We start from the raw sequence: 72,089 nt of genomic DNA on the forward strand, positions 1-72,089 counted from the left end.
GTTGGGTAGGGAGGAAAAAGTTAAAAAATCATGTAGTCTAATCTTATATTTAGAAAAGATGCTAATGTAGTTATGAAAAGTTGCACATTGCTGTAATACTTTTGCAAAAGTGACTCAGATAATTTACCGTTCTTCCCCAATGGGAAAAAAATATATTTAAAATAGACTGATTCTAAAATAGCAATGATGGGATAATCAAATACTAAGTTGGAGCTTTTAAAAATTTAGAACTGTGTACATTTAATGTATTATTCTTCCTCCACCCCTGAAAGCAGATGCTTCTTAAAATGGACTGCATCTTAGAAGAACATTCATATTTAATAGATATGCTAACTCCAATCCCACCCACTGACAACACACCACCACCACTTTTAAGCAAGCTCTTGAAGTGATCACAACCAACTACACATATCAACAGACAATACATCACCTTAATCACTCAAGATTAAGCCGCAGATATTAGGTACAATAAATTGGGATTATAAACATAAGTCAGTTTTTCTAGAACAGTGAATAAGAGTTGTAATATTGAGAAGACTCAGATTAGGTAGCTTGTGGTACCCTTAAAATGGTTTTAAAAGTCTTCAATGAAATCAATACTATTAATTTCATGTTTATTTTATATAGGATTTTTGTCAAGCTTTTCCATTTTCAGTTAAAAACAAATTTTCTTCTCAACTAATGATTTTCATTCTACCTAGTTCAGCTTAAATTGTCTATTATAGCCATATTTCATTTCATGGAATCTGAAATCTATTAATTATATATTATAGGCAACATGTCTTCAAATTTGCTTTCAAATGATGCCTACAAGGAGTAGATCAAATTTTCAAGTTTACATAAAACCATACCACACCAATTTACCAATATAAATGTCTTATTCCATTCTATTTAAACAGCAGCACTAACAAAATTCTTAATACATATGCCCCACCACCTGTACTCTTTCCCTATGCTACTTACAAAAGAACATCTCAATTCAGCAATCAAGTTTTACAACGACTATCCTACCAAACAGTGATGCACCAAGATCACAATTCTCAAGAGTTATAACATGTTAAGAGTACATGATTTACCTAAGACTGAGGGACTGTGCCTTACTTTATAAAACACAGAGATAGCCACATTGATTTAATTTCATATATGATGCTACCTATTCAATTTATTAAAAATCGTAATAAACATAATCAAACTAGTGCTCCAAACTTATACTGTTCACGTAAAAGACACTATAGGAGAAGACACAATAGAGACTGGCTTGCAATAAGAATTATAAATTCCTTCTACAGAGATGGAGAAATAAAAGGACAAATCTAGTTGTCTAAAAGACAATTCACTGTACACATTTTATTTACAGTTTTGTACACTGTCTTTATATGAATGGGACCACTTTTCTACTGGAGCCATTTTTTAACCAAAGCAAAATAACCTAATACAAAGTGTTAAAATACAGCATAAAGATACAAAAACAGACATACTAATTCTAATTAGGAATGTAATTATGATGTTACATTTTTTATAATCCACAATTATGTTTAGGAAATCACACAAACATAGATCACTGATTTGAATGAAATGCATAAATTTGTAGCAAAGCTTTGTAGTTACAAAAAAACAAAAAATTACCAAAGAATGCCCAAAATTAATGTTTATTCCACCTTTGTGTCATATTCCTGGATCCTTCACCAATATTACATGAGGAAAAAAACAAAAGCAAAACAAATAAAAAGTGAAATCAGAATCACTAATGTCATCAAATAGGGAAACAAATAAATTAAAATCTAGCAGCCACCAGCAAGAGTACAGCAAAGACAATGCTGTAAAAAGAAACAAAGAAAATTGCTAGAAAACTGTATGCATCATACTCTTTCAAACCAGCAAAATATGCACCTGCATACAATGGAACATAAACAGAATTCTTTTCCTGTAAGGTATAGAAATGCAAGTTCCTTTTTAACATTGTGGATGGGTAAAATATGTTTGTAATAATAATTCTTCTAAGCTATTACAGAGTAGGCCAGAAACACATTAATGGATTCTGGGGATGATGTGTACTGTAATTCTTTGATTGGGACAGTGGACATTCTAACCAAAAAAAAAAAAAAAAAAAAAAGATGAACACAGAAGTACAAGACAAAGGTGAATGAGACTTCTCTTATATCTTTGCAACATTTAGATGGAAATCAAATTTAAATGCAGTCCACTCTGCTTTTGAAGAGGCTTTGGTTCAGCTCCCAAATCTCGATTGCTTGACGCAGTCTCCTATGAGAATACTCAGAAGGTGTCTTCTTAAACAACAAACCTATTTTTAGTGGTGGAGCCGCTCTTAGTAGCTGTGTCTGCATGGGACTGATAACCAATCACTATCTTTGGAGGAAGTCCTAACCTTTCCTTGTATACCCTCCTAGAAGAAGAAAAAGAAAAGTGGCCATTAATTTTTATTCATGCACACATCAAATTCAGTATTATTATTCTTATATTTGAGTCTACTATGTATTAGGCACTGTGATAATTATTAATAATTCAATAAGCACAGCAGGAACAGTCCCTGGGCATGGTATTTATAGTATTTGATTATTTATAAACAAATAATCACAAGTATGCACGATAGAGCTGTAACACATTATAATTAAAATAAAAATAAAATAAATTACATGAACATGTTTTTACATTCTCTGGTCTAAAATGCTAATTGTTACATATAAACCCTAGTAAATACTATATATTACTGCACAATTACACTTACTATACCTACTACATGACTGCACAGACAAAAATTTAAGGCAATTTATGGTATCTTCTGGACAATCTAGAACACCCATGATTTCTGCCTTATATACTAACTCTACAACCTACCTTTCAAATAAGATGTGCCACTATTTTAAGAACAAAATGTGTTAAGTGCCAAAGAGGGTTAAGTATTGGGGCTGTGTTACTATATAATAAGGTACTGATCTCATATGTGAAATTACAGAAATTTCCCCTTTAAAAGTCATGAGGTCAAAAGTATAATGCCAAGAGAATGAAGTGTATCTTGAAGGCTGAGGAACAAAAATAAGGCTGTGTGGCTACAACTAAGAGGGTAAGTGAATATGAGAGATAAAGGTGACAAGGAAAATGGATCTTTAAGAAAAAAATATCAAAATTTTAAAAATAAGCACCAAAATTAAATAAAAGGGACATACATTTTCATGGAGCTAAATACTCCAATATGACACTAAGACAGTTTTACTTTATATTCCAACCTCCAGAAGATTTCAATACCTTCCCTTGATGAAGGCATCTAATAACAATTTTATGATAACTAAAATCATAACCATTATCATCAGGTTTACATTATGACACTATATAGTCCTGTCAATTATACCGGATCATTAAAAATGCCAGAAAACAAGAGCACTGAGCCACACAACTTGGAGAGGTTAAAAACAAAACAAGGAGAAAAATTCTATCCTTGGAGAAGTCAAATTATAAAGATTTCAAAACTTTGAAACAAATACAAAATTGCCTGAGGGAAAAAAGTTCACACTTAATTTCTTTTAACTTGTTTCAAAAACATATAAAATTCCCCAATTAAGTTTTGATGCTGACAGAAAAATGAGAAATATGATGACAAATCAACAATCATCTCCTTTTGCTTACAGAAACCTACAGAATAAAGCCTGGAGCATAATCATACCTTTTAATTCAGAAGGATTCAGAGAATTAATGTTTGAAAAATCACAAAAGGCAAACCAAACATTTTATGACCTATGGCCAATACCTAATTTTAACACGGCTTAAAACCAAATCTTACTAATTTAAAGGTAGTAAAAAGAAAATCCTAGTTAACTGGCTGATGTTTGAAAGAAAAAAACAAAGACAGGCAATTTTTATAAAGAAAAATATTTACCAAAAAAAGATTAAAGCTTAGACATGTGGGTTTTAAATATGGGCAAAACCAAGACAGTGTCACTTAAATTTCAATAAAAACTCTGAGAGAACCAAGATGGCAGCATAGGTCAACACCAGAGTTTGCTGCCTTGACCAACTACTTCAAAAGTGAAACTAAAAGACGGAACGGACATCACCCAGAACCACAGGAATGCTCGCTGAGTGGAAGTCCTACAACTAGGAGGAAAGAGAAACGCATACGGACACTCAGAGGAGGCGCAGTGCTGAAGTCAAATACTGCGGTGCGGAGTGCTCGGAGCGGGCTGGCGGCGGAGGGCGAGGTTGGCGTTTTCAATTGGGAGGGAGTCGCAGACTCTGAGCTCCAGATACGGGCGAGTCTTTAGGGACCCAGACTCAAACGGGAGAAGTGGGACTGTCTGGCTTCGGTAGGAGCGAGTGCAGCTTTCTCTCCGAGGTTTGCAGCGGGTGCTGGGACTCAGAGAGGCAGAGCCCCTGGGGACGGGACTGAGAGCCGCCATAACTGCTCTCTCCAGCCCACCCTGTTGATCCTGTGCGACCCGCCCTGCCCAAGCCCTGCACAGAGGCATTTGCCGGATAGCCTCAGGCAAAGGCTAGATTAGCACCTCCCTAGAGGACAGAAGTTCTCTCACTGCAGACACAGCTGATTCTCACAGCCACTTGGCCTGGAGGTCAAACCCTCCCTGGAATTAGCTACAACAATCAAGGCTTAACTATGAGACTGCGCACAAAGACCACTAGGGGGTGCACCAAGGAAGCATAACAAAATGCGGAGACAAAGAAACAAGACAAAATTGTCAATGGAAGATATAGAGTTCAGAACCACACTTTTAAGGTCTCTCAAGAACTGTTTAGAAGCCGCCGATAAACTTAATGAGATCTACAAGAAAACTAATGAGCCCCACGATGTTATGTTGGGGAACCAACTAGAAATTAAGCATACATGGACTGAAATAACGAATATTATACAGACTCCTGACAGCAGACCAGAGGAGCGCAAGAATCAAGTCAATGATTTGAAATGCGAGGAAGCAAAAAACACCCAACCAGAGGGGCGGAATGAAAAAAGAATCCAAAAATGCGAGGATAGTGTAAGGAGCCTCTGGGACAGCTTCAAGCGTACCAACATCAGAATTATAGGGGTGCCAGAAGATGAGAGAGAGCAAGATATTGAAAACCTACTTGAAGAAATAATGACAGAAAACTTCCCCCACCTGGTGAAAGAAATGGACTTACAGGTCCAAGAAGCGCGGAGAACCCCAAACAAAAGGAATCCAAAGAGGACCACACCAAGACACATCATAATTAAAATGCCAAGAGCAAAAGACAAAGAGAGAATCTTAAAAACAGCAAGAGAAAGAAACTCAGTTACCTACAAGGGAATACCCGTACGACTATCAGCTGATTTCTCAACAGAAACTGCAGGCCAGAAGGGAGTGGCAAGAAATATTCAAAGTGATGAATACCAAGAACCTACAACCAAGATTACTTTATCCAGCAAAGCTATCATTCAGAATTGAAGGTCAGATAAAGAGCTTCACAGATAAGGAAAAGCTAAAGGAGTTCACCACCACCAAACCAGGATTATATGAAATGCTGAAAGGTATCCTTTAAGAAGAGGAAGAGGAAGAAAAAGGTAAAGATACAAATTATGAACAACAAATATGCATCTATCAACAAGTGAATCTAAGAATCAAGTGAATATATAATCTGATGAACAGAATCAACTGGTGATTATAATAGAATCAGGGACATAGAAAGGGAATGGACTGACTATTCTTGGGGGGGAAAGGGGTGTGGGAGATTCGGGAAGAGACTGGACAAAAATCGTGCACCTATGGATGAGGACAGTGGGTGGGGAGTGAGGGCGGAGGGTGGGGCGGGAACTGGGAGGAGGGGAGTTATGGGGGGAAAAAAGAGGACCAAATGTAATAATCTGAACAATAAAGATTTAATTAAAAAAATAAAAATAAAATAAAAACTATGTACAATGTACACACAAAATACACGTATAATATTCACCAATTCTCACTGCATTATTATGAGGATTATACACTTAGCAGTACAATTTTAAAATAGAAAAACTTATATTCTCATTGATAAATTAATATGCTACATGCCAAAGTAGACAAAAGTGTTCATGAAAACAATACGAGGAAAATAATGATCTACAAATACAAGTATTTCTAAAGCTACAAATAAAACTACCCCGCTTTTGATTATCTTAATATTTTAAAAGAAATACACAATGAGCAAAACTTACCCTATATGTGTAACAGCATCTCTGTTTTCACATTCAGTAGTCCATATTGCTATCTTATCACCCTTAGCTCTAACATTAACAACGGCTCCACATACATCATCACTGTAGTCATCAAAAGATTCTCCAATAAGGCACAGCAGCTTAAAAACAAAACACAATCCCAATTACATCCAATAGATTAAAAACAGCTTATTCCACTGCAAATGTCTCATTATTTGTATATATACAAAAGAAATAGGTTTAAATCGAGTTGACTTTTTGAATGTCTACATTATATTTATGTTTTAATGTTTTCATTTGCTCCTTTGTTTCTCTGGTTAATATCAAGAACATTTACAGCCATTTTAAATTTCTCAGCAGCCCTAGCTGGTTTGGCTCAGTGAATAGTGTGTCAGTCTGTGGACTGGAGGGTCCTGGCTTCAGTCAAGGGCATATGCCTGGGTTGTGGACTGGATCCCCAGTAGGGGAAGTGCAGGAGGCAGCTGATCAATGATTCTCTCTCTCATCATTGATTTTTCTGTTTCTCTCCCCCCCTCCCCCTTCCCATCCTCTCTGAAATCAGTAAAAATGTATTAAAAAAAAGTAAAAAAGAAAATTCCTCAGCAAATTGGGTAAATGATATCAGGACCCCTATGAAAGTTGAGTTATTTTATTAATATTAATTCACTATGCTGCTGCTTCTTACTGTTTTTCATGAATACTTTCTAATGTTTAATTTAAGTGTACAGTTCAGTGACATTAAGTATATTCACAACATGGTACAACCATTACTACCATCTATTTCTAGAACTTTTGTCATCTTGCAAAACTAAAACAACTTTTCAGTGTAGAAATCTAAAATGGTATTTACTGATAATCTCTCCCCAAAGCAAAATTAAGTCTCTTCTTTTTAAAAAAAACAAAACAAAAGAAAAAAATCCCTCCCTGGTTTGGCTCAGTGGTCAGAGCGTGGGCACATGAACTGAAAGGGGTATGGGGGGCCCCTGTACCTCAGTTGCAGGCTCCATCCCCATCCTGGCCCAGGTTGGGGCGCATGTGGGAGGCAACCAATCAATGTCTCTTTTACATAAATGTTTCTTTACATCTCTATCCTTCCCCTCCACTCTCTATGAAAACCAATGAAAAAAATATCCTCAGTTGAGGATTAACAACAACAACAAAAAATCAGTCACTCAAATATGTATTAACTAGAGGCCCGATGCATGAAATTCGTGCTGGGGGGGGGGGGGGGGGGCCCCGGCAGAGAGGGAGGTGTGTCCCTCAGCCCAGCCTGCACCCTCTCACAATCCAGGACTGCTGGCTCCTAACCACTCACCTGCCTGCCTGCCTGATCGCCCCTGCCTCTGCCTCACCCCTGCAGTCGTGGCTTCGTCCGTACGGTCGTTCGGCTGTCCGGTCTAATTAGCATATGACGCTTTTATTATTATAGATTGCTTCACTTAAGTGCTAACTATAAACCAGACAATGTGCCAAGTGCTAGAGATACAAGAGAGACTATGATTTCTTCTCCTAAAAACATGAGGTTTAGAATCTCTCACTATAGAAAATGCCTATTATCTCATATTTCATATATGTGTGTGTGTGTGTGTGTGTGTGTCTGTATGTATATGTATATATATGAAGCCAACAGTTACAGGTTATATCACAATAAACAAACTGAATGATGAAACTACATCTTATTGTTTGCTTCGTTGGTCTACAAAGTTTAGTATACAAAACAATACTCTGAGAGGGTTATAAAGACATTATACAAAATGTGAGGACCTATCATTTTGAATTTAATGTAAATATCAGAATGAGTTTGTTGAGGAAGGTCACGTCAATTGTATCTGATTTGTATGTGGTAGAGGGTTTCACTGTACTAGTATGTAAAATATACAAACTCGCATGATAGAACAAAATTAATTGCCGGCTTAGATTTTCTAGAGTGGGCATTTTTTTATTCTCTTTGATTAAGTAACTGATGTAAATTAGATTTAGTATTCCAAACTGTTTTATAATTTTAAAACCTTACTGTCTCTAGCCAAAAGCGATCGAGGTCACTTCGTCTCTGCTGTTTGTTCAATGTAATTAGCCATCGTCCTCCTCGTTTGTTTTTCTCATCTTCCCACATAGGTTTAATACCATCCTACAATGTTAGAAGACAACAATATTAGACAATATTGTTACTTTAAGAGATCATTTCTCGAAACAGCAAGCAATATTCTGTCAACATTTCACTTGATTCCCCATGAATGATGTAGTGGAATAAAGGCAAACAGGACTTAATGCCAGAGGCATGGAATTGCAGAATTAAGAATCTTGACTTAGGGACTTATTAGCTATTAAATCTTGGGTTTCATTTAATTTGGAGGTTCTTAAACATTCTGAGTATTGTACCTTCTCAAAGTTAGATACACTTCTATATCTAGAAGATGTATGCAAAATTTATGCACAGCTTACACAATATCAGATAATTAATGAATGCCCCGTCTCCTACCATCTGACAAAATCCATTTGTAAATGTATCAGGACCCACATACCCCATGTTAAGAATTCCTGACACACAGGGGTTTAAAATACACCATAGGAAATCTAGTCAATAATGCCATACTAAGTAATACTGAATGTAAACTATAATTGAAAAAAGAATTCCTGACAACTCTGGACTTCAATCTATTCAATATATATAGAGACTGGATTGGATGATCAAAGCTCTCTTCGAAATCAATCACAGTATATGCCCACAAAGTAAGAGTTTCACTTAATTTCAATTATTTATACTAAAACAGGCAAAATATATTTATGCTAAGCCCAGTAAAGCTATTTAATTTTTCTCCAAGCATCAGAGCATTTCCTATTCCTAAGTTTGTGGCAAGATTTCAAGAATACCTGAATGGTCCAATCTTGTAATATACATATATATGAAATCATCAATGAAGCATCATACCTTAAAGAGTGAGTAGTCACAGCCAGGCATTAAATTACTAGATAACTGGATATGGTTGTACAGACTAGGTAAAAGAAAAGGACAGTTATAAACATAGAATAATAATGCAGAGCGTAGGTGCTTATGTAACATTTAAAAATATTATAAGAATAAAAAGATAAAAGTATGTGTTCATCACTTGTTTTTCTATAAATTCAATTTCTGAAATGGACCAAACAGATATTAATAATGGTCAGTTCAAGAATCAATATATGATGATTTAAGAAAATATCTTTAATTTTATTCTGACAATATATTTTGATGCATACATATGTATATATAGCAAACTGAGAATAGAGGTATGAGGTGCCTTTAAGTAGATGAAAAAATTTGAGGCTAATGAGCAGTTTTAAATATACAAATCAAGAGAAAGCAAGATGAATTTCCTGACCATCAGCATTGTATGACTGAAATAAGCCACCATTATCATTCTTGAAGGTATCCAAGAGTAGAACGGACCAATGGTTCCCAAGCACCACAGACTGTTACTAGTTAGTCAGCATAGAATCATTTGAAGAGCTTTAAAGCACAAACAAACAAGACACCAGTCCCAGGCCCCTACTCCTTGGGATTTTACTCCCTTAAAGATGAGTGAGAAACCTGAAATCTGTATTTCTAAACTATTCCCCAAGTATCAGCGAAAGAGAATAACATTTGGGGTGACTTAGATGTCCACCAGTCTGAAGGTAGAAGGCTAAAGAGCAAACTTGTTATAAAATTGGAAACAGTAAAAATGTAGAAATCATGATAGACCATGGATAATATAATTGATCCATAGTTAGATTTTCTTGTATATTTTAACCTAGTCTAGAAGTATTTTAAACAGTTTTCAGGAAGTCTGGCATCCTTTGGATCACATTCCACAGGATAACATGCAAACCCAATTTGGGTGAAACAATGTAAGACCAAGTAATAAGGTTTCTTGAGTTGTTGAACCTAATGATCACTCTTCCCGAACTACATTGTCACTGACAGCTTTTACTAGATAACAAAATTAAGTTTACTATAAAATTAGCCACCACCATTTTTATAAAATTAATGGATAATGTGGAAGTGACCTTCTAATGGCACTTAAGGTAGAAAAGGTCTCTTTTCTTCTTGATGGTGCCCTAAGGTCCATAGTAACAAACTTATGAGAATTTGTAATGGAACATTTAAGACAATCCTAACACTACAGACAGATTAGACAAATCCAAAAGGATTCAAAGGTTGTTTACCACTAAATTTGCTAGAAAAAAAGACAGAAATTAAGAAGCTATTTAGATACTTATAGAAAGCTGAAGGATTCCTTCATATCTCTAAATTATCGTTTAAAAATCTACTATGCAGCCTTGGCCTGTGTGGCTCGGTTGGTTAGAGCATCATCCCATGAATGGAAAGGTGCCGAGTTCAATTCCTGGTCAGGGAACTTACCCAGGTTGCAGGTTTGATCCGCAATTGGGGGCAGGTACAGGAGACAACCAATCAATGTTTTTCTTTCCCTCTCTTTCTCCCTCTCATTTTCTCTTCCTCACTCCCCCACTCATCAATACAAAGCATACCCTCTGATGAGGGAGTGAGCTTTTTTTTTTTAAGTCTACTATGCAATGACATCACTTACACATAACTAAAGTGTGGGGCCACTTTACATGTTCACAGTTATTATATACTGGTAAAAACCAAATAAACTAGATAAATGCAAATCTGATTCAATGGGAAAAATTGTTCAAGACTCTTGCTCCTCTTCCTCCATAGACTGCAGTACTCTTAAATAAATAGCAATCAGAGAAGGAAAACACAATGTTTTGATGAAGGGCAAAACAGAATAATCCCAGTTAAACTAAAGAACTAGACATATGAATTGGTGGGGCTTAAATGTAGTTCTATTACTTAAAAAAATGTTTCAATAAAAAGTGAGCAAAGTGGCTAGCTGACAATTTGTAGTTTTCAGTGATTCAAATGCATACTAAATGCCTATGATGGGCAAAGCACTAAAATATACAGAAGAATATTGGTTGCAGGCACATCCCCAGTAGGGGGTGTGCAGAAGGCAGCTGATCGATGTTTCTCTCTCATGGATGTTTCTAACTCTCTATCCCTGCCCCTTCCTCTCTGTAAAAAATCAATAAAATATATATTTTTTTAAATGTTTTTAACAATTTTTAGTTTTCATATTCTCAAATATTTTCTCCTTATACATTTTTCAAGTATGGCATACTAAATTAACTTAGTTCTTACAGAATCAATATTCCACACCTTCTTGAAAAAAGACTTTACAACTTTATACAGTGGAACCTCGCTTCTCGAACTTAATTCGTTCCGGAAGGCTGTTCAAAAACCGAATCATTTTTTCCCATTAGAAATAGTGTAAATTGAATTAATCTGTTCCAGACCTTCAAATAATTCCGTTTTAACCTTTCTTATATACAGTACATGTATATTGTAGTTTACTCTATAAACACTTTTTTTTAAAGGACATGAAATGTAAAATGAAAATTTAACAATTATAAGCAACAACAAAAGAAAAAAAACATAAAAATATTCACAGCACAATATTCTGAGATTTTAACAGTGGTAAAATGACTCATATTCACACGTTCTTTCCTTTGTCACCTGAGAGATGCGTGACTGATCATACAGGTATCGACATAAAAGGGTTGTCAGGTTGAGAAGCAAATTGTTCAAGATGGGAGACATTCTAGAAAGTAGGTTCCACTGTATTTTATTTTGAAGCCATGCACAAGTTTATGACCCCCAATCTTAACTTTTGCTAAATCTAAAACAAAATCTCAAAAAAATGTTCAACTATTTTTGGAGGTGAGGACATTTACAAATAATCTTCACAGATACTGTCATTCTTTGACAAATCCTAAATATTTAGCACTTCAGCCTTTGAAATCTCAGAATTCTTTGTATTTATTGATTGACTTTTTAGACGGGGGAGGGAAATTTGTTGTTCCACTTCTTGCAGGGAGGGGGGCGGGGGGGTTGACCTTGACCAGAATCAAACCGGGGCCCTTTGGTCCACAGGCTGATGCTCTTAGCCCAGGGGTGGGCAAACTTTTTGACTCGAGGGCCACAATGGGTTCTTAAACTGGACCGGAGGGCCGGAACAAAAGCATGGATGGAGTGTTTGTGTGAACTAATATAAATTCAAAGTAAACATCATTACATAAAAGGGTACGGTCTTTTTTTTTCAATAGTTTTATTCATTTCAAAGGGGCCAGATCCGGCCCGCGGGTCGTAGTTTGCCCACGGCTGCTCTAGCCACTGAGCCAAACCGGCTAGGGCTTGTTCCACTTATTTATGCACTCATTGATTGCTTCTTGTATGTGCCCTGACTGGGAACCGAACTTGGAACCTTGGCATATGCAGACAACATTCTAACCAACTGAGCTACCCGGACAGGGCCTCAGAATTCTTATAACAAGAAATCCCAGATGTTACACTGAAATAATTTCAGAAATGAAGATCTAATAACAAAGCTCTGGAATACCCAAGTATGGGGCAAATGTATCCAGGCATCAAAGAAAGGGGACAAGTTCCAATAAGTTGTCAAAAGTTCTAGGGGTAGTAAAGCAAAGGATCTCTCAAAACAAGGAATAAAGAACATGAAAGGCTAAAAGATTACAAGACTGAAGCATTCTAAAACTGATAAGGAATAATCACCAATTCAAACAGTTGTGAGGAGACAAACAAAAAGGTAGTTGTATAGACAAATATTTATTAACTTTTCACTTTAACCTTCATTTTGTAAATGTGACTTAAAATTACATATTAATACAACAAACATCCTAAAATGAATGGGTTACTTACGCCCAAAAGTCTTCAACAGTATCAAATTCAGAGATCAGCCGAAGGTTTGCTTGCCAAGTTTTGCTTTTATCATTTTTAAAAAACCAGAGTGCCCATCTAAAAATAAAAAGCCAATGTCAAAAAATAGCAGTTTTACATCCATGTTCACTGCAGCATTATTCACAACAGCCAAAAAAGGGAAGCATCACAAGTGTCCACAGATATATGAATAATAAACAAAATGTGGTAAAAGCATACAATGCAATATTAATTGGCCTTAAAAAGAAAAGAAATTCTGACACTTGTTACAACATGGATAAATCATGAGAACATTATGTTAAATGAAATAAGACAAAAAACCACAAATACTATATGATTCCATTTGTATGAGGTACCTAGAGTAGTCAAACTCAGAGACAGAAAGAATGGTGGTTGCCAGGGGCTAAGGAAAGAAAAGGGGGAATTGTTGTTTAACAGGTGAAGTATTAGTTCTTCAAGATGAAAAAGAGTTCCTGAGACTAGTTGCACAACAATGAGGATGCACTTAACAGTACATTTAAAAGATGTAAGTTTTATGTTATGTGTATTTTATGAAATTATTAATAAACTAGAGGCCCAAGGGGGTACACTCGGGGGGATCCCTCAGCCCAGCCTATGCCCTCTTGCAGTCTGGGACCCCTCGGAGGATGTCCACCTGCTGGCTTAGGCCCGCTCCCTGGGGGGATCGGGCCCAAGCTGGCAGTCAGACATCCCTCTGGCAGCCCGACAGCCCTCGGCGGATGTCCACTTACCAGCAGGGAGCAGATCTAAGCTGCAGTCGGACATCCTTAGTGCTGCTGAGGAGGCAGGAGAGGCTCCCGCGACCACCGCTGTGCTGGCAGCCATCAGCCTGGCTTGTGGCTGAGCAGAGCTCCCCCTGTGACAGCGCACTGACCACCAGGGGACAGCTCCTGCATTGAGCATCTGCTCCCTGGTGGTCAGTGTAACATAGTGACCAGTCATTCCCAGTCGATTTGCTGTTAGGGTCAATTTGCGTATTACCCTTTTATTATATAGGATAGAGGCCTGGTGCATGGGTGGGGGCCGGCTGGTTTGCCCTGAAGGGTGTCCCGGATCAGGGTGGGTGTCCCACTGGGGTGCCTGGCCAGCCTGGGTGAGGGGCTGATGCCTGTTTGCAGGCTGGTCACACCCCCTTCAGGGTGGGGGTCCCCACTGGGGTGCCTGACCAGCCTGGGTGAGGGGCTGATGGCTGTTTTCAGGCTAGCCACACCCCCTTTAGGGTAGGGGGGGTTCCCCACTGGGATGCCTGGCCAGTCTGGGTGAGGGGCTGAGGGCCGTTTTCAGGCTGGCCAAGCCCCCCGGCGATGGAAACTCCCAGCCTCTCCTTTTTTTCTTTTTCTTTTTTATTTTGGGATTTATTTACCTTCTATAATTGAAACTCTGTAGCGTTGAATGGAGCTCAGAGCCGGCCAGGGCAGGCGGGAAGCTTGGCCTCCTCCATCGCCAGGGGCAACCCAAGCCTCCTGCTTGCTCCAGCTCCATGGCCATGGCCGGCTGAAAGCAGGTATCTGGGTTTATTTATCTTCTATAATTGAAACTTTGTTGCCTTGAGTGGAGCTCAGAGCCGGCTGCGGCAGGCGGGAAGCTTGGCTTCCTCCATCACTGGGGCAACCAAGCCTCCTGCTTGCTCCAGCTCTGTGGCTGCTGGCCGCCATCTTGGTTGCGTTAATTTGCATATAGTCGCTCTGATTGGCTGGTGGGCATGGCTTAAGGCGTAGCAAAGGTATGGTCAATTTGCCTGTTTGTCTTGTATTAATGTAGATTGAAAGGGTAGTTATTACAGTGGCAAATGAGTAGTTTGTTTTTTTTTTTTCATTTAAAAGGTTATGTATTTTATGCCTAATACATACCACATTCTCTATACGAGACTCATTGAGGCTCATCTGAGGTGAATTCACAGAACTTTAGTAAAGTATTACAGTATGATAAGTGCTGGGATAATCAAGCATAGTTATTTAAGAAAAACAGAGCAGAAGCATTTAACCTGAAAGGAAAGCGGGGAACAGAAAGTGGAGTTTTCAAAGAAACAAGAGTATACCCTAAGAGGAAGAAAAGCGAGTGCTAGGAAAAGGGAAAATTATTAAATGTGACTCTGTTTACTCAAATTCACAAATGGGAAAATAACAACATAAAGGACTTATTGCGTAATGCTACCACAGATATGTTCTGCAATAATGTATATCAGCTTCTATATATGTTTATAATTCCCTTAAAAGGATTTACTCTAATACTTTGAAGATAAACTCACGTTACAACAAAGTTAGACTTAAATGTTATCATCTTCATCTTTAGAATTATATACACCAAATTGCTATACCACAGATAACTCAGAGAAACTTCATTTTCTCACTGATAAAAATGTTGTCTGAACACAGGGTTTCCAAATGGACATATTTCATCAACTCTTTGACTAATGCTTGATAATCTCAAACATAAAAGAGATACATGTTATGATCTATTTGATAATTTGTATTTGCCAACACACTAACAAAAATACCAAAAGCAAAGGCAGAAAATATATTAAAAACACATACAAGTTCAAGTACTATACTTTGGGTTTCTAAAATTAATTTTAGTCTTTCCTCAAAATTTAAAAATAGCCAGGCCAGTGTGGCCCAGCGTCAACCTATGAACCCAGGAGTTCAGGGTTCGATTTTTAAAAAGAAAAATTAAAAATAGAACTAAAGGGTGTCCCAAAATTCACGCAAGAAGTAATTTTGATAGAAGACACAGGCTTATAATTAATGTAAATTTTTTATTGATTCATAAAGTATACAGTATAGGGTTATGTATGGAATAGCATATTGGGTAAATGGCCTCCTGGCACAGCGACAACGCAAGCGTCCCATCCCACACCCGGCCGCTCAGCACCTGCGTGTGCAAATTAACCTGCCATCTTTGTTGAGTTAATTTGCATACTCATTCCTGATTGGCTGTTGGGCATCACAAAGGTACAGTCAATTTGCATCTTTCTATTTTATTAGTGTAGATGGGTCATCTCAGTGAAAATGGAATCCTCAACCTGACATATCTAAAACTAGTGTTTCATCTAACCTTTCCCTCCAAACCTATCCTATTCACCATTTACTTACCTTGCTGCCTGAAGTCAGAAAACTGTCAGAAAACTTACCTGTTCTGTAAAGGATGTTTAATATAGTGTTCTGGGTTAGCAACCTCCTGATTAGATTCTGTTTTCTCTTCTTCTGTAGGCGGGGGATTAGGAGTAGGGGTGGTTTCCTAGTGGAAAATAATAAAACAGTATTTAAAATTTCTTAAGACATCTAAGACAGCAACACTCTAAATAAACTTAACCAATAGTGCCAATATTATCTTTTAAAGAAAACATTACAGAAACACTTCATAAAACAGATCAACCTCTAAGGAAAAAGCTCAAAACCCTCCATTCTAGCATATCTTCATTAACAGAAAACAGTTTCTCAAATTAAAAAGCATAACAATAATACTATATATGGTTATCTTCCACTTACACAGTTTAATATCAGAAAGATTGTTAGAAACCATACAACAAATCAGCTAACTTTCATAACATTACATTACATTAAACTACTGTATATGAAAGTGAGGAGTAAGGAAAATACAACTAAAGTGTGGAGAATATAACTATATTACAAAGAAAAGTTTTCAAAAAATTATTAAGCAATACTACACATGAAGGACCTAGCCTTCATATCATATTGTTATGACATATGGAAACTTAAAAGTTCTGCAACTTCTGTCTTTTCCAATTGGACCTATGCAAAAAAAGCTAGACATTGGCTTGTACTTGCATCTTTTTCTATGTTAGACATAATTAATACTGTCATCTAATATCAGAAAAGAAAGGAGCCTGGAGATAACAGATGTTCTCCACACTGCTCCATGTAACACTTCATCCTATTATAAATTTGTGTCAACAAAACAGCCAAGGAAAGTCACTGGAAGCTGATACAATAAAGGGGGAGTAGAGGGGGCACACTACAACAACCATTTGGTTATCAGATTTAAACTGAAGAAGCAAAACAATATAGGTCCACAGTGTCGAGTTCATGCAAATCAGAGATGCATCATCTAAAAGATCTGTGCAGATAGGCAATAAGTACATATTTTACAAAATACATTTTTCTTAACCAAAATGACCTGCCCAGGAACTACTTTCTACTAGCCTAAAGACACTCATAGCAGAGACTATGTCTTGATTTTGCTCACAATTGTAATGCCAATGATCACAGTGCTACACCCAAGAACTTGATTGACTTTTTTTTAATCCTCACCTGAGGATATGTTCTTTCATTGATTCTAGAGAGAGAAAGGGAGAAAGGGAGAGGGAGAGAGAGAAAACATTGATTGGTTGCCTCCCATACACACACCGACCAGGGACCAAACCCACAACCTGGGTATGTGTCCTGACCAGAAATCAAACCCGTGACCCTTCAGTGCAGGGGACATTGTTCAACCAACTGAGCCACACTGGCCAGAGCCCATCTGTTTCTTACCATCTATTCTTTCCTCCTCCCTCTCTGTGTTTGTTTGAATCTTTTCTTTTGGCCTATCTTTGACTTCACCAATTCTACATTCTGCTGAGTTCAGTCTGTTCTTACTCATTCAATGAGCTCTTAAGATGGGATGCAAAATACTAAAGTAATCTCTGAAAATACTCCTTCACATGGCATACACCAAATCTAGTAAGATTTGGAAATTATGACAAATTGCTTATGAAAATTTTAATATTAAAAACTATATAAAAGGGCATAATTCCTCAGTATAAATTTTCTTTTAAGTCATATTTTGTAATGATTAGATCTAGTTATTTCAACAACCCATTATTTTGTTTTTTAATACTTTTATTTCAGAGAGGAAGAGAGAGAGAAAGAAACATAATGATGAGGGCGAATCACTGATTAACTGCCTCTTGCACACCCCCCTCTCGCCCACAACCTGGGCATGTACCCTGAATGGGAATTGAACCATGACCTCCTGGTTCATAGGTCGACACTCAACCACTGAACCACACCGGCTTGGCCAAATACATTTTTGACTCAAAAGAGAATCTGCACTTGAAACACATTGTATAACACATTTCAGATGGGTAAAGTCATGAGATGGTGCAGTGTGTTTATCCAGATGGTAAAGCACCAGTAAGACTGAAATCAGACAAAGCTAGAATGGTAGGCGAGAGTAAGATTGTAAAAGGCCTCAAAGATCAGGCTGAAAGTGTACCTTTCATCTTGTGAGCAACAGAAGCCAATAACTGACAAGTCAAAGTGGTTAAATACAGATGATAAAAAAAAAAAAAAAAGACAACCAGTTTGAATGCAAAATGTTAAACCTGGTTTTGGATTTGCTGAGCTTATGAGATTCAAATAAAAATTGTACAGTATTATAATTTAGTGGTCTTGGGGTTCAGTAGCTGTCATAGCAATAGAAGATAGCTAAAGGGGAAGAAAAATGTTGAGCAAGGGTAGGACAATCAGTTTAACAATCAGTTGCAAAGAATCTCAGGAGATTTTTACATTCTGCAAAAATCAGCACATGTATTAGGCATATTAACCTTGTGGGACAATCCTAATATCAAAAAGCTAGACAGTTTCCAAATTTAGGATAATTTACATAGGTTTGTTTTTAAAACACCAGACTAAAGTTTAGATTCTTCTTCTCACCATGTTCAAATTTACATGGATTAAATTCCAAAACCATGGTGTGTTGTTCTTCCATGGTTATGAACATTCAATTTCTCTCCAACCCTCAACCCACACACTTTTCCAGAAATAATGAGCCTTCCCCTCAGGACACCCAATTTGTGTCCTCTATTACTTCACTAAACAAATATATTTACTAAGAACTAAGAACTTTCAGGACCTTTTTCTGGAGATTAGGACATCACCTAAGCCTTAATTTGAAGTATGCAAAAATAAATTGTTCTCCTGACACTAATAAAGGTTTGAAGCAGTAGCTCAAAGTGTGGTCCACAGATTTCTGCTGGTTATATTTGTACTAAAGGCCCAGTGCATGAATTCGTGCACAGGTGGGGTCCCTCAGCCTGGCCGACAATCGAAGCCTATCTGGGGGCCGGCCAGCTGGGGGGCGGGGGGGACCCGGGAGGTTGGCCTGCCGCCCCCGATCAGGGCCATCGGAGGAGGGGCCAGCAGGCCAACCTCCTGCGGTCCCACTCCCTTGCCAGCCAGACGGCCCAATTGGGACAAATGGGGGGCGGGCGGGGTGGCCGGGGGGAAGAGCCATGGGAGGTTGGCTTGGCTCTGGGAGCGCACTGACGCTCCTGCATTGAGCGACTGCCCCCTAGTGGTCAGTGCACGTCATAGCGACTGGTCAACCGGTCATTCAGCAGTAATGGTCACTTAGGCTTTTATATCTATAGATAGCCAGATTAAGTATAGAAGTAGGAAGTAAACATCTAGAAAGCTTTCTAGTCGTTTGACAGTACCTTTATGTCTGTAGAAACCAATAATGTTAAATTCAGCCTTATACTATACCTGCAGTTTTTCATCTCTATCCTATTTTAGAGAAACATTAGATTGGAAATAGTTTTTAAAATAAATAATTTTCTACTGAAGTATAAGAAACACTGGTTTAGATCACAGACTGTAAGTAGCACTGGATTAGATCACATACTCTTTAGTACCCAGGTTGGAATCCCAGCTCTGCCATTCACAGTTGTATAATTTTGGGCAAGTTCAACATCACAGCACCAAATAATGTATAACAATACTACTGGTAACCCATGTCCAATATCACTTTCTTATATTCCCCCTTCCTTGAATCACTATTTTTTTGGTTGGTTGGAAAGACCACGGGGGTATTAATAAAAATGTCCATACTGCAAAAGACAGCTGCAGTTACAAACCCACCATTTCAGTAAACTGAAGGCACGATACATTAAAAATATAAAATAAGGAGCAGATGGTGGCATAGGTAAACACCGAAGTTTGCTGCCTCAAACAACCACTTCAAAAATACAACTCAAAGATGGAACGACATCATCCAGAACCACAGGAAGGCTGGCTGAGTGGAAATTCTACAACTAGAAGGAAAGAGAAAAGCATACCGACACACAGAGGAGGCGCAGTGTGGAAGTAAAATACTAAGGTGCAGAGGTGCACACGGAGCGGGCTGGCGGCTGAGGGCGCGGTTGTCGTTTTCAATCAGGAGAGAGTCTCAGGCTCTGAGCTCCAGTTCCGGGTGAGTCTCTGGGGACCCAGACTCATACGGGAGAAGGGGGACTGTCTGGCATTGGTCGGAACTCGAGGGCAGCTTTCTCTCGGAGGGGCTTGCAGCGATTACCAGGACATTGAGAAGCAGAGCCTCTGAGAGCAGCCATAACTGCTAGCCCCGCCGTGTTGATCCCGTGGGACCCACCCTGCCCAAGCCCTGCAGGGAGGCTTTTGCTGGATAGCCTAAGGCAGAGGCTAGATTAGCACCTCCCTAGAGATCCAGGAGCCAAGGTACCCAGAGGTCAGAGTGGGACCATCCAGTTTGCAGCTCCGTGGAACCATAAAGGACACACTCAGGGGGCAGACTCAGTGATCACCAAAGCCCCATTGAAGCAAATCTTGGCCCGGAGGGGTATTTCCAGCACAAAAGTTCTCCCACTGCAGACAGATGATTCTCACAGCCAATTAGCCTGGAGGTCAATTCCTCCCAGTGATACCAACAACAATCAAGGCTTAACTACAACAAGACTGTGCACAAAGACCACAAGGGGGTGCACCAAGAGTGTCCACTGGGCCCTAGTGGACACTTAGCACAGAAAACCACTTTATCAACACAGGGAAGCATAAAAAATGCGGAGACAAAGAAACAGGACACAAATGACAGAAATGGAAGAAAGCAAACGACTGGATATAGAGTTCAAAACCACACTTTTTAGGTTTTTCAAGAATTTTCTAGAAACTTCCGATAAACTTAATGAGACCTACAAGAAATCTAATGAGCCCCTCGAGGTTGTGATAAAAGACCAACTAGAACTTAAGCATACACTGACTGAAATAAAGAATATTATACAGACTCCCAACAGCAGACCAGAGGAGCGCAAGAATCAAGTCAAAGATTTAAAATGCGAAGAAGCAAAAAACACCCAACCAGAAAAGCAAAATGAAAAAAGAATCCAAAAATACGAAGATAGTGTAAGGAGCCCCTGGGACAGCTTCAAGTGTACCAACATCCGAATTATAGGGGTGCCAGAAGAAGAGAGAGAGCAAGATGTTGAAAACCTATTTGAAGAAATAATGACAGAAAACTTCCCCTACCTGGTGAAAGAAATAGACTTACAAGTCCAGGAAGTGCAGAGAACCCCAAACAAAAGGAATCCAAAGAGAACCACACCAAGACACATCACAATTAAAATGCCAAGAGCAAAAGACAAAGAGAGAATCTTAAAAGCAGCAAGAGAAAGAAAGGCAGTTACCTACAAGGGAATACCCATACGACTGTCAGCTGATTTCTCAACAGAAACTTTGCAGGCCAGAAGGGAGTGGCAAGAAATATTCAAAGTGATGAATACCAAGAACCTACAACCAAGATTACTTTATCCAGCAAAGCTATCATTCAGAATTGAAGGTCACATAAAGAGCTTCACTGATAAGAAAAAGCTAAAGGAGTTCATCACCACCAAACCAGTATTATATGAAATGCTGAAAGGTATTCTTTAAGAAGAGGAAGAAGAAAAAGGTAAAGATAAAAATTATGAACAACAAATACATATCTATCAACAAGTGAATCTAAAAATCAAGTGAATAAAAAATCTGATGAACAGAATAAACTGGTGAATATAGTAGAATCAGCGGCATAGAAAGGGAGTGGACTGACAATTCTTGGGGGGGAAAGGGGTGAGGGGGATGTGGGAAGAGACTGGACAAAAATCGTACACCTATGGATGAGGACAGTGGGTGGGAAGTGAGGGAGGAGGGTGGGGTGGGAACTGGGTGGAGGGGAGTTATGGGGGAATAAAAGAGGAACAAATGTAATAATCTGAACAATAAAGATTTAACTAATCAAAAAAAAAAAGAAAGAAAATGAGAATAACAATTAGCCTCCAGGCAGAAGCAATGGCCCCATTCTGTTGGAAAAACTCTTGCCACACCTGTGGAAAATTGCCTGAGAGGTACTCAAGGCAATCCAATTAGTCTACAGCAAGCAGCCGTGGGCCAGATCCGGCCAGTTTGAAATGAATAAAACTAAAAAAAAAAAAAAAAAAAAAAAAAAAAAAAAGACCGTACCCTTTTATGTAATGATGTTTACTTTGAATTTATATTAGTTCACACAAACACTCTATCCATGCTTTTGTTCTGGCCCTCCGGTCCAATTTAAGAACCCATTGTGGCCCTCGAGTCAAAAAGTTTGCCCACCCCTGGTCTACAGGCAGAGGCAGTCTCTGGAGGCTATGAGTCTTTGCCTGATCTAATTAGTCAGAAACAGCATTGACACTGTCCTGCAGTAGAGACTGAGAGGCATAGCAGATCTACCTAATACACAGTCACAAACCCAAACAGGCAGCCAAAATGAGAACACAAAAGAAAAACAAAAATGAAAGCACTAGAGAATTCTCCAGAAAAGATAAATGAAATAAGAGATAAGAAATTTATCTCATACAGAGTTCAGAATAATGATAAAGATGATCAACAGCATGCGAAAAGATATAGTAACTATGAAAACGGAAATAAAGAATGACATAGCACAAATGAAGAACACATTGGAAGGAATACAAAGCAGATTAGGGGAAGTTGAGGATCGAATCAGTGAATTAGAGGACAGGGTAGAAAAAAAATCAATCAGGGAACCGAAAAGGAAAAAAAAACATTAAGAGACAGAAGGACAGGTTAAGGGAGCTGTGGGACAACATAACAATATTGGCATAGATGTGCCAGAATAGGCAGAAAGGGAGAAAGGAATAGCAGAAATAATGGCAGAAAACTTACCTAATCTGGTGAAGGAAAAAGTTACACAAATTCAGAAGGCACAGAGAGTCCTGAGCAAACAGGCCCATGCCCAGACACATCCTAATCAAAATGTCAAAAATTAAAGACAAAGAAAGAATCCTAAAGGCAGCAAGAGAAAAGCAAATTGTTACCTTCAAAGGAGCTCTCATAAGGCTGTCATCTGATTTCTTATCAGAAATTCTACAAGCAAGGATCTGAAACCAAGATTACTATATCCAGCAAAGCTATCATTCAAAATAGTCAAATAAAGAGTTTCCCATCCAAAAAAAAAAAAAAAAAAAAAAAAAAAAAAGCTAAAGGAGTACATCACCACCAAGCAAGCATGATAAGAAATACTAAAGGGAATGCTATAATGAGAAGAAGAAATAGAGGGAGAAACTTAGGCATAGAGAATTAAAATGGCAGTAAATAAGTACCTATCAATAACCTTAAATGTAAATGGATTAAATGCTCAAAGAAAAAGACATAGGGTAGTTGAATGGATACAAAAACATGACCCAACTATATGCTGTCTGTAAGAAACCCACCTCAGAACAAAAGACTGACACAAAGATGGGAGCAAAAGATGAGAAAAATTTTTCCATGCAAATGGAAAAGGAAAAAAAAGCTGGTGCAGCAATACTCATATCTGACAAAATAGACTTCAAAATGAAGGTCATCACAAGAGACAACAAAGATCACTACATAATACTAAAGGGATAGATCCAACAAGAGGCTATAATCCTAGTAAACAAATATGCACCCAATATAGGAGCACCTAAATATATAAAAAAAACTTCTAGAGGACTTTAAAGGAGAGAAGGACAATATAGTCATAGTAGGAGACTTTAACATCCCACTGACTTCACTGGCTAGATCTTCCAGACAAAAATTAACAAGAAAACAGTGACTCTGAAGAACACACTGGATCACATGGATTTAATTGACATTTATAGAAAATTTCACCCCAAAGCTGAGGAATATACATTCTACTCAAGTGCACATGGTCTTTCACAAAGACAGGCCACATATTAGGACACAAAACAAGTCTCTACAAGTTCAAGAAGATTGAAATCATATCAAGCATCTTCTCAGATCACAGTGAAATGAAATTAAAAATCAACTATAGTTTAAAAAAAAAAGAAAGAAAGAAAAAACATTCGAACACATGGAGGCTAAATAGCAAGTTATTAAACAACTAGAGGCCCAGTGCACGAATCCGTGCACCTTGAAAGGAACTGTGGGCTGCGAGGCGGTGGTGGGCACAGGGGTGGGTCTTGGCTTTTTTGTACACCAATAATGAATTCTCAGAAAGAGAAGCTAAACAAACAATCCCATTTACCATTACAACAAAAATATTAAGATACTTAGTAATAAACTTAACCAGGAGGTTAAAAGACTTGTACTCGGAAAACTACAGGTCTTTGAAAAAAGAGATAAAGGAAGATATAAACAAGTGGACGAATATACTGTGTTCATGAATGGGTAGACTTAACATCATTAAAATGTCCATACTACCCAAGTCAATCTACAGATTCAATGCAATCCCTATTAAAATGCAATCTTAAGAAGAACAAAGTTGGAGGAATCACAATACCAGATATCAAGCTACTACAAAGCCACCATAATCAAAACAGCCTGTTACTGGCACAAGACATATAGACCAATGAAACAAAACAGAGACCCCAGAAATCGACCTAAGCAACTATGCTCAATTAATATTTGACAAAGAAGGCAAGAGCATACAATGGAGTCAAGACAGTCTCTTCAATAAATGATGTTGGGGAAATTGGACAGAAACATGCAAAAAAATGAAACTAGACCAACTTGTACCATACACAAGAATAAACTCAAAAAATGGATAAAAGACTTAAATGTAAGTAACAAAACCTTAAAAATATAGAAAAAAAACCATAGGCAGCAAAATCTCAGACATCTCTCGTAGCAATATGTTTACAGATACATCTCCTTGGGCAAAGGAAACTAAGGAGAAAATTAAAAATGGGACATCAAAATAATAAAGCTTCTGCACAGCAAAAGAAACTATCAACAAAATGAAAAGGGAGCCCACTGTATAGAAGAAATATTTGGCAACTATACATCTAATAAAGGGTTAGTATCCAAAATATATAAGAAACTCATACAACTTAATAAAAGGAAGACAAACAATTCAATTAAAAAATGGACAAATGCCAAAACCGGTTTGGCTCAGTGGATAGAGCGTTGGCCTGCGTACTGAAAGGTCCCAGGTTTGATTCCGGTCAAGTGCATGTACCTTGGTTGTGGGCACATCCCCAATAGGAGATGTGCAGGAGGCAGCTGATCGATGTTTCTCTCTCATCAATGTTTCTAACTCTCTATCTCTCTCCCTTCCTCTATGTAAAAAAAATCAATAAAATATATTTTAAAAAAAGAAAAGAAAAAAAATGGGCAAAGGACCTAAATAGACACTTCTCCAAAATGGACATACAAATGGCCAAGAGACATATGAAAAATGCTCAAAGTCACTGATCATCATAGAGATGTAAATTGAAAAGACAATGAGATCACCTCACCTGTCAAAATGACTACCATCAACAAATCAACAAATGACCAGTGCTGGTGAAGATGTGAAGAAAAGGGAACCCTAGTACACGGCTGATGGGAATGCAGACCGGTACAGCCATTATGGAAAACAGTATGGAGTTTACTCAAAAAATTAAATATGGAACTGCCATTTGACCCAGCAATACCACTTCTAGGAATATATCCTAAGAAACCCAAAACACCCATCAGAAAGAATGTATGAGCTTCTTGGTTCATTAGCAGCACAATTTACAATAGCTAAGATCTGGAAATAGTCCAAGTACCCATCAGTAGACAAGTAGATTTAAAAAAAGCTGTGGTAGTCATCCTATATAATAAGAGAGGGATATGCTAATTAGCCCAGGTATACTAATTAATTATGACAGGATATGCCAATTAGTCACAATTGGTATGCAAATTGACCATCACTCCGACACTGAGAGGGATATGCTAATTAGCACTGATATGCTAATTAGTCACAACCAGTATGCAAACTGACCATCACTCAAACACACAAGATGGCCGCCCCCATGTGGACACAAGATGGCCAGCAGGGGAGGGCAGTTGGGGGGGGACCAGGCCTGCAGGGGAGGACAGTTAGGGGAGACTAGGCCAGCAGGGGAGGGCTGTTGGGGGCAACCGGCCCTGCAGGGGAGGGCACTTTGGGGGGGACCAAGCCTGCAGGGCAGGGCAGTTAGGGATGACAGGGCCGCCAGGGGAGGGTAGTTAGGGGTGACCTTTGGGGGGCAGGGCCAGCCAGCCCACCACCCACAGCCCCTCCCCATGGCCGGCCCCATCCTCGATCAGCTCCCACCAACCCGATTGCCCATGTTTCCTCCCCCAAGCCAGCTCCGCCCCCAATCGCCCCCCCCCCTACCAATCAGGAGTGGGGCTGGCTGGACAACCTCCCACAGCCCCTCCCCCGGCCACTGACTCCCAATGGGCTGCCCCACCCTATTCGGGGGCCAAGCAGCCAGCCCACCACCCACAGCCCCTCCCCATAGCTGTGCCCACCCCCAATGGGGGTGGGGCCCACTGGCCAATCACCCTTGGCCCTTCCCTTTAGCCCACACGACCCTGGGCACTGATCGGGGCCTGATGAGGGCCGGGCCGGCCAACCTCCTGCCATCTCTTCTTCCTGACAGGCCCGCACCAGTTGGGGCTGGGCTGTCCCCCCTCCCCACCACACAAATTTGTACACTGGGCCTCTAGTAGTAGATTAAAAATGGTGGCGGAGTAGGAGGATACTACACAGACATGCTCCCAGGAACAAGCTGGAAATACAGAAAGGCTTCCTGAATAATCAATGGAAAACTCACAGGAGAGAACCCTGATACCCAAGGACTGAAGATGGAGACCGCATAGAGACTGGTAGGAGGGGCAGAGGCACCAAAGGGCTGGCCGGGCACCCACAGACAACAACTGAAGTCCCAGAGAGATATCTCAGCTGTGGGGGGTGCCACTGAGAACTCTGGGATCTAATCCCGAAGCTGGGCTCCCCAGCAGAGAGCATCAAACTGAGGAGGGTACCCACATAACAACTAGCTGTGAAAAGCAGTGGGGTGCTGTCAGCCAGGGAGTGGCAGCTGAAAGTTAGGGCACCCTCTTAAAGGGCCAATGCACAAAAATTCCCTGTGGAGCCACCCACCTTGTGCTCTGGCAGAGAGAGAGTGAAGTGGACTGGAGCTGTGAGAGCAGAACACAGGACTGGGGTCTCAGGGATATAGCTCAGAAGGCAGACACCCCAAGTTTCCTGGGCTGAGTCATTCCCTCATGCAGCAGAGGACATCTTTCCCACACAGACATCTGCCTTGCCTGGGGAGAAGACAGTGGACACACCCTATTGGAAAAAACCTTGCCCTGAGGGCACTTGAGAGATTAAAGTAACAATTAGCTTCCAGGCAGAAGCAACTGCCCCACCCTGTTGAAAAAACACTCGCCACACCTGAGGATGATTGCCTGGGTGCAATTCAAGTTGGAATCCTATTAGTCTGTAGGCAGAGGCAGTCTCTGGAGGCGTTGAGTCTTTGCCTGATCCAATTAGTCAGAAACAGCCTTTAACACTGTCTTGCACTAGAGATGGAGAGGTATAGAGGATCTACCTAAAACATAGTCACAAACCCAAACGGACAACCAAAATGAGAAAACAAAGAAACAACCCTCAAATGAAAAAACTAAAGAATTCTCCAGAAGAAGAGATAAATGAAGCAGAAATAAGAAATTTATCTCAAACAGAGTTCAGACTAATGATGGTAAAAATGTTCAACAGTATGAAAAAAGATACAGTAACTATGAAAAAAGAACAGTCTGAGATAAAGAATGACATAACACAAATAAAGAACACATTGTAAGGAATACACAGCAGATTAGGGGAAGCTGAGGATAGAATCAGTGAATTAGAAGACAGAGTTGAAAATATCACTCAATTAGAGAACCAAAAAGAAAAAAACAATTAAAAAACAGGAGGACAGCTTAAGGGAGCTGTGGGACAATGTGAAACATAACAATATTAGGATAGCAGGTGTGCCAGAAGAGGCAGAAAGGGAGAAAGGAATAGAGAAGGTGTTTGAAGAAATAATGGTAGAAAACGTCCCTAACCTGGTAAAGGAAAAAGTCACACATGTTCAGAAGGCACAGAGAAGCCCAAACAAGAAGAACCCAAACAGACCACACCCAGACACATCATAATAAAAATGCCAAAACTTAAAGACAAAGAGAGAATCTTAAAGGCAGCAAGAGAAAACTATTACCTACAAAGGAGTTCCCATAAGGCTGACACCTAATTTCTCATCAGAAACTCTACAGGCCAGAAGGGAATGGCATGAAGTACTCAAGAAAAACAAGGATCTGAGTCCAAGATTACTATATCCAGCAAGGTTATCATTCAAAATAGAAGGTCAAATAAAGAGCTTCCCAGACAAAAAAAGGCTAAAGGAGTTCATCACCACCAAGCCAGCATTACAAGAAATGCTAAAGGGACTGCTGTAAGGGATTGCTGAGAAGAAGAAACAGAGAAACCTAGCCATACAGAATTAAAATGGTTATAAATAAATATCTCTCAATAACCTGAAATGTAAATGGATTAAATGCTCCAATCAAAAGGTGTAGGGTAGCTGAACGGATACAAAAATATGACCCAACTATATGCTGTCTACAAGAAACCCACCTCAAAACGAAAGACACACACAGGATCAAAGTGAAGGGATGGGAAAATATTTTCCATGTAAATGGAAAAAAAATAAAAGCTGGAGTAGCAATACTCATATCTGACAAAACAGACTTTAAAAGCATCATGCTGCCATAATCCAGTGGTTGGCAAACTAATTAGTCAACAGAGTCAAATATCAATAGTACAAAGATTGAAATATCTTTTGAGAGCCAAATTTTTTATAAACTATATAGGTAGGTACATTGTTATTAACTTAATTAGGGTAATCCTAAGGCTTAGGAAGAGCCACACTCAAGGGGCCAAAGAGCCGCATGTGGCTCGCGAGCTGCAGTTTGCTGACCACGGCCCTAACCGGTTTTGCTCAGTGGATAGAGCTTTGGCCTGTGGACTCAAGGGTCCCAGGTTTGATTCTGGTCAAAGGCATGTACCTTGGTTGCAGGCACATACCCGTAGGGAGTATGCAGGAGGCAGCTGATCGATGTTTCTCTCTATCCCTCTCCATTCCTCTCTGTAAAAAAATCAATAAAATAGCCGAAACCGGTTTGGCTCAGTGGATAGAGCGTCGGCCTGCGGACTGAAAGGTCCCAGGTTCGATTCCGGTCAAGGGCATGTACCTGGGTTGCGGGCATATCCCCAGTAGGAGATGTGCAGGAGGCAGCTGATCGATGTTTCTCTCTCATCGATGTTTCTAACTCTCTATCTCTCTCTCTTCCTCTCTGTAAAAAATCAATAAAAAATATTAAAAAAAAAAAATCAATAAAATATATTTAAAAAAAAAAAAAAGAGCATCATGCTAACCAAAATAACCCTGTCGGAGAAAGATAAATACCATATGATCTCACTCATTTGTGGAATATAATGAACATAAACTGATGAACAAAAATAGAGCCAGATGGGGGAAAAATATACTAGAATATAAGTAATCCTGTTATTTGCAGATTTTTAATATCTCCTACAACTTTTGTGATATACTATGTTAGCACAGTTTTGGTAATATTATACTTAAAATTCTTTCATTCTTGAAATATGTTTATTGCATGTAATATTACTATATGTAAGATCATTTTTCATGAATAATTGGTGTTTATTGCATGTAACATTATATTTAAGATCATTTTTCTTAAAAAAACAAACAAACCCAAAAAACACAAAGTCCCAATTTAGTTATGCAAATGTTGTCCTTGAAAAGATCAAGGGTAAATCCCTGCAAAATCACTTGCTCATCTAGGTCAATAAATTGCTTTCACCTTTTTGCACTGCTGGTCTGAACCACAATGGGACATGTTCATAAAACAAAAAGGCACTAACAAGGGCTATGTCTACAGCTTTAATAGAAGAGGAGAGGTAAATGACTCAATATGGCCTTGGTGACATTATGAGCATTCACCAAACTCCTTTGTGGGTTGTCTCCTAGTTTCAAGAATTGTTCTCCCATGAGAAAGAAGCGCATTTCTTAGAAAATAAACTCTCAGGCTTGCCTTGGTAAGAAAAAAAAAGCTGTGGTAGTAAAAAAAAAAAGAATCTCTTACTCTTTGAGACAGCATGCTAAGTGAAATAAGTCAGTCAGAGAAGGACAAGTATCACATGATGTCACTCATGTGGAATCTAAGTAACAAAATAAACTAATGAACAAAGTGGATCCAGAGACATGAAAACATGGAACACAGTATGGAATCTAAGGGGAGAGGCAGTGGGTGGGAAGTAATCAACCAAAGGCCTTGTATGCATATATACATAACCCATGGACACAGACAATAGGGTGGTAAAGGCCTGGGGGGAGGAGAAGCTAGGCAGGCTAGAGAGGGGGTCAATGAGCAAAAAGAAGGGACATATTTAATACTTTCAACAATAAAGACATTTTAAAATAAATCATTAAAAATAAAAATATTGTAAAATGCAACATGTAGATGTTTAATCTACTAGGTAACACTAATCTAATTAGGTAGTAATGACTAACACTAGACTTTTGTGAACATAGTTGCTTAAATTTGTTGCACTATAGATAAAAACTGACATTTTTAGATAGACAGCAAGCTATCTAAACCACATTTTACTAGCATATAAAAAATCTCTACAAGCCACACTTGAGTTTCTGATCTTGAACAATTTTAAACTTGAGCCCTGGCCAGTCTGGATAAGTGCTTAATTAGAGCATCGGCCCTCGGACTGAAGGATCAAGGGTTCAATTCCCATCAAGGGCACATATCTCAGTTGCAGGCTCAATCCCCAGTGCAGGTCGGGATGCATTTGGAAGGCAACCAATCAATGTGTCTCTCTCACATCTATGTTTCTCTCTCTCCATCTCTCCTTTCCCTTCCCCTCTCTAAAAAGAAAAAAGAAATATCAATGGAAAAATATCCTCGGGCTAGGATTAACAAAACAAATCAAACTTGAATGCACATATCCTTAACTTTTAACTACTATAAAAACTTGTAGGCATCTTATTATATTTAAAACTAGAGGCCCAGTGAACAAAAATTTGTGCACTCGGGGGGAAGGGGGGGGTCCCTCAGCCCGGCCTGTGCCTTCTCGCAGTCTGGGACCCCTCAGGGGATGACCACCTGCTGGCTTAGGCCTGCTCCCCGGAGGATTGGGCCTTAGGGATGGCAATCAGACATCCCTCTGGCAGCCCGGCAGCCCTCAGGGGATGTCCACTTGCCAGCGGGGAGCAGACCTAAACTGCAGTCGGACATTCTCAGCGCTGCTGAAGAGGCAGGAGAGACTCCCACCACCACCGCTGTACTGGCAGCCATCAGCCTGGCTTGTGGCTGAGCAGAGCTCCTCCCATGTGAGAGTGCCCTGACCACCAGAGGGCAGCTCCTGCATTGAGCATCTGCCCCCTGGTGGTCAGTGTGTGTCATAGTGGCCAGTCATTCCCAGTCCTTCTGCTGTTGGGGTCAGTTTGCATATTACCCTTTTACTATATAGGATAGAGGCCTGGTGCAGGGCTGGGGGCCGGCTGGTTTGCCCTGAAGGGTGTCCCGGATCAGGGTGCCTGGCCAGCCTGGATGAGGGGATGATGGCTGTTTGCAGCTGGTCACACCCCCTTCAGGGTGAGGGTCCCCAATGGGGTGCCTGGCCAGTCTGGGTGAGGGGCTGAGGGCCATTTTCAGGCTGGCGGGTGACTGAAGCTCCCAACCTCTTCTTTTTTTCTCCTTTTTTTCTTTTTTTATTCTGGGATTTATTTACCTTCTATGGCTGTCACTGGAACTGAGAGCTGGCTTTAGCTCTGAAGCTCCGCTCCAGCTCTGAGACCTCAGCTGCTGAAATCAGGTATCTGGGTTTGTTTGGCAACTATAATTGAAACACTGTTGCAGCTCCAGCTCCGAGGCCCAGGTGGCTGAAAGCAGGTTTCTGGGGTTTGTTTAGCTTCTATAATTGCAACATTGTTTCTTAGAGTGCAACTCAGAGGCCGGCAGCAGCAGGCAGGGAACCCTGGCTTCCTCCATCACTGGAGCAAGCTAGCCTCCTGTTCGCTTCAGCTGCCTGGCTGCCAGCCACCATCTTGGTTGGCAGTTAATTTGCATATCACCCTGATTAGCCAATGGGAAGCGTGTCGGAGGTACGGTTAATTACCATGTTTGTCTATTATTAGATAGGCTAAACTAACTGTCAAGGTAGCACTAATATCTCAAAAACCAAGTTACTCTGCACAGCTATATAGCTTAGGACAAAATTATAAATTCAGAGTGTGATAATAGAGATCTAAGAAATAAATATGTGATGCTCTAGAACAGCGGTTCTCAACCTGTGGGTTGCGACCCCTTTGGCGGTCGAACGACCCTTTCACAGGGGTCACCTAAGACCATCCTGCATATCAGATATTTACGATTCATAATAGTAGCAACATTACAGTTATGGAGTAGCAAAGAAAATAATTTAATGGTTGGGTCACAACATGAGGAACTGTATTTAAAGGGCCAGAAGGTTGAGAACCACTGCTCTAGAATGATAACAAGTCTGAGAATAAAAATTAAATGTCAATCTGCTTAAACCAAAGGCTACCAGAAGACTCATGTAAAAGTAACTATGGAAGGGATGCTTTCAGTGTGGAAATATGACCCTGGCCATTGAGAGCTCACGTGAGTGGGGTGGGTGGGGCTGAAAAAGTCACTAAAAAAATAAGATAAAATGGCAGCCAGGGCTGTAGCATTGGAGCTGGAAGATGAGGACAGAGATGCTACCAACATTGGAGATTCTATAGAAAGGTATGGACTGGAAAAAAGAGCCACTTTTCTGAAAATGAGAAAGAAGCTGACAATGAACATAAGTTGAATACTATGACAATGAAAATACTGCAGAAGCTAGTGTTGAAACTAATGTGGGCAGGGCAGATGGCATAGCTAAAATCATTAACCAAAAACTCCTGCCCTGGCCAGTGCTGCTCAGTGGTTGCAGCATCAGTCCATGCACCAAAGGGTTGTGGGTTCAATTCCAGGTCAACGGCATGTACCTGGGCTGCAGGTTCAATCCCTGGCCTTGGTCGGGGTACATGCAGGAGGAAACCAAATGATGTGTCTCTCTCACATTGATGTGTGTCTCTCTCTGTCTCTTTCTCCCCTCTTCTCTCACTCCCTCCCATTCTCCCTAGAAAATCAATAGAAAAAAAATATCCTGGGGTGAGGATTAATAAAAAGCAAACAACAAAAACTCCTAAAAGTAAACCCACTATTCTGCTCAAAAACAAAGAGCTTGAAAAGGAAAAGAAAAGTTAAAGCAGAAGAGACTAGAAAAAAGAAAACAGCTTAATAAGAAGTAGGAATGGGAAATGATGTGCAGAGTCAAGGCAGATGTGAAAGACAAAAAAAAAAGAGTGGCATCTTCAAAGAATTGCAACAAGGGATAGTGTTGTATAATTATTTAACTGTTCATAAGCATCAAAAGAACATTGATGAGGTTAAAGAAACTGGCAGCTCCATTAGACAGCATGCTAAGTTGGTATCAACTGTTTTCAAGAAAGATTCCTTCAGTGTTCGAAGAGGGATGGACACAAGTACAAACGAGAAAAGTTCAACTGGAAAGAACTCAAAAGCCAAAAAGACTGACGTGAAAGAAGAGGGCCCACACTCACTGCTGGTGGGAATGTAAACTGGTAGAGCCACTATGGAAAACAGTATGGAAGCTCCTCAAAAAATAAAGAATAGAATTACCAGTCTGGGATATTTATAATGGACAGGCTATGCATGTGGGAGGGCAGGAGGCATACCATAAAACACCCTCTGCACCTTCCTCTCAATTTTGTAGTGAACCTAAACCTGTTCTAAAAAATAAAGTCTATTTAAAAGGAAAAGAAAAATGCACAAAGAAGGATACAGTAAGAAAAAAGAACCGCTGAAACCGGTTTGGCTCGGTGGATAGAGCGTCGGCCTGCGGACTGAAAGGTCCCGGGTTCGATTCCGGTCAGGGGCATGTACCTGGGTTGCGGGCACATCCCCAGTAGGAGATGTGCAGGAGGCAGCTGATCGATGATTCTCTCTCATCGATGTTTCTAACTCTCTATCTCTCTCTCCCTTCCTCTCTGTAAAAAATCAATAAAATATATTTAAAAAAAAAAAAAAAGAAAAAAAAAGAAAAAAGAACCTACAAACAGGTACACCAAAATATTACCATAGGACAGCTCGTTATTGAAATTACTGATATTTATTTTCCTCATGTCTATCTAAATGTTTCAAATTTGCTATAACAAAATTATACTGAATCCCAAATATATACCCGAGTATACTTCTGGACTGCTCACTCTATTCCAGTGATCTGACAGTCCCCACATGCATCGATATGACATGCTTATAAGTTATCTTTGTTCAGTAATGTTTTTTTCTCATTGTAGAAAAAGTTCCCCATTGCCCCTTTTCCTTTGGAGAAATTTTCTGCCAATTCTCATTTATTTATTCTTTCAAATAAACCTCACAATCATTTTATAAAGCAAGGGCTTGCAAACTTTTCTATAAAGGGCCAGAGAGTAAATATTTCAGGCTGGTGATCTTTCTATCATTATTCTTAGCTAGCAGGCTACACAAAAATAGCCCAAAGGTCAGTTTGTGGAATCCAGTATTAAGTGTAGTTCCCTACCTACCTGCAAAGATTTTGGCCTCTTGATTCAGCTTGTACTGAATTTAGATGTTCAAGAAAAATTAACATCTTTCCAATAATAAATCTTTTTCAAAAGTAAATTATGATTCTTCATTTATTAAAGTTCTCCACTGCATTCCTCAGTAGAGTTGTATAGCTTATATTTATGAACTAGAGGCCTGGTGCACAAAAATTCCTGCACTTGGGGGATCTCTCAGCCCACCCTGTGCCCTCTCACAGTCTGGGACCCCTTGGGGGATGTCCACCTGTTGGCTTAGGCCTGCTCCCTGGCCAAACATCCTTAGCGCTGCTGCAGAGGCAGGAGAAGCTCCCGCCACCACTGCTGCGCTGGCCAGCCATGAGCCGGCTTCCACGCCCCCTGTGGAAGCACACTGACCACCAGGGGGCAGCTCCTGCGTTCAGCATCTGCCCCCTGGTGGTCAGTGGCATAGCGACCGGCCGTGCCACCATTAGGGCCAATTTGCATATTACCCTTTTATTACACAGGAATAGGATAATGCAAATTACTTGTTAGATATACAATTCCTGTCCACTTGAAGGCACTGGCACTTGGGTGGGTACATGAATGATGCAAATTGCTTGCTTGATTTACTATTCCTAGTACTTTTTGCCTAGTTATAGAAAAAGCATATAACACTGTATTCTCTAATCAGAATGCAACAAGAAGTTACTTTTTAAATGTCATGGTAACTGTTCTTTATTTCTTTTCTATTCAGTAATGCAGTAACTGTAAGGTCCACAGAGAGCTGGGTTACCCACTTAAGAGTGCCTGGCATTGAAATGTTTGAATAAATGAGTGACTCTAATTTTGTTCCCTCACAAAATTTCACTGAAACTATAGTAAAGACATCTTTTTTAAGCCCACAACTATGGGGAGAGCAGCTCTAAGAGAGCTGGAATGTAGATGGAGGATAAGTGGTAACTAATCAATGTGCACAGTTAAATCCTTCAAGTCCAGCAGCTGACAGCACCTTTAGAAAGGGGTAGTGAAGGAAGGGTGTAATTAAAGAGAATTATATGAGAGTTGTTTGTGAAATAACTAGATTCCTGAATTCCCCTCCCCCTACTCCAAGTCACTAGGATTGCTGCCATATGGGTTCAAAAATAAAAAAATAAAAATGAGCGCCCTAACTGGTTTGGCTCAGTGGATAGAGCGTTGGCCTGTGGACTAAAGGGTCCCAGGTTCAATTCCGGTCAAGGGCATGTACCTTGGTTGCGGGCATATTCCCAGTAAGGAGTGTGCAGGAGGCAACTGATCGATGTTTCTCTCACATTGATGTTTCTAACTCTCTATCCCTCTCCCTTCCTCTCTGTAAAAATTCAATAAAATATATTTTTAAAAAAGCGACTTGGAGGAAACAGACAGCAAAAAAGAAAATGTCTTTTAAAGTATGTACATATAAAAATAAAAATAAAGTATGTACCTGTATCCTTCAAAAGAATAAGTTGAGATTTTGTATGCATACAAAAATTTTAAGAAACCATAACAATTTTAAGAAACCATAAAAGTGAAAATTCAGAAGACGAGAGAGAGAGAGAGAGAGAGAGAGAGAGAGAGAATATACATCTGAAAATTAAAAATATCAGGCAGAAAAGTTGGAAAATAAATGAAATTTCCCCAAAAATAAAGAAAAAAGAGAAGGAATTTGAGAGCAAGATTTAATTTTTCTTTAAAGTCAGGGAACCAGTCCAGTAGATATACTATCTGAATAACTGTTTCCAAGAGAAAAAAAGAGAGGAAAATAATAATGTCAAAAGTGACTAATAATAATAAATGTCAGATGTGGTGAATATGAGCTGTTGCCATATTGAAAAAGTGTAATAAGTACTCAGCACAACCGATAAAAATATTCATATTAGCCCTGGTGAGTGTGGCTCAGTTGGTTGGGCGTCATCCCATGCACTGGAAGGTCGCCAGTTAGATTCCCAGTCAGGCCCCATGCCCAGGTTGTGGGTTCTGGTCCCAGGTATAGGAGGCAGCGATTAATGTTTCTCTCTCCCTCTTCCTTCCTCTCTCTCTCTAAAATCAATAAAAACATTAAAAATACTGATACTAAAACATATCATTGTTAAATAGGAACAAGGAAAGAGCTTACAAATTTCTGGGGAGGAAGAGAACTGGTCACATTAAAAAAAAAACAAAACAAAAAAAAACAGCCATCAGAAACCAACAGCCACAACAGAAACTGGCCATGAAGCAATGACTTCAAATTCTGAAGAATTCTACACCCAGCTCTAGCTAGTTTTGCTCAGTGGATAGAGCATCAGCCTACGGACTGAAGGGTCATGGATTCGATTCTGGTCAAGAGCACATGCCCAGGTTGCCAGATCAATTCCCAGTGGGGGACATGCAGGAGGCAGCCGATCGATGTTTCTTTCTCATCATTGATGTTTCTCTCTCTCCTTCTCCCTTCCTCTCTGAAATCAATAAATATATTTTTTTAAAAAAAGAATTCTACACCCAACTAAACTAGAGATATATATATGCACACACACACAACCTATCTAATAAAGGAATATGCTAATTGACCCTCACGCCGCTACAAAAATGGCGGCGCCCACAGCCAATAAGGAGGGAATATGCTAATTGACCATCACGCCCTCAAATATGGCAGTACCCACAGCCACAAGATGGCGGCGCCCAGTCCCCTCAGCCTTGCCAGGGCAGCAGGTGCATGGCAAGGCTGGCCTGCCCCTAGGCGGGCCCAGCCGCTCCACGTGCCTGCCTCCGGAGACCCCTAGTCTCCTCAGCCCCCCAGGCACCCAGGGCTGGCCCAAGGCACAGGCAAGCTTTGGATGGCGGCTGCCCAGCTGCCCAGGGCCTCCCGAGGCTCAGGTAACCAGGGCCGGCTGAGGCTTGTGCTGCCAACAGTGGCAGCAGCAGAGATGTGATGGGTCGTCACCTTCCCCTGATCGCTGGGTTGCCTCCCACCCGAGGGCTCCCAGACTGTGAAAGGGGGCAGGCCGGGCTGAGGGACCCCCCACCCCAACTCCAGTGCATGAATTTTCATGCACCAGGTCTCTAGTATCCTATCTAATAAAAGAGAAACATGGTAATTGGCGTACGACCGCTACCCTTCCCATTGGCTAATCAGGGCAATATGCAAATTAACTGCCAGCCAAGATGGCAGCCAGCAGCCAGGCAACTTGAAACTAACATGAGGCTTGCTTGCTTCAGTGACGGAGGACTCCAACGTTCCTCGCCTGCCCCTGCAGGCCTCTGAGCTGCAAGCAACTATGTAACAAACATAGAAGCTAAACAAAACCCCAGAAACCTGCCGGGCTTCAGCCAGCAGGATCGCAACATTGTAAGCAAAGGCCAGAAACCTACTTTCAGCAGCGGAGGCCCAAGAGCTGGAGCCAAGCCTCAAAGCTAAAGCTGGCCCAGAATAAAAAAAAAGAAAAAGAAAAAAGGAGCGGCTGGGAGCTTCAGTCACCCCCAGCCTGAAAACAGCCCTCAGCCCCTCACCCAGACTGGCCAGGAACCCCAGTGGGGACCCCCACCCTGAAGGGAGTGTGACCAGCTGCAAACAGCCATCATCCCCTAACCCAGGCTGGCCAGGCACCCCAGTGGGGACCCCCACCCTGATCCAGGACACCCTTCAGGGCAAACCAGCCGGCACCCACCCATGCACCAGGCCTCTACCCTATATAGTAAAAGGGTAATATGCCTCCCAGCACCGGGATCAGCGGAGCCGAGAGGCCTCCCGGCACCGGGATCAGTGTGACAGGGGGCAGTGCCCAAACCCCCTGATCGCCCTGTGGCTCTGTGCGTGACAGGGGGCTGCACCCCAACCCCCTGATTGGCCCTGCTCTGTGCGTGACAGGGTACAGAGCCCCAACCCCCCCGATGGGCCCTGCTCTGTGAGTGACAGGGGGAAATGCCCCAACCCCCTGATTGGCCCTGCTCTGTGCATGACAGGGGGTGGCGCTGCAACCTCCCCATCGACCCTGCCTTGAGTGTGACAGGGGATAGTACCCCAACCCCCCAATCGGCCCTATCCTGAGCGTGACTGAGGGTGGAATCACAACCTCCCGATCACCCTGCTCTGTGTATGACAGGGGGCAGCGCCCCAACTCCCCAGTCGGCCCTGCTCTGAGCCCGACCAGGGGCTGCACCTAGGGATTGGGCCTGCCCTCTGCCACCCGGGAGCAGGCCTAAGCCAGCAGGTCGTTATCTCCCGAGGGGTCCCAGACTGCAAGAGGGCACAGGCTGGGCTGAGGGACCCCCTTCCCCCCCCCGAGTGCACAAATTTTTGTGCACTTGGCCTCTAGTGTATGTATGTATGTATGTATGTATGTATATATATATATATATATAAAATAAAGGCATAATATGCTAACTAGACCAGACAGCCAGACGTCCTTCTGGACAAGGGCAGGCAGCTGTGGCAGCTGGCAGTGGCAGCAGAGGCAGGGTGATGGGGGCGGCACCTTCTCCTGATCTGCCCTGTCACTTCCCACAGAGGGAGGCCAGACTGCAGACAGTAGGACATCCCCTGAGGGCTCCTGTACTGTGAGAGGGGGCAGGGGCTGGGCTGAGGGACACCCCCCACCAGTGCATGAATTTTCATGCCCCCAGGCCACTAGTGTGTGCGTGTGTGTGTGTGTGTGTGTGTGTGTACTGCATTAACATGCAAGGTCTCAAAAATCTTTAACTCTCATTGGTAACTATTTTCAAAAACTATTGGAGATGTGATCCACCAAACTGAACAAGAAACCAAATAAAAGGAAGAAAAGGGACACAGAAAATGAAGAGATGCAACAAAGAAGTCAGATGAGAGAGAATCAGAGAAAAATAAAAGGAGATTCAAGAAAGACAAGTATGCACCAGATATAGAGAACAGTGGTACAGATTAGAGTAATGTGATTCAAGATACCTTCATTTGATAAGGCTACTGTGACAAAGATGCCTATTATTCTACCCTTAAAACACACACACACACCACACACACACACACACCAATTTCCTAGCCCGAACTTTTATCTATACTTAACCATGTGTTCACAAAGCTTTCTCTCCTCCGTGCCCTGCTCCCTGGAACAGCTAAGAATTTCACACCCTAATAGTTCAGCTTTAACCTAACTCTTAAAATATATAGAGCAGCTCACTCTCACAGACCACTCTCCTAAGTGAAGGTTAATTAGCTGGCCCACACCACAGCCCCATCAGGTAACTGTAGTCTTATGTTTCTCAGAACACGTTCATGATCTTACCTACTGGTTTCCCCAAGAGGGGCTCTAGTAGTAATTCCAGGAAGTGAAAGCCAAACAATCACCCAGAAAAGGTGTTCAGCTTACCTTCTCTTGGGAACTTCATTTAACAATAGCAGTACTAACCTTCTCTTACACATCTAAGTTTTTAGTTTTTCTAACTAAATCATACTGCTAAAAGGAACATATAACACTGGATTAAACTGTAATTATACCATTTAAAAATTCAAGGGAAGGATTAACATAAGTCAGGATGGAGGAAATATGAATGATCAGAGATACATGGTTCTTCAGTCTATTACTCTAACACTTTTGCACATATGTATTTTATATTTTTTTCTACATATAAACATTTCACAATTTGAAAGGGGAGAAGCTTTAAAAAAAAGTAGTCTGATAGCCAACTATAGTCACAGAAGGGAGTTTCTTTGTTTTTTTGTGTGTGTTTTATTAATTCTCACCTGAGGATATTTTTCCATTGATTTTTAGAGAAAATGGAAGGGAGACAGAGAGAGAAACATTGATGCGAGAGAGACACATCGATTGGTTGCCTTCACACTTGTCCTGACCAGGGCCAGGGATCAAGCCTTGATTGCAATTGAACCCGGACCCTTCAGTCCGCAGACTGACGCTCTTTCCACTGAGCCAAATTGGCTAAGACAAGAAGTGTTTTTACTTGACCATTTGAGTTTTTACATTTTTAACATTGTTGCAAAAACATTTACCTTACAGATATACTACCTCAAGTATGGAAATGCTATATAGAGAAAAAGGTTATTGATCAGAGCACTGAAAAAGGAAATTACAAATAATCTAAACATTGATCAATACAGAAATAACTATGATCAAGACCAAACCATGTACACGTGAAGATTCTCACTGAGCATCAAGTTATGTGTTACTACGTAATAATGAGGACATATGCTACCCTACATATGTGTCTGGGAATAACGTTTAAATAAATCACAAGATGCTGAAATGGAAAAAAAAGAGACCAAACCATGTAATACATATCATCAGAAAAGAAAGTTTTATGTGTTGATATGCAATGCTCTAAAAGACATATTAGGTGAATATCATAATATGCCAGAACAGTGTACATAACAGTTGGCTACCACTTTTTCTTTAAAGAATATGCAGCCCTGGCTAGGTGGTTCAACTGGTTGGAGCATCACCCCATACATCAAAAGGTTGTGGGTTCAATTCCCAATCAGAGTACATACCTAGGTTGCGGGTTCAATCCCTCGTCAGGGCATATAAGGGAGGCAACCAGTTGATGTTTCTCTTTCACATGATGTCTCTGTGTCTGTCTCTCTCTTGCTTTCTCTTCCTCCCACCCTTCCTCTCTCTAAAATCAATAAATATATCCTTGGGTTAGGATTTTAAAAAAAGAATATACATATTTGCTTGTACTATATATACAAATCTCTACGGAAAGATACAAAATGACAATGTTAGTTACCTCTAGAGGTAATCCACCTGGATGGGATCAGTTAAGACAACTTTGCAGTATACTCTTTTGGACAAAATTTGAGTTTTGAACAATGTAGAGTACTGCCCTATTCACACTGTTTTTAAATAGCAAAAAAAAAAAAAAGCCTTAGGACAATTTTAATTCCATACAAGACCAAACAATTATCTTTGAAAGATTAAGATAGAAGTTTTCCTAGGATAGAATTAAACAGTAACTTATCCAACCAAATTGGTCATATTTGTTGTACAAAATTAAGGCAAATATACTACAGATGCATATGTTTATATACACCAGAATATGTGTAGATTCTAGAGCTATGTTATCCAATTTGGTAGCCACTAGGTACATGTGAAATTAAATTTCAAGTAATTAAAATTATATTTAAATTAATTAGAGTTTACAATTAATTTCCTTGGTTGCACTAGTCACATTTCAAGTACTCAATAGCCATGTGTGGCTAGTGTCTGCCATGTTGGATGGCACATAGCCTGTGCCATGTAGCTTCCTTAATGTTTCATGTTAACGCACTTAATTCTTACTATACACATAAATGTAACTGAATTCTTTTATAATTCTAAGTATTTTATTTGAAATATTTTTAAACATTATTCTGAAAACAGGACCACAGACGTCAACAATTGCTAAAAACGTCTATTTAAATTTTAGGCCATGGGCACATATTAGTGATTAAAAAATAAATAATTAAAACCTACATACTATAAACCAAAATCCAAGATATTTCACAATCCTACGCATTATTTTTTTAAAAGTTTAAAAGTTCAAATGAAAAAAAAAAAATATATATATATATATATATATATCTCACTTCTCACCCCACTACGCCACTGCCCATAAATCATCTGGTACATCCTTTTAGTTTTGATTTTATATTTAATTTATTTGTGTATGATGATGACCTACACATTGACTTTATTCTTAAGGTAGGAGGAGTTTTACTGAAGATAAAGTACTTTTTAGTTTGGGTTGAATTTGTTTCTTTTTTGAAAAGAATAGTAATAAAGCTTGAGGCCAGAACCCTATAAAATGTATTTATCCTAAGATATTAAGAATATTAGGAAAAAACTATGTTTTATCTTTCCAATTAAAATATCAAATTTTCTTGCCTTAATTAATACTTAAAGATTATAACTAATTTCTGTATAGCATTTTAGAGTAACAAGTTTAAAATATACAACTAAAAACATGCTTATGTATATTTTAGCTTAAAAAATTACTGTAAAGCCATGCGTTTCAGAGAAATCTTTAGGTCTCATTACTACCTTCCCCAAACAATTTTGCTTTTAAGACTAGGAACATATTATAGCTGAAAACTTTTTTCAAAACAACTATTTAACTCTTTGCCAAACCTCTCACCAAAATTACTAAAAGAACTAAGGTAGTGGAGAATAAATTTCATAATCTCAAAATTTTTTAAATGTACTAGTTTTCACTAGCAAAATATTTTAACTGGCAAATCATTTGAATTGACAAGGTCCAGAAATTAAATGAGAAAATGGAGACAGGAATTGACCATTCACTTGAGAAATCTACGCATAAAGTTCTGGACCAATTACTAAAATATGACCAGTATAACTACTCGTTTAGTCCTCAGATGCAGAGACCAAGTTGCTATTTATTTTCATATGATTCTGTACTTCAGTTACCAAACATTGTGGTAGCCTAAAAACAAATATCCACATATTTTATCTTATAGCTATAGCAAAATATCTAGTGAAGTGTTTATCAAACTAATCTTCCCAAGTTGCATAAGGAAAGAACATTGCATGCCTATTGCAAAGAGTGTCATGGTTAAGAACACATATCTGGAACTTGGCTGCTTTAGTTTGAACTCCACCCCACCACTTACTAGCTGTGTGATCTTGGACAAGTTAGTCACACAAAGTTACTTAATCTCTTTGTGCCTTGATTTCCTCATCTGTGAAATAAGAATATTACCTACCTCACAGAGCTGCTTGTAAGGATTAATATATATAAAGCATTTTGGGGGGGGGGGGGGTGTCAATTGTGGAAAAGGGAGACATATGTAAAACTTTAGACAATTAAAAAAAAAAGCATTTAGTGTGGTGCCTGACAAGTATATACTGCAAGTGCTTTATTTTAGCTAAATAAAGATCTGCCTACATTAAAAATAGATGTAACAGACTGTGTTTAAAAGGTCATTTTCATTAAGTCATTTGCTTGAAATCCAATGCTGGTTAGATTTGTCATAATTCCACAGAAACTTACTGAACACAGTGTGACTGAAGTACAGCTTCCCATTGTTTCTGTGGGATAATGTATCAAAAGTCCCAACTGGCGGGTTGTGGGCTCTCGATCCCCAGTGGGTGGCGTGCAGAAGACATCAATGATTCTCTCTCATCATTGATGTTTCTATCTCTCTCTCCCTCTACCTTCCTCTCTGAAATCAATAAAAATACTTTATTTTTTTTAAAAAGTTCCAACTGAGCAAAAAAATTTACTTTTCTGATTATATTCTCAGTTCCTGGAAGTGACTTATTCAGCACATGAGACAAATGAGATTCTTTTTTTCGGACAATTAGGAACTTTTGAAGAAACACTAGTGATTTTTACACTATAGATAGGAGTAGGAAGAGTATCTGAGAATTGTGGGTCATAAATAAGCTTTGCATTTCTTGTTAATGGCCAAGGACTGATAATCAAAAGGCAGCTATGTGAATTTCCTAGCAAAGAGAGGAAAAGGTGTATACACTATGTATGCATGGATACACCGGCATGTAACATATTCATGGAGTACTATAAACTTCATTTAGTTCTTCATAAATGACAAACTGCCATCTCAGAATACTGTATTAAAACATCAAAATCACTATAAGATATCTTATTTCCATTTTTTAGCTAGATTTAGAATGTTCAGTCTTCAAGGTCATACAGATATTTAAGTTAGACTATAACCCGTATTTGTTTCCACTGCTCAAAAGAGTCTCTATGACAAAGACAGAACAAGTCACAGGTACCAGAAGAACCAGAAAATTTCCAGTAGTAACAAGGAAGGAAAAGTAGAAATTACCATTGCTAGAACAACTATTTCACAGGTTCCTTGTTATGTCCAAGACTGTTGGCATTTCTGTATTCTTAACAATAAATTAAACAGAATATTTTATTAAAATGTTTTGCTTAAAGTTTTCTGTCCAAATTGGGTAAGTTTACATAATTGATTTTACATCTTTAGTGTGTGAACTGTGTATTTCTAAGTTGAATTTCTCTGTGTCAAACAATTATGCATACTAGTAATTCAAAGTATAAAATGAAGTGAAATTTGGCATATAAATACCAGATTCATTTAGTTGCTTTATGAATGAATTTTTATATACTGAGTTCTTTCATTAAAGCAAGAACATGCATATTAATTTGCAAGATCTGCTTGTCAATCAAGTCTTTGGTTAATAAACAACACTGAATTATATGACATATTTGTCAATATGTATTTAAGCCTTATTTACTTTTAATAAACAAACTCTGCAATACAAAGCATGTTTCTAAAGAATAAAAAAAGAACCAGATCAGATGACCAAGTTGATCCCACTTTTGAAATTAATGTACAACTTTACATACTGAAGAGACACAGTGTAAAAACAAGTAAAATTATATACCTTCAATTTAACTACAGAAAAAAATAATGTAATCTCTTACCTTAAAAAGAACTACTAGTATGGGGGGGATGGGGGGCCAATGGGAAAAAGAAAAAACAACAAACAAAGGGGACATCTAGAATACAATAAATGTATAGATTTATACATTTAAATGTATCAATTTAAAAGAAAAAGAACAATTAAAAAAAAAAAAGCTCAATAATAAAGAATACAGAATGAAGATAAAGCTAAAGAAACATGTCCTGCTGGAGACAAGATGGCCTGGGGAAACGGCCTTGCCATCTTCACCAATTAATAAGTCTAATTTAATCCAGCCACATTTCAAATGCCAAAAGAGTAACAGAAGAGTACTGTTTACCCCAATGTTCAAAATATTGCGATATTCACTGTAAAGAGGGAAAACGCTTCCTTTAATTTACCCTATCAAGCTTCCCAACAAATTTAATGTAACTGAACTTATACACAAACTTGAGAAAAACCACACAATATCAAATAGAAATCGCTGATATTTTATGTACACAGATAAAAAGTCCCCTATGAAAGGTGGGACAAGGAGGAAAAAAAAAAAACATGGTTCTTTTAAGTATCTGTTATACCCAGCAAAAAAGCAGTAAGAAAAGTTAGAAGCTAGCTGAAATAGCAATGAACAAACACTTTGTAAGCTTAAGCATGCATACCTCAATTGCAATCAATACTAATCAGCTGCTTAAAAACAAATAAAAACCACTATTTAAAGTTGTCCAAAAAATTATAAATAATTTGTGGACGAGGATGCATTAAAAGTACTAAAAATCTGCATTTTCACCAAAAATGAACAATTCTGCACTATTTTATATATCCTCAAACTACTCTAGTTTCAATCTGGCTTTCCACTTTCATACACTTTAGGTTTTTAGGTTCACTACTCCCCAAATTTAAATGCAGAATCCAAATCATCCTGGGACAGCACTAGAACAATCACTATACTGTATCACTGATTGAGAATTAAGCTCACTAAGCATTTACATTAAACAAGGTATAGAATCACATCTTGTATAACTTTGTTGGTACAATATTCTAAAATCAGGGTCTATAAATATTTACTGACTCAGAATAGTCCTTCAACACTCTGTAGTTCTGTGCTGTGCTGTTGAAACAAACCTGCATTATTTTGCAAAATCTGAAGGACCTAAATGTTACTGAAATTTCACAGAATACATTATTACTGTTTAGAAGCTTTAGCCTTGCCACCATTACCAGCTGCAATTTTTTTTTTTTTAATGACACTGGTAAAGTGGGTAGGACAGCAGATAAGGTCAAAAGTGAACATCAGAACCCATTAAAAGGGATTTAAATTAAAATTTTACAGATTTCTCCTAAGTCTTTACCTATGTAACATTAATATCCCAAAGTCAGCTAATTGTATCAGAAACCTAAGAGACAGTTTTGCAGTCAATCTAATTTCCAGGAACATAAATGAAAACTGATACCAATAAAAGAACAAGTAATCAAGCAGACAAACTCCCCTATATTCTGGCAACAAGGTAAGAATAGTTAGTTTACATCAATGTAATGGGGTGGAAAGCCTTAGTGTGTGTATATATGTATACACACACACACACACACACACATATATATATATATATATATATATATATATATATATATATATATATATAGCTTTCCCATGGCTAGTTAAGCAAATTGGTAGACCATTACCAAAACCACAAACTAGTATTAGATATACAAAAGTATCTGGCAACCTGGTCTAGAACTGGTTCCAGAGTGTCAAGGATTTCTGGTTGCTAATAAACTCCATTATACCGCTAAAGCAATGTCACTTAGGTGTGACATTCCTAAAACAGCCACACAGGCAGGCCTAGAAGTTTCAGGGAGCCGGTGCTGGCAAACCCAAACTGGGACCAAGATACCCTCTCCTTTGGGCGGTCACTCCCAACTTTCTGTTCTGGGATCTGCTTGCTTCAACTAAGTTTAAAATTGTGCCTAATTGGAGAGGAAAACGGATAAAGAAAACACACATGGAAAATTAATTTTCAAAGTTAAGTGAAGTGGGTCTTTAGAAAAAAAAAATGCTTTGGGCAGTAAACACTGAAGAACTGGACCCGGGCTCCTCGGCATGCTCGGCGGCGTGCGCACGGCGCGGAAGGGATGAATGAATGGGAGGCCGGCGTGTGTGCGCGGCGGGAGGTCCGGCCCGCGGCCAGACCCGCGACGGCGAGCGGCAGGCCTCGCTCCGCCCCCGTCCCTCCTCCATGACAGCCCAGTCTCCAGCGCGGAGGGGCGAGAACAAAGTGAGCCCCCTTCTCCCCACCGCCACCCTTCCCCCGCCTCGGAGAGCTCTCCCGCGAGACGCGGGGTTCTCCTCCCCACCCCAAACCTTTCTCGCCTCCCCGGCCGCCAAACCCGCCAACTCTCGGGCGCGCCGGAGGAACATGCGCTCGCCCCGCTCGACTCCCCTCGGCGAGGTCGCAGCTTCCCCGCGCGTGCCGCGGCTCCACGCCCGCCCGCACCGCCCGCACCGCCCGCACCGCGCGCCCACCGGCTCTCGGCCCACCGGTCCAGCGACGACCCGCTCGCGCCCCACGCCCGCGCCCTCCGCCGGAGGGAGGGAGGGAGGGGAAGGCAGCCCGGGTTCCCTCCTCCATCTCATTCCAGGCCGGCACGCCGCCCAACCTCCCCGCGGCTCCCGGCGGCCGCTCGGAGCCAGCCCCGCGCCTTTCTACCCGAAGACGATCCCCACGCCCTTAGCGCAGGGTCCGGACCACCCGGGAGGGCCACCCCGCGGCTCCGCAGGCGGCGCCGCGCCGCCCCTCCCCCACCCTGCCCCCCAGCCCTCGGCCCCCGCCAGAACGTGTGCGCTCCACGCCGCCGCGGCCAGCCTCCGGGGCGCCCCCAGTTGCCCGAGGGGAGGTCAGGCCCACGAAGAGGGGGAGGGGGCGGCGAGGGATGGTGTGCGCGCCGGGAACGCCGTCCCGCGGGGTCCCGCAGTCGGAAGGGAGACGGAGCGCGGGGCCCGGTGGGGGTGGGGGCCGAAGGCAACACTCACCGGTTCCACAGTCGCCATCTTAGATCGATCTGATCGCACAACCGCTCCTGAAGGGGGGCGAGAGGAAAAAAATGAGATTCAAACCGGGTTGGCTGGTTAATATCCACGTGACGGACGTGGCCGTTTGGCCTTGGCGGCGCCTGCGCAAGACTGCGGCAGCGTGGGGAACGAGAGGCTTCTGGGAAATGTAGTCTCTCGCTCTCTTTTGCGCTGTCTTTTTTAAGGGCAAAGAGATTTTTTTTTTTTTTAAAGGGCTGGTCACGTGGTCGGAGGGTCAGGTGCGCGGCTCTGCGCGCGGCCGCGTGCGGGCGGGTGGTCTCAGTCCTCTGGCCTGGCGCCCGGGTCGCTGCCGTGGCGCTCACTGCCGGGCATGCCTGCTGAGCCCTTTGTTGCCCTGTCCTCCCATCGTCCCCGGAAGGTTGGGACCTGCAGGCTCAGCACGCACAATCACGCTTCATTTGTGTAGCGGAGGTCCTAGGACGAGAGGCCTGTGTGCTTATTTCATTGCCTTTTGACTTCCCACCATTTTCTCTCGGTTTCACAAAGAGGCGGCGGCGATGGAGCGGCGTGGCCGTTGAAGCAATCGACCGTCCCCGGGCCCCGCTAACGCGGGTGGTCACTCGCCATCCCTGCGAGAGGGGGTGGCGGGACCGCGCACAGGACCCACTTGCCGCAGGTGGGGGGAGGGGGTGCACCCGACGGCGTTTCCTGCCCCGGAGCCTGAGATGAAGCCCTCAGGGCCGAGGCTCGCGGGGAAGTCAAGGGTATTTGCAGGGCCCGCCCTCGCGGTGCCCCTGCTCTGGTTCACGGTGCGAGCGGAAATGGCCTAAGTCCAGGTGCCGGCCCGGGAAGCCACGCGGGCCCCGCCGACTCAGCCCTGGACCGGTCGTGCGGAGGCGTGAGGCCGGTCGACTATGACTCATGCTCCTGAGCGGGCCTGAGTCACTCCGCGCCGCGGCTCCTTGAGGGCTGCACCGCCGCGGGGAGCACCCTGACCTCACAAGGGCGCGCGGCGATGATGGCAAACCGGCTTTGAGAACGCTCCAGACTCTAGAAAGGCTCCGTAATTAGCAGCCTCGCGCCTTCCAAGGACCAGCTCCTTCCTGCTGCTGTGTTGTTGTTTTTTAACAATGCTTTAAAGTTTTCTTTTGTTTACTGTGTTTGCTGATCATATAAGCCAGTGCAATTTTAATGTTTCAAGACAATTTTTTTCCCTTGGGGAGAGGGATGGGTGAAAGTGGACGAGGGTATACGGGGGATAAATGGTGACAGAAAAAATGAAATAAATTTTAAAAGACAATTTTTTTTATCACTGTAGCTACCCTCAGTAGAAGCTTTAATCTTTAGGAAAATGTTGTTATGTTTACAACGATCACTGACAATTAGTCATTTATCCCCAGGCTGGCATCCTATATTTCCTTCAAGACGGTGTTCTTCCGCACAGTCTGATTATTAATACAACAAGTAGAAAAAGAGAAACCTCGTAGAGAACTACTATGGTGTTCTAATGAGAGAGACATATTATTGATATTTGCCATGCTTCTTAGGAATGTTAACGCCAAACATCAGTATATGCAGGCTGCCTGTGCCTGCCTGCCTGCCTGTAGTGTCACTGATGTCCAGAGCTGTGTCATACCTATTATTGAGTACATAATGGTTGCTTGAGTTGACTAACTCATAATTGAGGCTGCATAACAACTCAAAACCATTGCCTGTTCATGTTTTGATTTACCTGGATTGTCGGATGTGATTGCTGAGAGCTTTTATCTAGTCTGCTTAGCTCTAGTAGGTGTGAAGTAGATGGAATTCTAAAAAATTAACGAATAAATGGACTGCAACTTACTGAGACCATCGTTAACTAATAACTACTAACTCTTATAGTTACTTAAACTATTCAAAGTAATTATAATTGATCTCAGTGGTATTTTCTGTTAGTTAAAAGTAGAATCTGGTTATCTTCTTGGAGGAGATACCATACATGTACCATCTTCACGATGCTGCTAGGTAACAGAGCAAAGAATTAAGGAGATTTCAGTACCTACATAGGCCTGAAAACCAGTGATTTTCTTAACTATTTTTTTAATGATAACCTCCAATTTATTAACTTTCCTCTTGATAAAAAACTCCCCATTTTGTCAATCATCCTCATACATTTCCAATACTTATGCTCCTAGTCTTTATAACTGTTGTGCCCAGATTTCAAGATCCCCAAGAAAACCACACCAGGGAGCCAGCCAGTCCCATGCAAAAGCAGAGGGTCCTTTATTTGAGCTAGCTCGACTCCCCCTCCTGGCCCACACAGCGACAGGAAGCAGAGTGAAACTGCCCTGAGAGAAACAGGGTTTTAATAGGGGGTGGAGTGGGGGGAGGGGAGCTGACTGTGGGCCCTGCCGATTGGCCAGGCGCCAGTCGGGTCTTCTTACACAGGATGTGGTCATCTCTATGGCGCGCCTGTCCCTTGATTGCCATTGGATGGTTCAAAGAAATCCCAGGCGTGGCCAGCAGGGCCTGGGCTTCCGGGAAGAAGGTACTCTCCTGAGCACATGGCGGCTGCCCCAACATGGAGGGTATGGGGCAAGATGGAGGGCATAGCCCTCGCCCTTTCAATAACTTAATTTCTCTCCTTTTTGTATTCAATCTGTTACATGTGTTTTATGGCACATTCATGTGTCTGCCTAATATCACCATTAGATTCCACCATGTCAAAGATTTGTGATTAAAGCCCTGGCCAGTGTTGCTGAGTTGGTTGGAGCCTTGTCCCAAACAACAAAAGGTGGTGGGTTTGATTCCTAGGTTTCTGGTTCAGTCCTAGGAGGCAACTGATTGATGTTTCTCTCTCCCTCCCTCACCCTTCCTCTCTCTAAAGCCAATAAAATAAAATAATTTTTAAAGATTTGTGATTAGGTTTTTATCTATGTGTATATGCGGTTGTTTTGGTTTTGCCAATCTGAAATATACACAGCAGAAATTTTATACTTTTTTCCTCTATTATTCCACAAAAAAATTACATTTATTACCTTACTGCCATCTTTGTGCTTAAAGAAGAGAGTAATAGGAAGATATATGAAATAGAATATGGTACTAAAATACTATTCTACTTGATCACATCTAGTTTAATACATAGCTAGTTATAGCTCAGCACTATATCATGGTAACTATTATTTATAAGCCTGGAATAATTGGTTGTCATTTAGCATCTGTAAATAGTCGTGACCTTTTCTCTACATAATATAATTAAGTTGGTATATTATTAGTCTTTATAGATTTTGCTTACTGTAAGGGACTAAATAATTTAGTATAACACAAGTTGTTCTTAATTATGTATTTACCTCTTTGTCATTGGAGTTTTATTTATGTTCTCTAGATAACCAAAGTCATTGTTTTCTGGGCATTGTTCAACTATGTCATGTTGATTATATCTGTTGTGATCAATCCCTCACTGTCTACACTGTCTACAGTTTGAAAAAAACAGTCCTCAAAATTTTAAACGTTCTGTTTAGATGCCTTTCTTTGTCTCTAATCAATAATAAGCAGCCATTTTTCTTTATGTGAGTAGATTTTTGAAACAGAAGATATGAAAATAATAAATGATCCTTAATACTGAAATGTTGGGTATTAACTTTAGATATAATGTAAAGCAACCTCTAATTAACATTAATATTGGTGTGATTGTTTTTAACCTTGTTCACTCTTTTTAAACTTGATTGTACTTATACTTTATGCTCTGTTTTTGTTGTTATTGTCACTTCTATAGTGACATTTCTCTAGGAAAGACCTGAGATGATGGCTTCTAACAGGATCGTTTTAAATTATAATTGTGTAATTTGGTACTGAGGAACATGGGCTCCGATGTCAAACTATCTTGGTTATAATCCCAGCTGTACCACTTACTATTTGACCAGAGGCAGTCTCTTTATACCCCATTTTTGTTATGAATTAGATGGGACATTAACAGTAGTTATCTTGTAGGTAAGTGTGAGAAAGAAATGAGCTAATCTATGTAACATGCTTACAATAGTTCTTATAGTAAGCACTCAGTGTTAACTATAATTCTCATTATATAGTATTATGACATAAATTTCTTATACTTTTTAGTGTAGTATAAATGCTTAAAAATTCTTTTAAGCGTAGAACCAACCCCCACCCATTATCTTTAAGGTACTCCAAGTTTCAAAGTAAACTAACATTTATTGATTTCCTATAACATACCAACTATTTTTCTTTATAAAATTTTATTTATTATTTTCTAAAATATGATTTTATTGATTTTAGAGAGAAGCGTCAATGCATTGCCTACTGCACAAGCCCTAACCAAGGATCAAACCCGCAACCTGGGCATATGCCCTGACTGGGAATCAAACCGGCAACCTTTTGGTGCACTGTACAAAGTTCAACCAACTGAGCCATACCGACCAGGGCTCCAAATATTTTTCATATTGATTACTTCATTTGACCTTGATAACAATTATGTGAATTAAACATTATCATTCCCATTTTATTTTATTTTTTATATTATTTTATTGATTTCAGAGAGGAAGGGAAAGAGATAGAAACATAATGATGAAAGAGAATCATTGATTGGCTGCCTCCTGCACGTCCCCTACTTGGGGGGGATCAAGCTTGTGCCCTTGGCTGGAATAGAACCTGGGACCCTTTAGTCCGCAGGCCAACACTCTACCCACTGAGCCAAACCAGCTAGGGTTATCATCCCCGTTTTATAAAGAAACAGACTCAGTAAAGTTAAGGGATGCATGAAAGTCCACGCAGCCAGTGGTAAGCTGGAATCCAAACCCAGTTCTCTTGACTCCAAGATTCTTGCCTGCATACCATAGCTGCTTTCCTCTGGTAGGTTCTTCCAAATGCCTTTCTCTTCAAAGGACTTCTAGTACCAGGTTCATTTACAGAACTGACAAATCATTCAAGAAATACCAAGTTAGTAATGGGAAATGTGTCATTGCTGGAGGCTATTTAAAGGACATGGGAAGCCCAGGCTCTTCCTTCCTGGACTCTAAGAGCTGCTTGGCACCCTAAGTCATAGGATTATAAATAGCTCAGTACCCCACAAACGCATGTGACTAAGAACCTAAAGGATGCAGCTAACAAGCACTCACTCACCTAATGAATGAGCCAGTCACATAGTTCTTCTCTCCTTTCATTTTGCTCTCTGTTCCAATGCCATCTCCTGAGGGAAACCTTCCTTGACCACCCTATCTAAATTAGCATGCCCATTACTCTTTATCCCTTTATTTTTCTTCAGGCCACTTCATAACCCTAGCTCTAAACCCAACATTATTTAATTAATTGTCTGTGTCTCCACTAGTAAAATAGTACCTTCTTGATGACTTGTAGGTAGAATGATAACAAATATTTGGGGAAAATCAAAATCTAATTTTAAAAGCTGCACAAAAGTCTGGCCTCAAGACTAATAATGTAAGTAATAGGAGAATTACTGCATGCAAAGCACCATGTTAATCCGTTCACATGGATTGATAATACCTCATTTTTTCTTCAACATTTTGAGATAGCCCTAGCCAGTTTGGCTCAGTGCGTCAGCGTGCAGACCCAAGAGTTCTGGGTTCAATTCTGGTCAAGGACACATACCTTGGTTGCAGGCTCCTCCCCAGCCCAGGCACTGGTCAGGGCTCATGCAGGAAGCAACCAATCGATGTTTCTCCCACATCAATGTTTCTCTCTGTCTTTCCCTTTCTCTTCCATTCTCTCTAAAAATCAATGGAAAAATATCCTCAGGTGAGGATTAAAAAAAAAAAAAATTCTGAGATAGGTAAGGAAACTGAGGTTAAAACACTTCCCCAAGAAAACAGTTCTGTCTTCAGGGCTTGTTTTGTTTTGCTTTTCTTGCTTTGTTTTGTTATTTGTTTGTTTGTTTTTGTCTTCAAGGCTCTTAACATTATATCATATTGACTAGATTGTAATTGGACTGCCTAATCAGAAAGATTATTGTCTGAAATAATGAGAAAGAAATACTCTACAAAGAGTATGTGAAAAATTCATGTAAGTAGTATACTGGGTCAACAATAAGGTACTTTTCCCAAAATGAATTTAATTTACCTTTTAAAATTTAAATTTGGAAATAATTAAAATGTATGGGACAAGATAAATAGTCTTTAGAAATAACCCACAGGTTGTAAACACCCAAAATTCAGAGGTTTGGGTGGAACTCCAGAGAGAGACACTGGGTTTTCATTGCTACACACTTAAGTAAGGGCTTGCATTAAACTTGTCTAAAGAAAGAAATGTATTCATGGGTAGGAGTTGGCCTGCTTGCCATTTATAAAAGGAGAATCTAGAATGACAGCATTTGATGATCTATCTCTAGCATTGTTCCAGGGACAAGGTACCCTGGCACAAAAATGTGGCTCTCTGGTCCATTGGCCCTTATTGGGAACTAGAGGCCCAGTGCACAGATTCGTGCACCAGTGGGGTCCCTTGGCCTGGCCTGCAGGGATCAGGCCAAAACTGGGCTCTCTGACATCCCCCGTGGGGTCCCAGATTTCGAGAGGGTAATTGTCACTTTGGAAAAAGGAATAGCCAAACATTTGAAATGTTTGGACTCAGATATGACTTTACATTGATACCTAAAGCCCTGAAGCATTATCCTGGTTCCCTTTTTAGAATGAGGACATATGGTGTTCAGGTAAAGGTGATCAGGGTCTAGTTCACAGTGAATCCACTGTGCCCACAAACCCACACAATGGTTCCTTTACCATTCACCAAATGTGTAACCAGAATAGATATGTTTAATAGTTGGGACCTTGACTTTTGGGAGAAGAGTTACCATAGTGGGGAAGGTCAAGTAAAAACCTCTGAATCTCCCCTAGCTGGTTTGGATCAGTGGATAGAGCCTCAACCTGTGGATTGAAGGGTTCCGGGTTCGATTCCAGGCAAGGGCACATGCCCAGGTTGCAGGCTTGATGCCCAGTGGACGGCATGTAGGAGGCAGCCGATCAATGATTCTCATCGTTGATGTTTCTATCTCTCTCCCTTTACCTTCCTTTCTGAAGTCAATAAAAAATATATTTAAAAAGCAAAACAAAAAAAAAAAAACTCTGAAACTGTCCCCGGATAAGGCAATAGGGTAAAAGCAATATATTTCTGGGAAAGATAGTAATAAATATTTTTTTTTTTAATATATATATTTTATTGATTTTTTACAGAGAGGAAGGGAGAGAGATAGAGAGTTAGAAACATCGATGAGAGAGAAACATCGATCAGCTGCCTCCTGCACATCTCCTACTGGGGATGTGCCCGCAACCCAGGTACATGCCCTTGACCGGAATCGAACCTGGGACCTTTCAGTCTGCAGGCCGACGCTCTATCCACTGAGCCAAACCGGTTTCGGCGATAGTAATAAATATTACCAATTCTAAAACTGAAAAGGATGCAGGGTTGGTGGTCTCCATCACATTTTTATTTGATTTACAAGGTTGGTCCATGTAAAAACTGGATAAACTCCTCAAAATGACATTAGATTCAACCATGTGGAAGGCTCAGTTGCTGTTGCCATACCAGACATACTATCTTTGCTATAGCAAGTTAACATGGCCTCAGTAGATGGTACATATTCATTAATTTGGTGAAATTTCTTTTCTATCCCTATCCAAAATTGGGATTAAAATATTTTGCATTTGCATGGACAAGGTAGTATACATTTATAATTTTGCCCTTGGGCCATATTATAATACAGTATATTATATACTCCTGTCATACTCCAATGAGGTTTTGAATGTCTGGACATCCTGCAGAATATCACACCACTATATCTATGACATCATTCTAATAAAACTGGATAAACAAAAATGAGCTAGCACATTGGAGACCTTGGTAGGACATATGTGCACCAGAGGGTGGGAGATAAGCCTTACTCAGATTTGGGAGCCTGCCGTGTCAATAGACTATTTAGGGGTCCAATGGTCAGGGGGCATGCCTGGTTATGCCACCCAAACTAAAAAAACAATTATTGTATCTCCCACCCACTGAAAACAGAAACACAACATCCAGTGTTCTTGGAGGCAGCACGTGCTACATCTGGGATCAAGGGATAAGAAAGGCTGCTATCTTTGAGCAGAGCCCAGAGGATAAAGGGCTTTGAAGCAGGACCAGGTTGTGGTGCAGCCCTGTCCCTTGGACCGTATGACCCAGAAGACCTATGATGTTAGCGGTATCGATGGTGGAAAAAGATGCCATGTGAAATTTCTGGCAAGCCCCAGTGGCACAGTCACAATGCAAACCTTTTTGTTTCTAGAGCAGCAGAGAAGTTTACGGTTCTTGAAAAACAATTTGTGGCATACTGTTTCCCTGGTAGAGGGAAAATACTTGACCATGGGATAACATGTTGACTATATGGTTGCAACTATTCATGATGAGTTGTATTCTATCAGCCTTATTTCACCAAGTCACAACATTGGACAGCCTAGCAGTAATTCATGATGAGATGAAAGCAGTACATCTGGGATCCAGCATAAGCGGGACCAGAGGGCACGAGCAGGTTGTATCAGCACCTCTCCTTGAACTTGCACTATGGCTATATGGGAAACTCCTCATGATTAGCTGATGGAGAAGGAAAACCTCAAGCTGAATCATGGCCAGGTCAATCCAATATGTGGTTGAAAGTAGAAGCATCATTACATTCCCACAGGACTATGCCCTTATAAAACACTAGCGCATGAAATTCTTCCCAGTGGGTACCTTGTGCACTGGGTTTTCCACTTTGTGTAGAAAGGTAAGTGCCCCAGGGTTAGAACATATGTAAACTAATGGCAGTGGTGAATTGCATGGCCAGCTGGATGGAGGTTTGAAAGAAGAAATATTAGAAGATTAGAGTCAAGTTCATCTGGGGCAGAGCATGTGGATGAACAAATGAGAGTGAACATGAAGTATGATGATCTTTATGTCACATGTTAATGTCCACTAGAGAAGAAACTAAACAACCAAGAAAAGAAATGACTTGGCCACTTGATATTAGCCACCTCTGTTATTAGTTACCTCAGTGCTTGAACAATGGGTTCATGAACAGAATACCCCTGGTGGCAGGGAATGGGAGGCTGTGTATGAACTTTACTTACCAAGGCTGATCCAACTACTGCCGTTGGCAAACTCCAAGTTAGTAGACAAAACGAGGAGTCATCATCCTGTTGGAAATAATTGACCCTGATGATCAGGAAGAGGAAGAACTGCTGCTGAGCTATGGGGACAGTGAAGATAAGCTTGGTGTCCAGGAGGTCCATTTGGGTGCCTCTTGGTACTTCATTGCCCAGTTTTTATAGCAAATGAACAAATACAGAAACTCTGGGATATGAGGGCGATCTGGCTGTAACATCTGTCTCCCATTGATCGCCAGGGTTGATTCGGCCGATCTGGCTGGCTATGCGGGTGTCTCTCTCCTCCCTCACGGATCCAGGTGCATCCCTCCCTAAGCTGCGTGCTAGGTACAAGAGGAAGACCTTCCCCCTCAGAGGAGAGGACCTGCCATACTAGTAGTTGCACTGCTTTGCTAAAACCTCTAAACAAGCTCTCAGAAACTCTGGCCAAAGAAGGACTCGAAATCCTGACAATCAGACCCCTACCATAAGGACCTGGGCCAAACCATGGGCAGACTACCAAGACCAGCAAAGGTACCTTCTGAGGGGGAGGAGAATCCTGAGTGGATAGTGGAGAAGGGAGATGAAGGACCTTAAAGAAATATTTTAAAAATATGTACCAGCATTTGAATTGACCTGGAGAAGTTTATGATTAAATTATAATTGTGAATAAATTGGGAAAGGTATAATGTCATAATTTTTTATAAAACCCTGAGTACATATATTAAGCTGAATATATAAATCAAAGAGTGAAAAATATTAAGTTGCAATGTGACACATCTGGCAACTTAAGCTGTGATTTCCATATTTTTTTCTGGCTTGTTACATGAAGAATTCATATGTCCTGATTGAAAGGATTATTAATGCTATTTGGGAGGATACAGTTTGAGAATGTGGCTGAATATTATATTTATTTTTTATTTTATTTATTTTTATTTTATTTTTTAATATATTTTTATTGATTTCAGAGAGGAAGGAAGAGGGAGAGAGAGATAGAAACATCAATGATGACAGAGAATCATCTATCAGCTGCCTTCTGCACTCCCCGCACTGGGTATTGAGCCCACAACCCAGGCATGTGACTTGACCCAGAATTGAATGGTGATCTCTTTGTTCCTAGGTCGATGCTCAACCTCTGAGCCACACCTTGTCTGGGCTGAATGTTATATTTAGATGGAAAGCTTACTCATTTCCATATTTGGAAATGCTGAAATCCTAAAATTATACTTTATATGTTATTTATAAAGTTCCTGCTATTTTTGCTTGGGTTGAGAACAGGTAAAAATCCAGCATTCAGACAAACTGGACCTACAGTCTCCAATCCCCACCACTAAATTCTAGCCCTGGGCTCCTAGGGCAAGACTTTCCCCACTAAGTGACATTTTGTGTCTGTATTAGTCAGGGTTCTCCAGAGAAACTGAAACAAAAAGATACAGATATAGATACATGACTCACGGAACTGACTCATGCCATTAGAAAGGCCACGAAGACCCACGATCTGTCGCTTATCAGCCGCAGAACCAGGAAAGCCAGTGGTACAATTCAATATGAGTTCAAAGTTCTGAGAATCAGGGGGCCAATGGTGCAAGTCCCAGTGCCAGTACTAACACTCAAGAATCAGGAGGCTGATGGAATACATCCAGGACCTAGTACAAAGGCCAAAGCTGGGAACACTGATGTCCTAGGGCAGGAAAAAAAATGGATGTTCCAGTTCAAGTAAAGAGCAAATTCACCCTTCCTCCATCTTTGTTTATTCAGACCCTGAAATGATTGAGGGATGCCCACCCACTTTAGTGAGGGTGATCTTATTCCATCTACCATTCAAATGCTAACCTCTTCCAGAAATACCCTCACAGACACACCCAGAAATACAAGTTTTGAGGATTGTACTAGCGGAAGAAAGAGTTCAGAACAGCCTGTGTTATCAGAATGGCATACCTCAAAAGGTTGTTATCACCCAAACAAAGTAATGTTTCTTAGATGAGAGGAATGAAATGGGAGTTTCCTTAAACTAGACAGGAGGCACCTCTCCCTCTCGGGAGAAGGCCCACACCTTTCTTCCCTCTCAGGCATGCATCTCCTAAACTCTAAGGCAGTGGTTCTCAACCTGTGGGCCGCGACCCCTTTGGGGGTCGAACGACCCTTTCACAGGGGTCACCCAAGACCGTCGGAAAACACATATATGATTACATATTGTTTTTGTGATTAATCACTATGCTTTAATTATGTTCAATTTGTAACATGAAATTGGGGGTCACCACAACATGAGGAACTGTATTAAAGGGTCGCGGCATTAGGAAGGTTGAGAACCACTGCTCTAAGGGGTCCCAGGAGACTTGCAACCAGGGGAGCAATGGGCAATGGCAGCTTGTTCCGGGCTAAACCCCAATGAGCCAGAGCAGCCACACCTCAGCTTATTTCTTTCCTATAACGTTTCTAGAGGGCCAAAGCAGCTCTTCCTTGTTTCAGCTTTAAGAAACATACTCTCAAAACAAAGTAAAATAACATTTTTAAAAAACTAAAGAAAGGATATGTTATTTAGGAACCTAGCATAAGCAAAAAAGAGGGGAGTTAGTGGTAAGTCTGTTTTAATTGAAGGAACTTGGAAAAGACAAGAATGCAACCTAGGTCTCAGGAGCAGGGAGCTTGAAGGACTTCAAAACTTCCTCTGTCTCTTATTGTGCTCTCATGCCTGCTTCGTTCTCTCACTGCAAACTGGCTTTCTCCACATTGTAGGAAACATGACTGCCAAAGACTCTAAGTCTCACCAGTATCTTACAGTGTTTCCCACCATAAAGGTACTGACTCCCACGGTCCTATGCTGAAGTAATCCCAAGGAAGGAAGAGTTCTAAGTCAGTGGTCAATGCCTGGACCCATCAAGGACGTCTAGCAGGGGTGGGGTGCTATGATTAGCCTAACTTGGGTTATATGCTTAGCCTTGGACCAGCCAGCTCTGCCTGGGGGAGGGGTAGCAGGTGTAACAATGTAGTTGCTTCTGTGTGAGTCCGAAAGTTGGAGGAAAGGGAAGAAGAGCAGGTTACAGAAACGGGGCAGGAGTGATGTACTGCCAAGGAAGGAGTGTTTAACCTGGCTGGTGTGGCTCAGTTGGTTGAGCGTCAACCCATGAACCAAGAGGTCACTGGTCCGATTCCTGGTCGTGAGGCACATGCCTGGGTTGCAGGCTTGATCTCCAGTAGGGAGCATGCAGGAGGCAGCTGATCAATGATGTTTCTCTCTCATCGATGTTTCTCTCTCTCTATCCCCTTCCCTTCCTCTCTCTCTAAAAAAAAATCAATAAAAACATGTTCAAAATAAAAGAAAAAGAAAGGAGTGTTTCATATAGGAGAAAACCCAGGACAAGAGCTTAAGATCATATACAGATGAGTAACTAATCAGATTAACCAGCTTAGACTTAATGAGTTCTAACAACAATAGACTAAGAACTAAAGCATATTTTGAAAGAACAGTAATATGAAAATATCCAGAAGGATGCACATCAATGTGTTAGCAATGGTAATCACTGGAGAGTGTGCAGGAGGAAGGGACCGTGGGGAGGCTTTCACTCTTTACACTACGATAGTGTTTGAAATTGTTATGAATAGATGTACATTTGTAGTATGTCAAAGCTGGAGAAGAAGTAGCAAACGAGGATAGAAGACCCAAGGCTCCTTTAAAGTCTTTCAAACAACAGAAGTAGGGGAATATTATATATTGGGAAACTAACAGAGGTGCCCTGTGTGATGAAACACACGCCAGAATCTATAGAATGTAACAGTCTTCGATTCTGTAGATTTGAAGGGAAAATAGCTCTGGCAGAAGAGCACAGTAAGTCCTCACTTAACATCATCACAGGTTCTTGGAAACTGCGACTTTAAGCAAAACGATGTGTAACAACACCAATTTAAACATAGGCTGATTTATAAATAAGAGTTAAGTTCCTTCCACATATTTCTGGTCATAAAAACATCACTAAACTTCTAAATAAAGACCCAAAACACTTCTAATATTAAACATTGAAGTAAATGTGAGCTACACATACATTTAAAAAAGATGACTAAAAACAAACAAAATAATATTTTCCAACCCACTTCAGGGTTGAGGGTGGCACAAGGTAGGACCCACCCTGGACAGGAGGCCCTTCTATCCAGGATCACTCACATGTTTAACCAGCCTAGACATAAGATGTCACACCCACACTCATCGGACTGGTACAATTGAGACAAACCAATTCACCCTATGTGCACATCCTTGGGATGGGGGAGGAAATCAGAGTCCCTGGAGAAAACCATGCAGACATAGGGAGAACATGTCAACACCACACGGACAGTGGCCCCCACCAGGATTCAATTTTCCCCCCTCATCAAAGTTATAACAAAACTACATTGACTGAGCCAACATTACTCAAGTACCTGCTACATCTGCAAGAGAACACCCAAGCTGATGAAATTAGTAAGCCACTGATATAAGGTTACAAAGTGCATTGGTGTTGAGAAAAATAAGTGATTAGAGAAATCTGAGGCAAGAAAAAGTTGGCTAGGGATAGTTCAAATATCTTTAAGGCCTAGATTGTTGAGATAGGCCTGTAACCAGTAATCTCTCTATATAAAACCCTAATATGCAAATAGACCCAACGGAGGAACAACTGAACAACCGAAAAACCGCTTGCTATGATGTGTGCTGACCACAAGAGGGCACGCCCAGAACATGATGGGTGTCGGCCACAGTGGGATGGTGGAGCAGGTGAGCGAGGACACCAGACCAAGGCAGGGCACTGGTCACTGTCATCGGGGTGAGCCTCTGGTGGTTACTGAAAATTATTTGCTCCCATGAACTGCGGTCCTGCCCAGTGCTCATAACTACTGCCAGCACCAGCCCCACTCGCACCGGCTGCTGGCACCTGGCACCAGCCCTAATCACTCTGCGCCATCAGCAGGTACAAGCAGCAGCTGCCGGCCCCAGTCGCCCCTCAGGGCTTCTCCACCTCCCCCTGCTCCTGAAGGGCGATCGGGGTCAGCAGCCACCTCTAGCACCCGCTGCCAGCAACGGCCCCACTCGCACCCACTGCCACTTTCACCTGCTGCTGGTGCCTGGCACCAGTCCTGATTGCTTGGCACCATCAGCAGGTGCAAGCAGTGGCTGCCAGTCCTGATCGCCCCTGAGGGCTTTCTCCACCTCCCCCTGATCCTGACGGCGCAAAGCAATTGGGGCTGTGCCGTCAGCAGGTGCGAGCGGGGCCGCCATCAGCGCATGGGAGTGACAGTGGTGGGAGTGGGGCTGCCAGCAGAGAGGGGACAGGGGGCTGTAGTGGGAGGGGCCGGGTGAGGGTGCAGAGGATGGGCCGAGGCCTGCCCCGTGCCCACCGCAGCCTTGTGGCCACAGTTCCTTTCAAGGTGCACAAATTCGTGCACTGGGCCCCTAGTCCTATATAAGAAAAGGCTAATATGCAAATCGACCGAATGGTGGAACAACCAGTTGCTATGACACACACTGACCACCAGGTGGTAGACGCTCAATATAGGAGCTGTCCCTTGGTGGTCAATGCACTCCCACAGGGGAGCACTGCTCAGCCAGAAGCCAGGCTCACAGCTGGCAAGCACAGCGGCAATGGCAGGAGCCTCTCCCGCCTCTGTGGCAGAGCTAAGGATGTCTGACTGCCGGCTTAGTCCCGCTCCTGCCAGCAGTTGGACATCCCCCGAGGGCTCCTGGACTGTGAGAGGACGCAGGCTGGGCTGAGGGACGCCCCCCCTACCCCGCATGCACAAATTTAGTGCACCAGGCCTCTAGTTTAAAAATAATAAAAATGGGATGAGGGTAAACTTAGGTGATTCAAGGAAACAAAAGCAAAGCATGAGTGATAAGCTTGCTTCCTTAGTGAGAACAGAATGAGGGTGTCTAATGTTTCCTGGTTAGGCAGGGTTTGACATTTGTTTTCTTTTTTTATTTTCTTTCTTTTTATCGTTGACTTTATTACAGACATCCCTGTTCCCCTCTCCCCCTCTGCCCACATCCAACCAGTCCCTCTCCCCCTTCCCCCTGGCACTGTTGTCTGTGCCTATGGGTTATACATATATATTTGTTGGCTAATTCTTCACCTTCTTTCATCCAGTCCCCATCTCCCGCCTCCCGTCTGACAGCTGTCAGTTGCTTGTATATATATATATATATATATATATATATATATATATATATATTTTTTGTTTTGTTTTGTTTTGTTTTGTTTTGTTTTTAAATTGTTGTTGACAGTTTATAGATATCCCCCATTCCCCCCTCCTTTGCCTCCCTCCACCCAGCTCCTGCCCCACCCCAGGCCTTCCCCATGCTATTGACTGTGTCCATGGGCTATGCCTATATATGTATATGTTCTTTGGTTAATCTTTTCTCATCCCTCTATTCTTCTCCCCTCTGAGATCTGCCATTCTGTTCCATGCATCAATGACTCTGGACTTATTTTGTTCATCAGTTTGTTTTGTTCATTAGATTCCACATATAAGTGAGATCATGTGATATTTGTCTTTCTCTAACTGTCTTATTTCTCTTAGTATAATAATCTACAGGTCCATCCATGCTGTCTCAAAGGGTAAGAGATCCTTCATTTTTATAGCCACATAGTATTCCATGGTGTAAATGTACCACAGCTTTTTTATTCACTCATCTACTGATGGGCACTTGGGCTGTGTACAGATCGTATCTATTCTAAATAATGCTGCTATGAACATAGGAGTGCATATATTTTTTCTGATTGGTATTTCAGGATTCTTAGGATATATTCCCAGAAGTGGAGTCGCTGGGTCAAATGGGAGTTCCATTTTTACCTTTTTGAGGAAATTCCATACTGTTTTCCACAGTGGCTGCACCAGTCTGCATTCCCACCAGCAGTGCATGAGGGTTCCCTTTTCTCCACATTCTTGCCAACACTTGTCATTTGTTGATTTATTGATGGTAGCCATTCTGGCAGGTATGAGGTGACACCTCATTATAGGTGGCTTTTTAAAAAATTTTTATATGTTTTTATTTATTTTAGAAAGAGAGGGAGGGAGAGGGGGAGATAAAAACATCAATGATGAGAGAGAATCACTGATTGACTGTCTCCTGCATGCTCCCTACTGGGGATCCAGCCTACAATCTGGGTATGTGCCCTCAATGGGAATCAAACTGGTGACCTCTTAGTGCATGAGACTACTAGGGCACTCACCCAACTGACTAGGCCTCACTGTAGTTTTCATTTGCACCTCTCTGATGGTTAGTGACATTCAGCACGTTTTCATATGTTTCTTGGCCATCTGTGTGTTCTCTTTGGAGAGGTGTCTATGTAGGTCCTTTGCCCATTTTTAAATTGGATTGTTTGTCTTCCTGGTGTTGTTATATGAGTTCTTTGTAGTTTTTAGAAATCAACCCCTTATCAGATGTATCATTGGCAAATATGTTCTCCCATACAGTGGCCTTTTCATTTTTGTTGGTGGTTTCTTTTGCTATGTAGAAGCTTTTTAGTTTGATTTAGTCCCATTTGTTTATATTTTCCTTTGTTTCTCTTGCACTTGGAGATGTATCAGCAAAAATCCTACTAAGTGAAATGCTGAAATTTTACTGCCTATGTTTGCTTCTAGGATTTTTATGGTTTCAAGACTTACATTTAAGTCTTTATCCATTTTGAGTTTATTCTTATGTATGGTGTAAGTTTTTGGTCTAGTTATATTTTTTTGCATGTACTGCTTCAATTTTCCCAATACCATTTATTGAAGAGACCATCTTTATTGTATGCTTGATATTTATTTTAACAAATTTAAAAGTTGTCAGCTGCTACTCTAAACAAAGACAGAATTTGACTTTAGAGCAGATCTTTCTTTTCTGAGGAGACTCACTGGAGTGGTTGATTTTACTTATCTATCTATATAAAACCCTAATATGCAAATTGACCAAACAGCAGAATGACCAGTGGAATGACCAGTCGCTTTGATGCGCACTGACCACCAGGGGGCAGACGCTCAATGCAGGAGCTGCCCCAGCCCGCAGGCCCCGATTGGTGGGGGCAGTGGCGGGGGGGGGGGGGGACGGGGCCAGTGAGTGGGCAGCGCCAGGTCAACCAAGGCGGGTGTGTGTGGGGACCCCGATCACCCCACTGGTCGCCTCACAGATCAGCCCTGATCGCCAGCCAAGCCTAGGGACCCAACCCGTGCACGAATTTTATGTACCGGGCCTCTAGTCCTGTATAATAAAAGGCTAATATGCAAATTGACCAAACAGCAGAACAACCCGTTGCTATGACATGCACTGACCACCAGGGGGTAGATGCTCAGTAAGAAGCTGGGCTAATGGTTGGTGAGCGCAGTGGCAGTGGCAGGAGCCTCTCCTACCTCTGCAGCAGTCAGACATCCCCCACGGGCTCCTGGACTGCGAGAGAGCACAGGCCAGGCTGAGGGACTCCTACCCCTGAGTGCACCAGGCCTCTAGTCCTATATAATAAAAGCCTAATATGTTAAGTGTCTGACCGTTCATTTGACTGGTCGCTATGATGCGCACTGACAACCAGGGGCAGACGCTCTGACAGGAAGGTTAGCTTGCTGCTGAGGTCCAGCCGATTGGGACTGGGCGAGACGAGCCAGACACACGCTGGAGCCCTCCCACAGTCCCTCCCCGGCCCCGATTGTGCACCAGTGAAGTCCCTCAGCCTGGCCTGCACTCTCTCACAATCCGGGACCCCTCAGGGGATGTCGGAGAGCCAGTTTTGGCCTGATCCCCACAGGCCAAACCAAGGGACCCCACCAGTGCACGCATCCGTGCACCAGTCCTCTAGTGTAAATATAAGAACATACATCACCCTTTATTTTGTGGTTTGACAAAGGCTGCCCACCTAATGCCTCTTGGTATGCAAATTTTCATAGAAAACAAGGAGCCTCCTGGGTGGAAAGGAACAAGACCTTGACCTTTTGTCTTTTGATATTCCAATTTATTAGAATCTATTTAATAGAGGGAGATGGTCCCAAGTAATGTCTTCTGCTGTAATGAACACCAAAGGCACTAGGAGTTCACCATGAAAAAAGGAGGCATCTGGGAGTGAGGATCAAGCCCTATATGGCACAGTATGCGGCTCACAAGGAAAGTTTCCCCCTCTCCACCTCACATCGTGTCTCAGAGAGTGTGCTCCTAAATGCAAGTTAAAATGCTGTAGCTTTGGTGGGCCCAACCCTAGAGTGACCTGTAGGAACAGCAAGGCTATCATTGTGGGAGGCAACCAATTGATGTGTCTCTCTCACATGGATGATTCTCTTTCTCTCTGTCTCTCCCCCTCTTTTTGTTCTCCATTCTCTCAAAAAAAAAAAAAATCAATGGGAAAAATATCTTCGGGTGTGGATTAACAATAAAATAAAATAAAAAAGTAAAAATCATAACCCCAGCGAGGGCTGTTAGTGAACTGGTCCACTTTCCTAATTCTCTCATCCACAGCTAAGCAGCGTGGTATTAGAACAGACCTCTAGACATTTTTCTTTTTTTTTTTTTTCAGAGGAAGGAAGAGTGAGAGAGAAACATCAATCTGCTGCCTCCTGCATGCCCCCTACTGGGGATGGAGCCTGTAACTCGGGCATGTGCCCTGACTGGGAATGGAACGGGGGACCTCCTGGTGCACAGGATGATGCTCAACCAACTGGCCCACACTGGCTGGGCATAGACTTTTATATAATTCCAGAGAAAATGCCAAAACAAAGCACACTCCTCTAATAATGAGTAGAAATTACAAAATTCAATAAAGATGACTTATATGTAAATTTAGGGAAGTCCAATTGGTTTGCGATTTTAACCAGAAAACTTAAAATTAAGCGGTTGCAGTATACTCTGCCTGATCCACAATTGTCTCTTAAGAAGGGAGGTGGGGTGGTCTCCGTGTCATATTTAAAAGGAAAGTTCAGAAAGATAAATTTGGCTGTGTGCAAATTCAGGGCCCTGGCACACAAATATGGTAGCTGAACTGTGGGCCAAGGGTCTCCCTTTCCCAGACTAACAAAGTTGGTGACACTTATTATTCGGTATGTTATAAAACTCAAAGACAGCCCTAGCTGGTTTGGCTCAGCAGATAGAGCCTCAAACTGTGGACCAAAGGGTCCCGGGTTTGATTCCTGTCAAGGGCACATACCGCGGTTGCAGGCTCCTCCCTGGCTGGGCCCTGGTTGGGGCACATGCAAGGAGGCAACCAATCAATGTGACTCTCTCACATCGATGTTCCTCTCTCTTTCCCTCTCTCTTCCCCTTTTCCTAAAAATCAATGGAAAAATATCCTCAGGTGAGGATTAACAAAAACAAAACAAAACAAAAAGCAAGCAAACAAACAAAAAACCTTAAAGACAACCTAATAAAATTAGTCCCCAAAATGGTTTCCAGAAAAATGCTGATGAAGTTAAGTAAAGACCAAAACGGCACTAATCTCCCTGCTGCCTCACCAAACATGATTCTTTTCCTGAATTATTTATCCTGGCTTATGATAAAAGTCGCCTTCCAATGATTCTTTTTCTACAAATCTTGCCATCATCCTTCCAATGACTTTTCCCCATCCTAGCCATGTGGTCCCACTGGAGCCTCTCTCATACATCTCCTATTCTAGCTGCAAGTGGAGGCACATGACTAGGGTAAGGAGTTAGAGGGGAGGCATTAGGATGTGCTCAGAAATTAGCCTTCTTCAAGTCAAGGTTAGTATAGCGGTCACGGCAGATGACGCTCCAGCATTGGTCCCTGCCCAGATGATTAGTCTTCATACCATTGACATTTGGGGTCAGGTTTATTTTTTATTGATAAAATAGACATACAGTTCTGTATAAATTTAAGGTGTACTGCATATAATGGCATACGTATATTGTGAAATGATTACCAGATACATTTAGTTAACATCTATCACCTCATAAAGTTACCAAAAAATTATATATTCCTTGTGATGCGAACTTGTAGGATGTACTCTCTTAGCCACTTTCAAATACACCACACAGCAGTGTTAACAACAGGATAGTCATCCTGTTGTATGTTACATCCCCGGTACTTATGTATCTTATAACTGGAAGTTTGTACCTTTGAACCATCTTCATCCAAATCCCACTCCCACCCCCACAATCCCCTGCCTCTGATACCACAAATCTCATGTCTTTTTATATGAATTTAGAGTGGCTTTCTTTTTCATATTCCTCATATAAGTGAGGTCATACAGTATCTCTCTCTGTCTTTGCCATCACTTAGTGTAATGCCCTCAGAGTCCATCCACGTTTTCACAAATGGCAGGGTTTCCTTCTTTTTTGGTGACTAAATTTTATTTATATTTAATATAAAATTATATATACTAGATACAACACATTTTCTTTATTCATTCATCTGTCGATGGACATGTATCTGGGCTGTTGTAAATAAGGCAGTCAACAAGGGGGTACAGTGATTTTGTTTCTTTTGGACAGATACCCAGAAGTGAAATTGCTGGATCGTGTGATATTTCTTTTTTTATTTTTTTGAGGAAGCTCCATGCTGTTTTACATAGTGACTGTATCAATTTATATTCCTATCAACAGTGTATAAGGCCTGGGTGAGTTAATTCTTGGTTGTGGGAGGCTGTTCAGTGCATTCTAAGATATCTAGCAGTCCCTGTTTCCTACCTGTTAGATCCCTGTAATACCTTTCCTCCAGGTTATGACCAGAATGTCTCCAGACATTGCCAAATGCCCCCTGGATGACAAAATGACTCTAGGTTGAGAACCACCAAGCTATTCATTTTCCTGCCTTAGGTTAGGGACTGGGCAGTCCTCACAGTCCTTCCACACTCCCAGACCTGGCTAATGTGGCACTAAGGAGTTGTCCACTAGAGGGCCTAAAGCGATTGCCTCATTCTTGAACCCCAAAGAGAGTCCTTTTCTTGCTAGAAGTGTGTCTGCATGCAAGTACTTGCAGCCATCTCGTGACCACAGGGAACAACTTTTAAGATGAAGCCTACATGAAAGGAGAAATATAGAAATGTAGGAATGTAGAGGAATGCAAGAAATTTGCATAGTTAAGTATTGAGTTGATGCTCGCCCTATGTGTACCTACAGCAATCTTATCTCTGGACTACCACTTATTTTTGAATATATATATGTTAGTATATATACTTATTTGAGTATGTGTATATTTAAAATATATATGTATATTATAAACATCAATATACAGAATATGCTAATATACTCTCAATTGGGTATATGTAAATGTTAATATTTTAAAATTTTTAAATATTTTTTTATATAATAATTTTTTTCTCATAATAGTTTAGGAGATGCCTCCATCTAAGTTTATATTGAACTGCTTCATTCTTTTCATTTACTGCAAATTATTCCATTTTATAAATGAAACATAATTTATTTAACCAGTATTCTGAAGGCTTTTATGTTTTTTATATTTTATATACTTTTAAATATTTTTTTTTGTTTCCGTGAGAGGAAGGGAGAGGAAAGACATAGAAATATCAGTGAGTTGATTGGCTGCCTACTGGAGATGGAGCCTGCAACTCTGTTTGTGCTAAATTGGCTCAGGTAGTGACAGGCAGCCCGGACCCATTTGTTGTCTGGTTTCACATATAAGAATGAAATAAGCACATGATAAACTTGAAAATGGGTGATTGCTTTAAGGGAATTGCTTTAAGGGATGGTGAGGTAAGTTCCAAGAAATTAGATATAAGGGAAATAAGATTTTCCTCCAATACTTAACTTTGAAAATAAATACAAATGATGGAACATGTATACACTGTAACAATACTTACTATTAAAATGATTACATACATTCATAGTTATTGACATAGAAACATTCTATAGAATATTATTGAGTAAAATGTAGGTTATAAAAAAAGGCGTGCAGCTGTGGCCAGGTGGCTCATTTGGTTATAGCATCATCCTGTACACCAAAAGGTTGTGGGTTCAATTCCGGGTCAGGGATTGTATGGAAGGCAACGATAGATGTTTCTCTCTCACATTGATGTTTCTGTCTCTCTTTTTCTCCCTACCTCTCTCTCTCAAAAGTCAATAAAAACATATCCTCAGGTGAGGATTAAAAAAAAAAAAGGCATGTATAATATACTTTTTTTAAAAAAAATTAAGGGTGATCTGGAAGTATGTTTAGCAACTTCTTAACTGGTTAAAACTGGGTAGTAGGTCTCTGGTCCATTTTACATGCTTAATGCTTTTTGGAATATTTAAATGTTCTGGCTTGTACTGATTTTAAAATCAGATAATAAACGTATTTGCATATGAAAAGCAAGAACCAATAATGGGTAAAGTCATATCAGATAGAACGGCTTCTTGACCTACCTGACTGGACTGGACGACTAAAGCATTAACAAATCTAAAGAAAGAATGTGTGAATGTGTCAGAGAACAGGGGACTGGTCTACTACTGAAGTTCTGAATGAGAAGGGCCGGAGAAACAACGTTAGGCTGTGACCATGCCAGCGCTGTCCCAGAAAGGAAGACTCAGGCCAGCGGAGAAGTTTGATTGACAAGACCATTCCTATTGTGCAGGCGGGTGTCTCAGCCACTCTGAGCCTCATGGCACTAAATTATAACAAAAGAGAGAGAGAGAGAGAAGAAAGGCAAATATACCATGTTAGAAATGAAAAGGGAGTGTAGCCAAACAATTGAAAGAGTTTTTGAAAAATGACACAAACACGTTATATACAAGTTTATTGCAACAAACAAGCAAGCCAGCCAGCCCTGCCTAGTGTGGCTCAGTTGGTTGAGCATTGTCCTGTACACCAAAAGGTCGCTGGTTCGATTCTGGGTCAGGGCACATGCCCAGGTTGTAGGTTTGGTCCTGGGTCAGAGTGAGTATGGGAAGTAACCTTGATGTTTCTCTTTCTCTCTCTCCCTCTCTCTCTAAAAACCAATAAAAACATATTTAAAAATAAATTTAAAGAATTTAGCCAAGAAGAGTGATGATTAGGTATACTAGTAACATTACCAAAGGTTTAAATGGTTTGATAAATTATATCAGATTTCAGGGAACAGATACTATATATTCTATTTATTTCATTTAATTTACTTTATTTTTTCCAACACCATTTATCCCTTTAATGACCTCTTCTACTTCCACCCACTGACCTCCTCACTGAAGTCACTGTTTAGATATTTGGGAGCAAATATAAAATACTAAAAACTTCTTTATTCATTTTAAGAGGCAAACATGATTCTAGCATCAAGAACAAACAGAGAACAAAATTAAATACACAAAAACAATCCCTTAAAAATAGAGGATAAAAGGGGGTGGAAGGGGGGTGAAATGTGTGAAGGGGGTCAAAAAGTACAACCGTCCTAAGTCATAAGGGTATAATAAACAACATGGTGACTAGAGCTTGTAATACTGTAATTGCATATTTGAAAGTTGCTAAGAGAACAGCAACTCTGTATGGTGGCAGATGTTAACTAGACTTGTGATGGTGATCATAAACACAAATATCAAATCATTATATTATGCACCTGAAACTAAGCTACTGTTACATGTCGATTGTACCTCAATAAAAAACAGACGAAAAATAATTTCAAATAAAATATTGGAAAAATGTAGAGAGCACCTGGGAAGGCACATGAGCATTTCTTTGATTATCGTCAGCTGAGCCCAGTGGCGTCAGCAGAGCCACGTCCTGGAAACATACCAGAGGCAGGTATGTTGTCAGCCTGACCCTTAGCTCAGGTGCCAGGGGGTGGGTTTCATTATCTAAGTTCAGGAATGTTCGCAGTTATCCGGGCTTAGCCAGGAGTGACAATTACAAAGAAGCCACAAGAATGAAGAATTACAGCTTGATCTTTAACCATGATTTCACAAAATTTCCTTTGTCTTAACCTCTAGTAAAACTTCCTGGAATCATACTGTATAAAATAAACGTGCCGCACTGGCTCTGGGTCACCGTCT

General features: G+C 41.0%; 1 protein-coding gene across 1 annotated transcript; it reads right to left on the reverse strand.

Annotated features, from left to right (window-relative positions):
• Window positions 1-1,317: 1,317 nt before the first annotated feature.
• EIF4E (eukaryotic translation initiation factor 4E) lies at window positions 1,318-48,239 on the reverse strand. The gene is made up of 7 exons (XM_036340252.1): window positions 48,097-48,239; window positions 16,108-16,214; window positions 12,939-13,034; window positions 9,105-9,168; window positions 8,190-8,303; window positions 6,176-6,315; window positions 1,318-2,404 (listed from the first exon to the last, which is right to left on the reverse strand). The coding sequence occupies exons 1-7, from the start codon at window positions 48,112-48,114 to the stop codon at window positions 2,290-2,292; spliced, it is 654 nt and encodes a 217-aa protein (XP_036196145.1). The 5' UTR covers window positions 48,115-48,239; the 3' UTR covers window positions 1,318-2,289.
• Between the last annotated feature and the right edge of the window lie 23,850 nt (window positions 48,240-72,089).

This window comes from Myotis myotis, unplaced genomic scaffold (assembly GCF_014108235.1).
Source record: "Myotis myotis isolate mMyoMyo1 unplaced genomic scaffold, mMyoMyo1.p scaffold_m19_p_1, whole genome shotgun sequence".
NCBI classification, from domain to species: Eukaryota; Metazoa; Chordata; class Mammalia; order Chiroptera; family Vespertilionidae; genus Myotis; species Myotis myotis.

What these genes read in the sequence shown, in the direction of transcription:
- EIF4E (XM_036340252.1), bottom strand. An exon ending in ACTGTTGAAGACTTTTGGGC is followed by an intron (nt 9,169 to 12,938) that starts GTAAGTAACCCA and finishes TCTTTTACCTAG; the next exon opens with TCTGTACAACCATATCCAGT. An exon ending in ATCGCTTTTGGCTAGAGACA is followed by an intron (nt 6,316 to 8,189) that starts GTAAGGTTTTAA and finishes TTTGTTTTTAAG; the next exon opens with CTGCTGTGCCTTATTGGAGA.